Source organism: Moschus berezovskii, chromosome 26 (genome assembly GCF_049115385.1).
Source record: "Moschus berezovskii isolate FMDL1 chromosome 26, NW_MosBer_1.0, whole genome shotgun sequence".
Taxonomy (NCBI): domain Eukaryota; kingdom Metazoa; phylum Chordata; class Mammalia; order Artiodactyla; family Moschidae; genus Moschus; species Moschus berezovskii.
The window spans coordinates 27683419-27755507 of NC_142485.1; the positions used below are offsets into that span (position 1 = coordinate 27683419).

Below are 72089 nucleotides of genomic sequence, written 5' to 3' on the forward strand. Positions count from 1 at the left end.
GTGATGCCATCCAGCCATCTCATTCTCTGTCGTCCCCTTCTCCTCCCGCCCCCAACCTTTCCCAGCATCAGAGTCTTTTCCACTCAGCCATAAAAAGAACACATTTGCATCAGTTCTAATGAGGTAGATGAACCTAGAGCCTATTATACAGAAGTAAGCAAGTCTTAAAGAGTGAAAAAAAATATCATACACACACATATGTATGGAATCTAGAGAGACAGTACTGATGAAATTATTTGCAGGGCAGCAATGGAGACACAGACAGAGACAGACTATGGACATGGGGTTGGGAGAGGAAGCAGAGGGAAGGATGTATGGAAAGAGTAACGTGAAAATTTACATACATGTAAAACAGACAGCCAGTGGGAATTTGCTGAATTTGTATGACTCAGGGAATCATAACTGGTGCTCTCTAACAACCTAGAGTGTGGGGTGGGGACGGAGGTGGGAGGGAGGGGACATATGTGTGCCTATGGCTGATTCAGGCTGATGTTTGGCAGAAACACAATTCTGTAAAGCTCTTATCCTTCAAAAAAAAAAAAAAAAGAGACATTGAGAACAAAAAATGAAAATCATAAACTTGTAAACAAAAATTGTAAAACTGATATAGTAACAGCTTTTTAAAAATTCATTTATTCATATTTTTTCATTTATTTCCTCATTTAATAAAAACCAATGAAATTGTTGAATTAACTAATATTAACAATGACTTTCAGTGTAACATACTCATTTTTCTGTTTTACACAATTCCCTAACTTTTGGGCTTTCCCCAGTGGCTAAGTGGTAACGAATCTACCTGCTGTGAAGGAGCCATATGAGATGCAGGTTTGATCCCTGGGTTGGGAAGATTCCCTGGAGGAGGGCATGGCAACCTGCTCCAGTATTTCTGCCTGGAGAATCCCGTGGACAAAGAAGCTTGGAGGCTACAGTTCATAGGGTCACAAAGAGTCAAACATGACTGACAAAACAGCACGGACTAGCTTTTGCATCATCTTAAATGATACTCTTAGATGTTTTTATCTCATTAAGAATTTCTTCTCAGTATCCTAAATAAAAATGCACACCCCATGAATGGTCTTTTCCTTAGTGTAACTGAGTTCTTGTATGGCAAGAAGGAAAAAAAAGAAACTGGCCCTGGCCATGTTAAACAGGAACAGAATTTGTTGGAAGCTATCTATAACTTCCTGGCTCAAAGTGAAGGCTTAAGAGCCAGATTTGTTTATAAAAGGGATGCGATGCCAAGCCAGTCTTAGGGATCTGAGCTATGCGGACTGAGTGTCTCACCAGACTGCGTGATCTAAAATGAATATTCTCCAACTATTTTCTTTTAATTTTCCTGTCCCTGTGCCATTCTACTCAAGACATAGTGACCTAGAAGATTTCAACCTCATCTTGTAACTAGAGCAGGGAAGAGCAATTGCTTTTCAGCATACCAAGAAGGAACCCAGTGGCTAAAGAGGTCATTCCCCAAGAGGATATTAAGATGCTGGTTATCAAAAGAACCCAGACCAGCCAACCAATTTTCATCACACTCAGTGTCCTGTCCCAGCTGCTCCTCCCCACTCCTCCCTTTCCTCTTGTCTTCGCTTGCCTTCTAACCCTACACACACTCTGTGGAAATTTTATCCCCCACCCATGCCACCAGGGCCTCAGTTATCATCTATTAATACATTCTGAAAATTCTCAAATCTGTATCTTAATCTCAGACCTCTTCCTCAAGCTTCAGATTGTTATTCCCAAGTATCTACTATTAATTTCTTCATTTAAAAAGGGGGCATCTCAAACACCTCACATCCCAAATTAAACTCATTTCTCATTCCACCACTGCACCCTGGAGTATTTCTTGGAATGGCCATGATGACTGCATGAGCAGTGACTATGAGAAAGGATGGAGTCTATTTGAAATGAAACCACTGATACAGATTCTGGAAGGGTTTCAGGCAAAGAAATGCCTGAGGTGAGACTCATGGACGAACAGGAGGTGACAATAGTCAATTCAAAGCAGTGTGTGGGAGGCAAGAGAAGAGGCCTTGGGATAAATAGGGAAGTTTCATTAAAAAAAAAAAGATACCTGAGCAAAATGTCTGATATCATAAAAGAACATGAAGTTCAGAAGGAGTTCAGATGAAGCACAGAAGTTCAGATGAAGTACAGAAGGAGTATGAGCATGTCTGTGGGTGTGAATGTGTATGCGTGAGTGTATCTCCAATAAGGAAGTGAGGTCTACTTCCTAAAGACTAGTGGTGAGACTTCTCTGGTGGTCCAGTGGCTAATACTCCATACTCCCAGTACAGGAGGCTAATGTTCCATCCCTGGTGCAGGAACTAAATCCCACATGACGCACTTAAGAGTTTGCATGTCACAACTAAAGATCCCACATGCTGCAATTAAGACCCAACACAGCCAAATAAATAAATACTAAAATAAAATAAAAGGTTAGGGTTGATCAAGCATAAAGGATATGTGACCTATTTGGGGAGCCATAGGAAAATATTAGGAAAGAAACTCATCTATAAAATGTAATTTTAGAAAACTCTAGAGAATGAATTGGTAAGGTTGGAAGCAAGAAGACCAATCCGAAACTAGTGTAACGTTCCTGTTGAGAAATGAGTGTGCTTAGATAGATGTGGCTATGCAGATAGAAAGGGAGGGAATTATTTAAAAATAAACGTCAGAAACTGAACTTCCTCCACTGGGAAAGAATTGAATACAATGTGAGAGAGAAAGGATTGCTGGCTTTAGAAACTGACTTGTTGTTAATGTCATTTGTTAAAGTTGGAAATAAAAAGGAAAAAGGGGTTTAGAGGGGGCAGTGGGAATGACTAAAATGTATGCTTTGAAACATTTAGTTGGAGGATCCTATAGGGGAAGTGCAGTGGACTGTTAGATGTACATAGGTTTGTTTCTCGAGAAAGAGGGCTGAGTTGGAGCTGATAAATTTAGGAGTCATGAACATGATACCATAGCATTAACAGAGACTTGGAATAGCTTTTAAAGAAAAGGAAGAGTCCTAGAAAGAGCATTGCAAAGGATGGCCTCAGAGAGTGGAAAAAAAGATAGCAAGTGCTGTCCAGAAATTTTTAAAATGTGAACTTTTAAAGTAAAAGCAAAGCTTTTAGGGTTGTACTCAAAACCAAGTATATTTCTGTTCTTGGAGAAAGCAGTTTTAATGGTATGAATGGTGACTGTGTTCACTTTGGAATAGATTAGCACATGAAGGAGATACAAAAAAATCAAGAAAGATAAGTTTTGATTTTGGTTTTCGTTTTTGTTAAAGTTGGAAAAGAAGCACATGTTTAACTGCTGATAAGAAGTAGATTATAAAGGCTGAGAATATAATAGAAAAGGGTAATAGGAGCATGGTTCCTGAGTTACTGGAAGGAGACAGGATACAGAATATAGATTACAAAAACAGAATTAGATAGAAAGTATAGCCTTGTACACTATTTTAGAGGAAAAGCAGAGGATGGACCTGGATACAGACACTTGCACAGTGCTGGTTTTGTGAGTTAGGATATTGTGGGGAACCTTCTCTGTTTTTGCATGATTTGCTAGAGGAAGTGAAATGGGGCAGGGTTTGGGAGTTGGGGTTTGAGGAGAGTGGAAACTGCCTGAAATAACTCATGAATAGAAACTGACAAGAAACAAGCAGAAACTCCTAATTACTGAGGTCAGATACCATGAATTCAGAGTGGCTCAAATTTCTAAAGTTGTGGAATTATTTAAAGTAATTCTGATTTACTTTAAATAAAGTAAATCATCGACTGATTCTCACATTTGAACAGGTGGAAAAGGCAAACATCTAAATGCTGACACACTGGGATTTGGGCATGATGGACTTAGAGATATTTTAAAAAAATCTTCAAAGTGATACATCATGAAGAGGGTTATTTTTAGGATTTCATGGTACAACAATTCTTGATGACAAAGTGCAGTGGGAAGTAATGACTAAAATGAAAGGAAAACCATGGTCACTCATGATACAGAAGTTAAGGGATTTAGAAATTAAGGTAATGAATGTGTCAACCATATGAACCCTGAAGTCATTTTTGGATGATGCTGTAGGATTCAGGAAGGAGAAAACACGATCCTGATTTTTTAATCTCCAGTGAATAATGTAGGGTGACAAGAAGCACCATGATAAGAGCAATGAGATAAGTCAGAGGATGTCTAGCTGGAGGTCATGAGCCTCAAAAAGCATGTTTCATGAAAAGGTATTAGAACAACTATATGCAAGTGGCCATTCTGAGGGTTTTAGTTTGCAGGAGAATGATCGACCTCAATCTAAAGAACTGAAGGCAAAATGCTGTACTTGGTGGAAACCCAAGTTTTAGTTAAAATAAGTAGATTAGAATAATAGTTAAAGAAATATATCAAAGATCTAAGGACCAATGAAGGTCTGGGGTCACAATGACAATTTCTGGACACAGTAGAAAAGCTGTGATAGGGGAGATGAGCAGAGATTATCAGGATAAGAAAACAGAGGAAGACAGAGGACCAGAAGCGCTAACATCTTGAGAAGTTAGTAAGAACAGCAGGGATTTTAGAGATGGTGAGTATATGTAGCCCCAACTTTTCAAACTGACTAAACCTAGAATTTTCCTAATCCTGACTGCAGGGGCTAGGTGGGGGGCAACTCAAATCTGTGATCACATGCTTCTCTACAAAATACATTTCCTCATCTCTTGGCTAGCACACCACTGGAAGGCAAAGCCACGGTTATGAAAACAGAGGTCATCGGCAGAAGCAAGCACAGACCTGGAGACTAAGAGATACGCTAATGAACTGAAATTCAACATTTCAGCCTTTGGGTGAGAGCATCCCCAAGGATGAGGTACGCAGCCAGAAAGTCTCCTTGGCTATGTGGCACTGACCCTCTGAATGCATCCCCAGTCACTACCCAGAGTCTCGGATCGATTCTGAGCCCACTGTGGTCTCAGACTTACAGGCAGAGGAGCAGAGAGATTAAGACGTGGATCTACTGCTGTGCTGGCTTTGGGCACTTATCTTACTTTTCTCACTTTCGATGCTTATCTGTAAAACAGACGTAGCTTCCTACCTGAGTTGTTGTGAGGATTCAACTAAACAGATCTGAAACACCTAGCACAAAGGTGGAATAAAATATGTGTTCAATAAATGGTGGCTTCTATTATTGCTTTTTTTTTTTCCCCCACCAAATTATGTTCTGGCAAGAAGCACACAGAGCTTTTCTGAGACTGTGCTCAGAGGACCTCGCTGAAAGGTGGTGGGGGGAAAAAATAGATCCAATTTTAGAATAGGTGTCTCACTTCCTTCACTGAATTTTCCTGGTACTGAGCCAGTCTTCTCTCCCTGCCTACTTCTGCCTTAAAAAAAAAAAAAAACTGCAATCTGGTAGTATTTTGGACCTTGGCACTGGAAATTCTAATTCTTAATTCCAGGGAGGGACCACACAGTTCTGTATTTTCAATACCTCACGGGAGAATGTGGTGCACAGCCAGGATTTCAGACCACTGTAGACTAGTCTAGAAAGTCATGAGTGTCTTTGTCAGTATAGGCGTTAGGTGAAAATGACATTCAGTATCTCCCAGATTTCACCTCTAAATAAGGGAAAGTTTGGAATAACCTCTGAATCATTTGGCTCAGTTATCAGTCCTTACTTCCAGCTTAATGTCCAGACCAGGACTGGTTTATTCTTTAGTCACAGATCATTTCAGATAAAGAAGGTCTACCCAGACTTCTCCACCCCACCCTCTCCTAAATTACTTCACATTCTTGCCTCAATGTCTCTGCTTCTTCTTTGCCTTTGTTTCAAAATCCAAAGCTAAAAATAAAAGTCTTTATTTCCTTTTTAGTAGATATTACATCTACACACAGTACATAATTCAAAAAATCTGAATTGCATATAGTGGAAAGTTGATTTCCTTTTCTGTTTCCTAGCCACCTACTCCCACAACTTGGAGACAAGCACTGTTAACCATTTCTGGAATATCCTTTGCAAGATAAACATATTTTTACATACACATGGAGTGGATGATACCTCTGTTTTGCCTATTTTTCACATTACAATGGGTACTGGAGAATTTTCTATATCAGTATATACAGTCATCATCCTTTACAAGAGTTGTGTGTTCTCCAGTGTTTGAATAGAACAACGTTTTACTTAGTTTCCTTGTTTAAAAAAAAAACTACCATTTTCAGGCAGTTCTATATATACCATGAAAGAACAATATTCACACATTATGTTTAAAAAGCAAGGCAAGGAGGGGAAATTATGGGACAGCAAGACTAGGAAGAATAGCAGACTGTTTTTTTATGAAATATTTGTGACACAGAAAAGAATATTTGTGACAGATATAGATTACTATATAGACAGATTTTTATGAAACAAAATAGAAAAACACCTCTGATCCCATCACCCAACTTAAGAAATAAAATAGCACCCATAACTTCGAGGCTCCCTGTCTGCTCCTGCCCATTCTATCTCCCAGCCTCTGCTTCTCTTTATCATTCCATTAACATACTTATTGAATTTTATATTATAGAATCATACTGCATATTTTTTGTGACTTGCTTCTTTTATTTATCCTTTTCTAGGATTCAACCTTTCTGACATATGTAGTTTGAATGCATTCATTTTCACCGCAATGTAATGTCCAATTCATGGACACTAGACAATTTCATTAGCCATTTTTCACCAATGAATGTTTGCATTGCTTGCAGGTTTTTGTTTTTACTATTATTAGCTATGCTGCTTATACATGATTCCTCACATAAGGATTCCTTGTATTCCTTGTATGAACGGGCAAACATTTCTCCAGTGCATATGCTAGGATTGAATGTGCTCATATTCAATTTATAAGATAAAACCAACTGCACCAATTTATGCTCTAGTTTCAGTGACCCATTGTCCTACACCTTGTCAAAATTTGCTATTGTCATACTTCAAATATTTATCAATGTATTGAACATACTATGGTACTTCACTGACTATCAATATGAATTAGAGCATCTTTTATATATTAAAATATATAACCAAACATAATATTTTCATATATTTACTGAACATTTCTACTTCTCCCATGAAATACCAGTTTGTATCTTTTGTCCACTTTTCAATTATTTCCTCTACTGTGCATTTTTTTTTCAAATTTTGCCTATTTTGATTGGCTTAATATTTCATTTATTTTGAATAGTACTCAAGTTTTCAATTTCATGTATAATATGACCAAAAAGATCTTCTCCTGGCATGTGGATTGCATTTTTTCCTTTATCTTTCGATGAAAAGAAACTGATAACTTCAATGGAGTCAAATTTATCAAACTTTTCTGCTTTGCATTTTGTACATGTTATTTAAGAAATCTTTTCCTACCTGAAGACTCTAATGAAATTACTCTACATTTTCTTCCAAGTTCCTAAGTTTTCTTTTCACACTTAAATTGTCAGCGCATACTAAGTTCATTCATGCACACAGATAGGTATATAGATAGACGGATAGAGAAAGAGTTGTTTAAGAATAAGACACGTTTTCTCCACTGATGCTCAGCGCCCACCTCATCACTGATCAAATATTCACACCTGCATCATGCTGTTCCTCGACTAGCAAATTTCTGCCGTCTATTGGCCTGTCCTTGTGCCAAGACCAGTATCATATTCTCTGTAGGTTATAATGAATCTTTATATTTAATAAAGCCTATCTTCCCACTTCATTCCACTTGAAGAATTTTCCGTCACTCTTGGCTCTTTGCGCTTCCATGTAAATTTTTAAATTAATTTTTCCCATTTCCTCATAAGTTCTGTTGGATTTTAGTCAGAAATGCGGTCTCTGTGATACTGATTATTTTAATATGTTGAAATTTGCTTTATGGCCAAATATATGTCAATATATATAAATCATCTATGTGCATTTGGGAAAAAAAAGTTAGTATACCTCAATGTTACAGAAGTTGATGCATATCCATCGTATAAATATAGGAGTTTTTTCCTTCAGTTTCTATGCTTTTACTGGCATTTCTTTTCCTGTTTAATCTCTCAATTACTGAGTAAGTTTGCTAAAGCTTCTCACCGTGAAGATGGATTTGTCAATATCTCCTTGTAGTTACATAAATTTTTGTTTTATATATTTTCAAGCTATTCCATCAATTATGTATGCATTTAGAATTATTATATCTTTCTGTTAACTATGAATAACTCTTTTTTTCCCTTCTAATGCTTTTTCCATAAAATACATTTAGTTGCTACTATTATAACTATATCAATTTCTCTTGGTTAGTATTTACATAATATATCTTTTCTGTTTCTTTGTTTTCATCCCTTTTATCCTTAAAGTTGAAGAACGTCTTGCACAGAGCTGGATTTTTCTTATTATCAAGTATGACAACTTGATTCTTTTTTGTAAGAGTTCAATTAATTTATATTAATTATTAGCATTTTTTACTAGTGTATATACAATGATATTTTTATTTTCTATTTGCTTTATCTTTCTATGTCTTTTTTCTCCCTTCTTTTGAAATAACTTAATATTTTCTCATTCTATATTTTCCCCCTCTACTGATTTAGAAGATATGCATTTTATCCTTTTCATGGTCACTACTGAAATGTTTAATATAAAATCTTTATGCCTCACTCCACCTCAGGGCTACTTTGTTGTGCAACTCCACAAGGTTAAGCATAGGAGGAGCCCAGCCCCACACTCTAAAATCTTTAACAATAAAAGAATCTTTAAAAGCTTTAACCCCATCAGCCTCTTCCAGGTTGAAAAAATATTTTTGCCCTATGTTTTAGCTTTCTCTATATTTTCAATCTTACATATTAGATACTTTGATTATTTTTATTCAATCAATGTTTGCTACAATTTATCCACATTTTTTATTTCTTTTACTTTTCCTTCTTTCTTGAATCTCAGACCGTCATTTTAAGATTCTTTTTCCCTTAAGTGCATCCTTTAGGCAATAATTTAGTGAGATCTTTATTTTTTATAATAAGCACTGACTTTTATAGTTGAAAAAAAGTTTCATGCTTGTTCTTGAGAGTTTTATGATATATACAATTTAATATTTATAGTTATATTCCCTAAATACTTTGAAAATATTAATATAATTCTACAGTTGACCAACTACCTCCATCGTCACCATGGAACCTAACTGAGAGTCTAATTGTTCCTTTGTAGGTAATCTGTCTTTTTAACTGGGTTCTTCCATGATTATTACTATTGTCGTTGTTAACTTTTATTTTGTAGAGCTGTTTTAGGTTAATACAAAAATTGAACAGCAAGTACAAAGAATTCCCATATACCCTTCACCATCTCCATTACCAACCAGTTTCCCCTAGTTTTAACATTCAGCACTAATGTGGTATGCGTTTCCCAGGTGGCTCAGTGGGTAAAGAATCCACCTGCCAATGCAGGAGATGTGTGTTCCATCCCTGGGTTGGGAAGATTCCCTGGAGAAGGAAATGTCAACCCATTCCAGTATTCTTGCCTGGGAAATCCCATAGACAGAAAGCTTGGGGGGCTACAATACATGGGGTCACAAAAGAATTGGATATGACTTAACAACTAAACAACAACTAGTGTGGTATGTATGTTACAATCAATGAGCCAGTGTGATGCATTAATATGAACTAAGTACATAGTTTATATTAGGGTGCATTCTTCCTATTGTGTATTGTACAGAGTTTCATAAATGTACGATGACTTGTCTCCAGCGTAACAATATCACACAAAAATCGCTCCACTGCCCTGAACATGCCCTGTGCTCCCTCCCTCCCTTCCTCCTAACCCTTGGTGAACACTGATCTTTTTACTATCGTCACAGTTTTGACTTTTCCAGAATGTCATGTAGTTAGAATCAAACAGTATGTAGTCTTTTCAAATTGGCTTCTTCCACACAAAACTCAGCTTTTAAGGTTCCTCCACGTCTTTCATTGGCTTGACAGCCTGAGGTCTATGGGGCCTCCTTACAAATTCACCAAAGATGCAAGCATACCTCTAAAGTAAGTTTCTTTAATTTTTTTAAAAAAATGTAATTGAAGTATAGTTGATTTACAATGTCATGTTAGTTTCAGGTGTATAGCACAGTGATTCAGTTAAACATATATATATTTTTTGGATTCTTTTCCTTTATAGTTTATTACAAAATATTGAATACAGTTCCCTATGTTATACAGAAGGTCCTTATTGGTTATCTATTTTATATATAGTAGTGTGTGTGAGTTGTGTCCAACTCTTTGTGACTCTTTGGACTGTAGCTCACCAGCTCCTTTGTCCATGGGATTCTCCAAACAAGAATACTGGAGTAGGTCGCCATGCCCTTCTCCAGGAGATCATCCCAACCCAGGAACTGAACCCATGTCTCCTGTGTCTCCTGCATGGCAGGCAGATTCTTTACCCAATGAGCCATCGGAGAAGCCCAGATACAGTAGTAAGCATATGTTAACCCATAAGCCAGACAGAGAAAGACAAATATATGATATCGCTTACATGTGGAATCAAAAAAATTATGCAAATGAACTTATTTGCAAAACAAAAATAGACACACAGACACAGAAAACAAATTTATGGTTGCCAAAAGGGAAAGGTGAGGGAAAGAATAAGTGAGGGGATGGAATTAACATATGCATGCTTCTATTTTCTTGGAGGAAACAGTCTAGTTTCATAGGAGGAAAGACTATTCTCCCTGATGGTAGAACACTGCCCCTGCCCCTTGTGAATCAACTATCAGACACTGTACTAAGGAACATTTAACTCTTTTCTTGGCATGCCTTAACACTACAGTAGCTACTACACTGGCTGCAACAGACTCTCTTAGAAATCCAATAGCACTACTATCTACTTCTGTTAGTTCAATTTAAAAATCTTACCTATTTCCCATCTGTCCCTGTCAGTGGACAAAGGGTTATTTTCCAATACACCTGACCATGTGATAAAATCATATACAATAGAGTCATTCTTATCCTAAAGGAAATCAGTCCTGAAAATTCATTGGAAGGACTGATGCTGAAGCTCCAGTACTTCAGTCACCTGATGCAAAGAGCTGACTCATTGGAAAAGACCCAGATGTTGGGAAAGATTGAAGGCAGGAAGAAAGAGAAGGGAACGACAGAGGATGAGATGGTTGGATGGCATCACCGACTCAAATGGACATGAGTTTGAGTAAACTCCGGGAGTTGGTGATAGACTGGCGTGCTGCAGTCCATGGGGTCGCAAAGAGTAGGACATGACTGAGCAACTGAACTGACTGACAGATTAAAATAAGATTATCTTCAAATGTTGGATTGACCAAAATCTCACTACAATTTTCACCAATCTATGGTATTACCTTAATTCTAATATTGTTTCCATAGCTGTTATTCAAAGCCAGTCACTCTCAAGGCAGTGTTAGTATTATTTGAAAAGCACAAATAAAGATTTCCCAGCTGAAAAATTTCCTTCCCACTAAGCTGCCACTAGGGAAGGAAAGAAATTAACATTTATTGAGTTTCTTCTAAATGTGAAGCACTCTCATAAAAAGTTATCTCATTTAATCCTCACAACACCCTGCAAGATGAGTATCATTATCTAAATTTTGACACTTGGGGACACTAAAAGCTGTCGGTTCCCTCTGCAGGGAAGGGATTCTGCCCTTTGTTATTCCTTCAGGACAGCCCAGCAGTGGACCCAACAGAGGGACTCAACAAAAGGTCAGCTGAATAAATGAAACTTGAAAAGTCTAAAAAGAAAAAGCTGAGGTCAAAAACTTTCTAAGAAGCCAAGGAAAAATTCAAACCCCATTCTGATTCCAAATTCCTAACCTTTATTAAAAGTTGCTCCGTCGTCTCCGACTCTTTGCAACCCCATGGACTGTAGGCTGCCAGGCTCCCCTGTCCATGGAATTCTCCAGGCAATAATACTGGAGTGGGTTGCCATTTCCTTCTCCAGGGGAATCCTCCTGACCCAGGGATCGAACCCGGGTCTCAGTCTTTGGAGGCAGATGTTTTACAGTCTGAGCCACCAGGGAAGCCCTAACCTTTATTAAGAGCCTAAATGAATATGCATCCCTGATAGCCCAGTTGGTAAAGAATCCACCTGCAATGCAGGAGACCCTGGTTCAATTCCTAGGCCGGGAAGATCCACTGGAGAAGGAAAAGGCTACCCATTCCAGTATTCTGGCCCAGAGAATTCCATGGACTGTACAGTCCATGGGGCTGCAAAGAGTCAGACACAACTGCGCGACTTTCACACACCCACACACAAATTAAGACTTCCCTGAAAAAAAAAAAACGACTCCCTGACAGTCCAGTGGTTAAGACTCTGTGCTTCTGTGTGTAGGGGGCATTGGTTCAATCCCAAATAGGGGAACAAAGATCCCATGCATACCACCCAGCAAAAAAGGTGCTACATGAGGTGCTAAGACTGTGCTATTTGAAAAACTTACATCATGGTATAACTCAAACATTGCAAAAAAGTAAAAAAGTATGTGCTCTGCATTTTAATCAGTACCAGGGACACAGTTGGGATACAGTAATATTACTTCCCTTTTCCTATCTGAATAGAGCTACATTAGACCTTTCTGGAGCCAGTTCTCTCTTGGATCATCCAGAACACAGACATCACTGACATCTCACATGTGGGGCTAACATGTCTATGCATTTTCTTGGCTTGAACCTATAGCAGGACTTTCCAAGACTGTATTCTGTTCTTCTAATTGTGTGCCCATCACTATGGTATTATTATGAAAGAAGAACCAGACAAAAAGCAACATTTGGTTTACATTTAGTATGTGGCAGACCTGGACCTAGCTACCCAGCTAAGCGTGAAGGACTTGGAATCCAATCCAGCTCTCCTGGATTTCCATTTCACAATAAGTTAAAAAGTAAAGAAAGGTGAGAGGTAGGGAGTAAAACTGATTAGCATTCCAACAGAAGAGAAACCATATTTCAGAAGAGAAATCCAGAGTCAAGTAGGAAAAGAAATAGAGAAGGAAGAGGAGGAGACAGGGGAGAAGACACTCTTTCCTAACTTTTCACTTACTGACGCCATCACAGAACAAAATTACACGAACCCACTGAGCTTTCCAAATCTGTCCTTCCACTCAGCTTGCACAGTTCTAATATCTTTTCACACACAAGTGTTCCCAGCAACTTTCCCTGTTACTGGTACAAATGGGCTGCTTGGAATTGGCCTTCCAATCATAGAAGGATCTACCCAAACCAGAGTGTGTAAAATAGACCCCAATTCTAATGAGCCCTAAGGAGTTTACTGAGAATCTTTTATGCTTCCAATTTTGCTTGTAAGCACGTCATTTTACTCCCAGAAGAAAGATATTTTGCCAATAGCAACTAGAATATGGCATCAACAGGGTCAGTACAGTGTGTCTGCCTGGAATGAGTCCCCTGGGCCACTGGCTGGGGCTCCACCAGATGGTCTCAAGGCAGCCAGGTGCCCGTCCTGGTCCGGAGAGAGCTCAGCCTCAGCCCCTGGAGCTAAGCTGGCACCCAATGGACAAACGCGACTGCAAGCCTCGCTTTCAGGTAAAAAGTGAAGGTCCTTCCCTCACCTCCTCCTCCACTGCATATACACTTAAGTATTCGTTTTCTGTCTCTGCTGTAATGAATAACCACAAACCCGGTGGTTTAAAATAACACAAGTTTCTCATCTCACAGTTCCGGCAATCAACAGTCTGAAATCCTTTTTTCCTAGATTAAAATCACAGTGTGGGTAAGCCTGCATTCCTTCTGGAAAATCTAGAGGAAAACCTGTTTCTTTGACTTTTCCCACCTTTAGAAGCCACAAACATTCCTTGGCTTGTAGCCCTTTCCTTCATCTTCAAGGCCAAGAGAGTAGCATCATTTCTGCCTTCTGACCTCTGCTTAATCCTGACATCTTGTCCACAATTTCCCTGGCCATCATCTCCAGTTCTTCTCACAGTCTATGACAGGCTTAGTCACTTAGTCATGTCTGACTCTTTGCGACCCCATGAAACCTACCAGGCTCCTCTGTCCATAAGATTCTCCAGGCAAGAATACTGGAGTGGGTTGCCATGCCCTCCTCCAGGGGATCTTCCTGACCCAGGGATCGAACTCAGGTCTTCTGCCTTGCAGACACTTCTTTACTGTCTGAGCCACCAGGGAAGCCCATAGTCTGCGACACACCCCACTAAATGGTTATTTCAGACAGCTGTGGCAGGATATACAAAAGGGAGCGTTCAACCACTGAAGCCCACACCCTCTACACCCCATGCTCTGCTGCAATGAAAGGCCACCTCAATGAGAAACCTGTGCACAAGTAGAGAGGAGCCCCCACTTGCCACAACTAGAGAGAAGCCTGCACAGCAATGAAGACCCAGTACAGCCATAAATCAATCAATCAATAAAACTTTTTAAAAAGGGGGGTGGGGAGGGTTGATCAGTGTGGTTCAAACCACGACAGCCAGGCCGCAGGCTTTCTTCAAGCATGAGTCTGACACCATCCCATGTGCAATCACAAGCTTTTTGGGTGCGCAGTCATCCATCTTAGTGCCTGAAATCCCCCTTACCAGGCATGAGGTGAGGGCAAGTGAGTGCAATCCTTCTCCCACAAAAGGGGGATGATAGTAGTTGGCTCAGTTGTGTTGAACTCTTTGTGACCCTATGGACTGTAACCTGTCAGGCTCCTCTGACCATGGGGCTTCTCCAGGCAAGAATACTGGAGCAGGTTGCCATTCTCTTCTCCAGGGAATCTTCCCAACCCAGGGATTGAACCAGGGTCTTCTGCATTGCAGGTAGATTCTTTACCATCTGGGTCATCAGGGAATACAAGTTACAAGAATAACTTGTATACCTGGGACTTGTGTACTGTCTTTCTCCAAAAAAGCTTGCAATCTCCCAATAAACCTCCAGTTGCATCAGCTTTTAACACTGGCCCACCTAAAGCAAGAGTAAACGAGAAACCTATTTTTTTCCAACTCTTTTGCAAGTTTAACACAAGAAAAAAATGAGGAAATTGTCACATAGATGATCTTGATCCCCAGTGGAAGCCTGAAGGAAAGGAGTTCCATTTTAACATCCTCTCATATACAGTCAGTTCTGCTAGGATGCTACGTATCTGTTCCTAAAAATCACCGCATAAAAAGCACAGGACTTAAGGGTTTATGGACATAATATTTAAAAACTTTTTCAGTGACACATTTTAAAAAGTAGGACTCTAATGAATATAGAAGTGCAGTTTTTCACTTGTTAAATGCATAATGGGCAGCAATAAATATGACACTTTACCTTGAAAAGCCTTATGGTGTGCTTGTGGACACAGACATCAGAAAGACGGCAACTTGTAAGTTACTGTAAAGTGGTGAAAGGAGGGTCACCAGGAGGGAAAGCAAAGGAGGGGACTCAGGTGGAAGGATGGACTCCAAAGGTTAACGGTGTGGCTTGTAACACGTGCAGTGAATGCAGGTAGGTTGCAGAGGTTTGAGAGGTGTGTGTGTGTGTGAATGCAGGTAGCTGACAGGTTTGAGGTGTGTGTGTGTATGTGTGTGTGTGTGTGTGTGAGTGTTTCTGCTCTGTGCGTTCCTTGTGCCTGTGTGTGCGTGCGTTCCCGCTTTGTGCGTTCCTTGTGCGTGTGTGTGCGTGCGTTCCCGCTCTGTGCGTTCCTTGTGCGTGTGTGTGCGTGCGTTCCTGCTCTGTGCGTTCCTTGCTGGCTAGGCTTAGCTGAGTGTAGTTTACTGTGTTTGCCTAGTGTTTCTTGTGGATGAAATCATGCATAAACAAACATGAGATTCCTGTTATGCTCGAATTATTCTCTGATACATCCATTGTGTTGGAACAAATTTGCATTTTCAAAACAAGCATTATAGCAAAACTGAACATATTTGTGTATGAGTGCTCTGATAAGATCCTCCTAAGGGAGATAAGCCAAAGGATAGTAGCTTATCAAACTACTACGCATAAGTTGTTTTCATTTTTCAGGCATCTCTGGTTATTACTGGACAGATGGTGAGAACTGAGAATCATTCCCCTACATTAAAGGTGAAATGGAGAAGAGAGTGGGAAGATGTCTCAGGGGGGTGCAAGAAGAAATGGAAGCAAGGAAGCAGCCTATCACAGTATGAAGTAAACGTCCACTGAATTCCTGGTCCAAAAACTTCTACCTACACACTGTATGTATGATTCTAACCATATGACACTCTGGAGAAAGCAGAACTATGGAGACAGTGGGACGTCCTAAGTAGTCCAGTGGCTAAGATTCTAAGTGCCCAATGCCGGGGGCCTGGCTTCCATCCCTGGTAGGGGAACTAGATCCCATATGCCACAATTAAGACTCAGTGAAGCCAAAGAAAATAAATAAGCAAATAAATAACAATGTAGGCAGTAAAGGGGGGCTTCCCAGGTGGCTCAGCAGGAAAGAACCCACCTGCCAAGCAGGAGACATGGGTTCGATCTCTGGGCTAGGAAGATCCCCTGGAGAAAAGAATGGCTATGCACTTCAGCACTCTTGCCTGGAGAATCCCATGGACAGAGGAGCCTGGTGGGCTACAGTCCATGGGGTTGTCAAGAGTCAGACATTATTTAGCAACTGAACAACGATGACAGTAAGAAGGTCAGTGGTTGCCAGGGTTTAGGTAAGGAGAGATGAATAAGCAGATCTCAGAGAATTTTTAGGGCAGGGAAGCTATTCTGCATGACACCACAACAGTATATACCTGTCATTACACATTTGTCAAAACCCATAGAATGTACAACAGCCAAAGTGAACCCTAACGTCAACTCTGAGCTTTTGGTAACAATAACGTGTCAATGTAGGTCCATCAGTTATAGGAAAGGTACCACTCTGCTGGGGAATCTTGACGGTGGAGGAGGCTGTGCGTGTGAGGGTGTCAGGGGGATATATGGGAAATCTCTATTTTCTGCTTAATTATGCTGCTAACATAATTAAAACAGTTCTAAAGAATAAAGTCCTTTTTTCAAAAAAAAATCCTTCCTTTGAAAAGAACTTAAATGTAGACATTACAAATATATGTGGAGTAGGAGTTCAACCCAGCTACCAGTTGTCAACAGAAAAGCCTTAAGACTTTCTCAAGCAATATTGTTCCTGCCATAGAGCTTTTCCAACACTTGTTTCTCAGTCATAGTACCCTGAAGAGAAGTTGAGAGCATCCAAAGAGGGAATCAGATTCGCATCTCTTACACTGATCAGGCACAAGCCCCTGTTGCATGTAACTTGTAGGTCTGAACCAGTTTATCCTGAGAACAAACAAGAAACACTAGTTTTTGCATCCAATGCAGGCAATCCGGGTTCCATTCCTGGGTTGGGAAGATCCTCTGGAGAAGGGAATGGCAACCCACTCCATTATTATTGCCTGAAGAATTCCACGGACAGAGGTGCCTGGCAGGCTACAGTCCATAGGGCCTCAAAGAGTTGGGCACGACTAACACTTTTCACTTAATGCTGACTGCAGAGAGGCAGGGAAGTGCACTAAGGGATTACAGTGAGCAAGCCCAGAAGAAAGCATGTCCACATGAGGATTTGTTTTGCAAAAAGGAAGGTGAGAAGGAAAATGCAGCGCAGGGCTTAGAAACTAGATGTTACTCATCTAGTTACAACTAATGGGGAGAGATCCTGGGCTTAGACTAGGAGAGTAGGTCCTGGATAAGAGAGAAAGTGGTGTTTTGAGTGCAGAACTCATGCTGCTGTCTCTAGTGCCTTTGTCTCATCATCTTAACAACCACCATGGCAACATATTCTCTTGCTCCTAACTTTTCCCAGAGAGCACAGGGCCTCCCCTCTTCCCAACCCCTCATCCCCTCTTCATCCCTGCCATCACTTCCGACATCCCTAGTTCAGTTCAGTCGCTCAGTCCCACTCTTTGCGACCCCATGGACTGCAGCACACCAGGCTTCCCTGTGCATCACCGACTCCCGGAGCTAACCGGAAGCTGGGTACTGGGTTGAACTCCAACATCCCTAACCTTGCTGCTATTGGACATGGGAGCTATTTTAGCTACTTATTCCTAGACTTCTAAGCCATCCTGTCATTATTTAAGGCATAGTTGTCACAAAAATAGATGCAGAGTTAAGGAATCATAAATTTAAACATACATATATAACTTAGGGGGCATAAACTGGGAGGCTGGAATTGACATATACACACTGCTATATATAAAAGATAATAAGAGCCTACTGTACAGCACAGGGAACTCTATTTGGTGCTCTGTAAATACCAATATCAAGGTTGGTCATAACTTTCCTTCCAAGGAGTAAGCGTCTTTTAATTTCATGGCCCTATCAGCATCTGCAGTAATTTTGGAGCCCCAAAAAATAAAGTCTGACACTGTTTCCACTGTTTTTCCATCTATTTCCCATGAAGTGATGGGACCAGATGCCATGATCTTTGTTTTCTGAACGTTGAGCTTCAAGCCAACTTTTTCACTCTCCTTTTCACTTTCATCAAGAGGCTTTTGAGTTCCTCTTCACTTTCTACCATAAGGGTAGTGTCATCTGCATATCTGAGGTTATCGATATTTCTCCCAGCAATCTTGATTCCAGTTTGTGCTTCTTCCAGCCCAGCGTTCCTCATGATGTACTCTGCATATAAGTTAAATAAGCAAGGTGACAATATACAGCCTTGACGTACTCCTTTTCCTATTTGGAACCAGTCTGTTGTTCCATGTACAGTTCTGACTGTTGCTTCCTGACCTGCATACAGGTTTCTCAAGAGGCAAGGTTGGGGGCGGGAGGAGAAGGGGACGACAGAGAATGAGATGGCTGGATGGCATCACCGACTCTGTGGACATGAGTTTGAGTGAACTCCGGGAGTTGGTGATGGACAGGGAGGCCTGGCGTGCTGTGATTCATGGGGTCGCGGAGAGTCAGACACGACTGAGCGACTGAACTGAACTGAACTACCAATATGGGAATGGAATCTAGAAGAGAGTGGACATATGTATGTGTGGCTGATTCACTTTGCTGGAGAGCAGAAACTAACACAGCATTGTAAATCAACTATACTCCAATAAAAAGTTTCTAAAAAATAAAATAAAAAAACATGAAAAAATACATAAGAATTCATTCACCTTATATCATTATAATTGCTTTATAAATTTTGCTTTTAATTACTTATTCATGCCTAAATTACATGGTTTTAGTGTTAATTCCATAATTCCTTATGCACATTATCAAATTCCAAAGTTAAAACTGCTTTCCTCAGTTTGGTGCAAACTTATTTGGAGGCAAACCTGTCCTGCACTGCCAGGAGAATATTTTTGTTTTTAGCCTTTATTTATCTCACTTAGAATGAGTAACCTTACATTTCACTGCTGCATTAATAATACTCCAGACACCCCCTCCAGATGCTGCCAGGTGTCCCTCTCGTCCCCCTGGGGCACAGAGATATATTATATATAAAGTCTTGAAATTTGGTGTGTCTTGCGGGGGGCACCACTGCCTGCCCCTGGGGTCCTTTTTTATTTTCTGAAAATCACTCTTGGGACTGCCATCCTCGCTGCTGGGGGCATATGCCCCAGCCCCTGCACCACCCCTGCTGCCTGGGCAGGGGGAAGGGGGGGGCACGGTGCCTGTAATTATTAAACATGAATTCAATTAAAAAAAAAATAATACTCCAGTCAACTATTAACTGACTTGCTTAAAAGGTGCTGCCTCAAATCCCACTAGGATGTTACACAACACAGGAGACACATAATTTATTACTTTTCTATAAACCAAAAATCTTGACCTCCAAAACATGTTTATTATAAGCGTAAGGGTGAGAAGGAATTGAAACCCTGCATGACTTTCAAAATTTTCCTGTCATCCAAGAAGCATAATGCTAGGTTTTAGTACAGCTGCTGGAGAAACTGCTGGTTGAGGCCAGGTGTGTTCTTTCTGAGCACTTGGCTACATATAATTCCCAAAACTCTGTGCAGATATGTGTGAGCAGATGACCAGAGGAACCTGAGCTGAAGAGACACGTGATTCTGCTGTTTCATGCGGTTAAGGTCACATCTCCCGCTCTGGACTTCAGCTTTTCCTTTCTACCTTGTTCTGACTAGCCTGAAACTGAGTTGGAAGCCATGTCCCAAGCAGTGCCAGAGACACTGCTAGCCACAAGTGTGCGTGACTCTGTGGAGCAGAGACCACTTAATCAGCAAGTGCTGTTACCTAAAGAAAAAGGAAACTTTCTCCACTTTTTAATCCACAGTATTTTGGGTTTATCTTTGTTACAACACTTAACTGCTACACAACAACCTAAACCCAGGAGGTCACCAATTTGAAATTAGCATGTTGGTTTCACTGTTTCTATTTAAAATGTGTATACAAATATTTGAGTGGGTTTCTTTATTTAAATAAGATGCACTTTCAGCTCACTGGTTTTTTCCCTCTTATTGAATCTTAATTAGCATGCAAAACAATTAGCTGGTCAGCATTGGCCCAAATCGACTGTTTTCCTTCCCTTTGTTTCCAGTCATTTAATAGTAAGTTTCTTAACTACCAACTTTTGTTTGTTTCTCTCAGATAATGTACAGAAGGAGCAGCCCTCAAGACTGTCCCTGTGTAGATTTCAGTAGAAGGAAAAGACAAAAAGATCTTTCTAAAGGGTACTAAGGGGATAAACATATACAAAATATATGCTTAAAAACTCTGGGAATTCTTTTTATTGATTTTCTAATCAGTCTAGCCTTGATCCATTCACTAGCTTTTTATTAATATTCTAAACATGCTAAACAAGACACTGAAATTCTATCCAATCAAACCAGACTGTTAGGAACATACTGATAGACCTCTAGATGAGCCAGTCAGCAAATCCTCAGCTACACTGAGAAAATTACTGGTTATCTGAGGATCCAGAGTACTGATACTTGATTAGAAATATCATTGGTACCCTCTAGCTACTTAACAACCAAAAACAATGAGATAATCAGCAAATCTTCATAGGGAGAAAGCTATTGGTTTATTGGTTGTTTGAGAACCCAGAGTGTTAATATTTGGTTTAAAATACTGGTGGTATCCTGTAGTCACTTAACAACCAAGAACATGGTTTTATTAAATGACATCGTCTGTTTTATGACTACATTTTACTATCATTTTAAGATCTTGAATTTTGTGCCCCCCAAAAGTAAATGTTTTTCCACTAACCTGGTCAACTAAATGCAAAATGAAGAAAGAGAAGAAGGAAACTCAAACATGGGAAGGAAAAAAAAACTGAGTGTAACGTAGCATCTTATTCCTTCCCACCTGTGATTTTTCTCTTAGAAATTCTTTATGAATGAATTTGGTACATTAAAATAGTACAATAGTTCCCAGTACATCAATGACTTTTCTTAATTCAAATACTTTTTCCAACAGACTTTTGATATTCTTCTACACTTCTGATCTGCTGCTTCTTTAAGCTACACTGAGGATTTCTTCCAAAGCTCAATACTTGGTCCTATGTTCTTCTTGATCTCCAGTCTTTACTAGATATAAAGTGATGTTATTTCACACTTCCATTATTTTATATATATGACAATCACTGTAAAAACCCTACATGCAGTCTGAATCTGTCAAAAGAACTGATTTTCTGACTCTAAAAGCCAAGGAAGGGACTTGCCTGGTGATCCAGTGTCCAAGACTCTGCACTTCCAATAGAGGGTGCCAGGGTTCCATCCCTGGTTGGGGAACTAGACTCTACCTGCTGCCAACTAAGAGTTTGAATACCACAACTAAAGATCCTGTACGCCTCAAAAAAGATCAACGATCCCGTGTGCCACAACTAAGTCCCAGCATAGCCTAATTAATTTAAAATAATAAATCAATAAAAGCCAAGGGATTCACTGTTCTTTCCCCATTATGTGCCACAACCTCCCTCAAATGCAAATGTTTTATTAAACAAACTGGATTGTTCAGTTAATTTCTACTGAAGAAAAATAAAGCTCAGTGGTTTAAGAAAACAGGCTCTGAAGTCAGTACCCCTAAGTGGATATTATACACCTGGGCTCTTCCACTTGACAAACTTGTGGCATTGGGCAACTCCTTTAACCTTTTCACAGTAGCATAAGCATTATACACAATTCTTCGCCTACAACAGATGTTTAATAAATGTGAGAAAATATTTTCCATCTGGGATACATTATCCAGCAAAATATAATCTTAGTAGAGAGAAAACACATACACATAGAAAATATTTCAAGTCCCAGGTGTTCTCTCTGCCTCCGTTTCATCAATGCCCTAAAGAAGCTTCAAAGCAATGGCTTTATTACCTAAGCATGAAGGTGTGATAATCAGTCATCAGGGTGGAAAGCTAGGGTACAGTCCTGAGAGGGCCACGCTTCTAGGAAAAGGGAAAGCATCTGAACCCAGACAGCCGAGATACCGTCCTTAAATGGAAGATAAGGGTGGTAAAACTGAGAAGAGGCACATAAAATAAAATGTGATTTCCAGCAGACACAACTGCATCGATAATGAGTCTTCCACAGCATGCCCCTTTTAAAGACTTATTCTTTGCCTCTTCATTAAGGAGCTAGTAAGAAAGAAGATCAAATTATCTGTTCAACTCCTGAAGAGTTCAAAAGAACCCTGCTGTACATTTAGTATGTGAAGGATACATTTTCTTCTCCAACTATGATAATGGTTAAAAATCACAGACTTGGAGCCAGACCACTTGGGTTCAAATTCTATTTCTACTCCTTGCTGGCTCTTTGAACATGGTCAAAGTCAAGCAACCTCTCTGTGCTTCATTTTCCCACCTGGAAACTGGTCATAACAATGGTAACTATATCTCTGGATTGTTGAGAGAATGAGTAAATGTGTTCAAGGACTTAGGATAGTCCCATACAGAGAATAAGTGCTATAAGCATTTGCTTTCATCATTATCACTATTATCATTCTATTTCAACACAATTCTTTTCTTGAAGGAATTGTCCTACTGATGACAGCAGAAACCAATTTAAATACTAGTGATGAGGTCAAAAGCAATTCCCTGCCCACTCCAGTACTCTTGCCTAGAAAATCCCATGGATGGAGAAGCCTGGTAGGCTGCAGTCCGTGGGGTCGCTAAGGGTCGGACACGACTAAGCGATTGCACTTTCACTTTTCACTTTCACACACTGGAGAAGGAAATGGAAACCCACTTCAGTGTTCTTGCCTGGAGAATCCCAGGGAAGGGGGAGCCTGGTGGGCTTCCGTCTACGGGGTCACACAGAGTCCGATACGACTGAAGTGACTTAGCAGCAGCAGCAGCAGCAGCAGCCAGTTGGGATTGTTAATCAGAGGGTGGAGCTTGCTCTTTATCAGCTATACACCTATCAGCTGCACAGACACCTATGTATGATGTTGAGTGCTGAGGGGAGGCCAAACTTGGGCCATAAACAGACATTCATAACCAAACTCCACTGCATCTATCTTCACTCTGAATCAACTTAGGAAGCATGTGCATTTAAGCCACATTAACTGACAGTGTTCACCACCTGAGTCACAGCATTCTTCTCCCTTCTTACATACAGGCAGATAAAACTCTGCAAAGAGTAGCAAGGAAGAGTCCAAGAGTTCACCACTATTCCAACAATGCAAAAGTACAAATATTTCATCAGCTTCAACAAATTTCATTTTTATCATCCTTTCCTTGGTATGCATAATGCCCGTGTTGTTCTACAGGCAAAGGCAAGCCATACCAAAGAAGGTTATCAGGCCTTAAGTAGAACTCGAAATGCCGTTCCTTGTTTGGAGCGTCTTTCCTCTTTGACAGAAAATGAATTTATTTCCTGTGTTTTTAGTTGACGGCGTAACAAGCATACAAAGACCAGGGCTGCTTTCGCCATTACATCCTCAACGCCAAGCACAATATGATGGGTAGATGCTCAACATCTGTTGAATGAGTAAAATTCATATCAGGCAGGCAAAGTCTGAGCTTTTAGGGTCCTCATAGTACCCGGACATACATCAACTACCACGTCATTGGACAGACTTTGGTTTTAGAGCGTATGCCACGTCGTTTACACGAATTACTGGCTAATTCACCGAAACTGAAAAAGTAGATTAATTTCCTGCCAGACGAGGAAACCGGGCCTGAGTTAGAAATGAGGTTTCCCCAGGTGGGACGGGGGAGACAAAGGGCCTCGGGCGGCTGCGACCCCGGAGCCCAGACGGTGCCCCAACCTGCCAGGCACAGGGGGTCCGGCGGGGAGCTCGTCCCGGCTGGTGGGCGCCCGGCCTCCGGGATGGAGACCCGCCCGGGAGGTGGAAGGGCTCAGCGGGAGCGCGGGACCGCAGGCCCGGCCGGCGTCGCGGGCTCCTCGCCGCACCGCCGACCCCATCCGGTGGTTCAGGGCGCTGGAAGTCGTGCCGTCGCGGAGGCCGCTCAGGGGCCTGCGGGAGTCGCAGCCGCGGTTCCGGCGTAGTGAGCGCCCCCGGCCCCGGGGCCCACGCGCCGCGGCTCCGCGGTTCTGGGAGCGCGGCTTCCCGCAGCTCTAAGACCAGGAACTCCGCGCACATGTGGGCACCGCTGAGCGTGTTCAGGTGCGCTCACTGAGCGTCGTGTTGGGCTTCCCTGGTGCCTCAGCTGGTAAAGAATCACCTACAATGCGGGAGGCCTGGGTTCCTTCCCTGAGTCTGGAAGATCCCTTGGAGGAGGGCCTAGCAACCCACTCCAGTATTCTTGCCTGGAGAATCCCAAGGGCCAGAAGAGCCTGGCAGGCTACAGTCCACCGGGTCACAAAGCGTCAGACACGACTGAGGGACTAAGCACAAAACAGCACAGCTGTGAGTTAAAATAACTTGGGGAAGTTGACACAAGACTTTGTGGTGAAGTTAAGAGTTCCAACCAAGGACTATCTGGTTTCAGAGCCCAACTGCTGCTCCCCAATTCCTCCCAGGACAGATTTTTCTGGGGGCATAAATACAGTGCTTCTGGCAAGACCATAGGGCACAGAAAAACATGTTCTTTCACTTGTCTTAAAGCTGTGTGTCTGCCTCTTCAGAAATGCCAGTAAAACATTCTGGACTCCCTGCCGTGCACATTAAATTTTGTAGAGGGATGTTATGGCCTTCAAACACGTGCCCACAGGGTCTGCAGGCAACTTTCCCGCCTGCAGAGAGATTCCCAGGGAATAATTAGAAATGTACCCAAAGGTTTATGAATATGTGCATTCATCATAGTGCCGGTCATAATAGCTACAAATGGAGAACAATCTAAATGTCCCACAGTAGGGAAATAATTAAACAAATTAGGGATATTCAAATGATAAAATACCACTTCCATTAAGAACTATGTTTTCCAAAACAATTACTTTAAATACACGATCCTATATTATTTCTGGATGCTGAAGGACAAAAAAAGAGTCATAAGGAACATTATAAGACTAATTGGGGAATTTTTAAAATATGGACTGTTTATTCCATTCCGTTCCGTTCAGTCGCTCAGTTATGTCCGACTCTTTGCGACCCCATGAATCACAGCACGCCAGGCCTCCCTGTCCATCACCTGCTCCCAGGGTTCACTCAAACTCATGTCCACAGAGTCGGTGATGCCATCCAACCATCTCATTCTCTGTCGTCCCCGTCTCCTCCCGCCCCCAATCACTTCCAGCATCAGAGTCTTTTCCAATGAGTCAACTGGTCGCATGACGTGGCCAAAGTATTGGAGTTTCAGCTTTAGCATCAGTCCTTCCAATGAACACCCAGGACTGATCTCCTTTAGAATGGACTGGTTGGATCTCCTTGCAGTCCAAGGGACACTCAAGAGTCTTCTCCAGCACCACAGTTCAAAAGCATCAATTCTTCGGCGATCAGCTTTCTTCACAGTCCAACTCTCACATCCATACATGACCACGGGAAAAACCATAGCCTTGACTAGACGGACCTTAGTTGGCAAAGTAATGTCTCTGCTTTTTAATATGCTATCTAGATTGGTCATAAATTTCCTTCCAAGGAGTAAACGTCTTTTAATTTCATGGCTGCATTAAATATCATCAAATAATACTTACTGAATGTACATTTTTGTATAAATGAAATTTAACAAATGTACTAATTCTTAGAAGATACATATTTATATATTAAAGGTAAAAAGCTGTATCTTTAAGAAATATCTCATGATGAGAAGGCAGTTTACAATATAATTTAGGGTAATTAATTTTCATTTTGCTTGAAATATATATATATACACATAGAAAAAAAATTAGAAAGACACATACCAAAACTTAGCATTGGTTATCTCTGTGTAGTGAGATTAATCTTTTATTTTTTGTGCATTTGTGCACACTTCTATTTTCCTATTGTGATCCATTATTATTTTGTTCCCTCCTCTCTAAAGTATATGCACAGAGAGAAATCTAAGATGAGGAAAAAGTTGACTGACACATCATTGAGTTAAATTAGTATAGGAGAACCTTGTACTCAAAGTAAGATAAGGTACCAATACACACAAAGAATAATAGATCAAAGTTACATTTATGTTGTAAGGGGAGGGATAATTAAAGTAGGAAATAGATAAAGACCTTACTTGAAGAATGAAGTTTTATTGGAAAATTTCAGGACAAGAGAAATATTATACAATATTTTATTTTTTAGTTACTCTAAGCAAACAAACAAACAAACAAAAAAATGTTTTAAAGGTTATAAAACTTCAGTCCTGAGTGGAAATTTGGGTGATGTCCACCAACCTTAGGACAGACTGTCCCTTCTCCTCCAGCCAGCTGTGGGGATACCTGGTGGCTTACTCGCCAAGTCAAGTCCGACTCTTGTGACCCCATGGACTATAGTCTTCCAGGCTCTCTGTCCATGAGATTTTTCAGGCAAGAGTACTAGAGTGGGATCCCTTCTCCAGGGACTCTTCCCAACCAAGGGATCGAGCCTGGGTCTCCTGCATTGCAAGCAGATTCTTTACTAACTGAGCCACCAGGGAAGCCCCTGTGAGGATGCAGGGAAGGAAATGGCTATGATTGTGGATTCTATCTGGTGATACTCACTGCAAGAGGCTACCAGTGCCTTGCTGTCTCCTGGGGAAATTGTCCTTTCAGGAAAAGGTGGAAGAGAGAGATTCAGGAAGGAGAGAGGAAGTTAATGGATGGATAAAAGACAGCTTGAGTGATGGGAGCAGGTTCTTTGTGGGATTCCCTTTATGTTGAAGGAAATGCCTTTATCACATGTTTTGTCTGAGACAGGGAGACCCAGGTCCTTGAACAGTGCAAGGGGTGCCTTCACCAAGCAAGGAAGCATATCTTTTCATTTTTCACGCTGGCCAGTCTTACTCCCACCCTTCCTACCACATCTGCTTGGCTTGGAATTTATATCTAGAAACCTTGGGTGAAAATTTTCTTGCAACTTTTATATCATTATTTACACAAACCCAGAAGGATAAGAAAAATATAGATTTAATTGCCCCCATCCCTCCCCTGTACACACACACAATCAGTGGCAGTCCCAGTGTAGACAGTGATGCAGCCACTCAGGATAACTTTCTCAGAGGAGAAAAAAAAAAAGGCTGGTTTCCTTGGCCATAGCAACCCCTCTGGGACATAGAGAAAAAATAAATAAAAGGGCCATTGCCAAGATTATACTACAATTTAGTGTAATGTGCACTAAATTAAAATGTATTACTTTTACATTCATTTATCCAAATATTTTAAATTCAATTTTTTGTAATTGAAGATGACATACTCCAAATGTGCTTGGTGTCTGCTGTTTATATTTTGCTTCTTAGCTTTTTGAAAGACTAAATCAAGAAATAGATTTTAATGAACTAAGAAATAGAAAGACTTCCCTCTCAGACCAGTGGTTAAGACTTTGTGCCTCCATAGCAGGAGACACAGGTTCGATCCCTCGTCAGGAAAGTTCCACATGCCTCAAAGTGCAGTCAAAAAAGAGAGAAAGAGAAACATAGCCACGGATTATCTAAAACAGATGTGACTGGTTCACCTTTCCACAGTCCTCTGAGTATACCTGATGTCAGGCTGAAAATGCAAATAGGGAACACAAAGAGCAGAAGAGGACAGTATCTGGGATTCAAAGTCTAGTTCATATCTGCTCCCTGCCTTTGAGGGCACAGGATTAAGACGTATAAGGTTGAATGACCAAAGAGGTCTAGATTAAACAGAAGAGTGAACAGAGACCCCAAAATAAGCCCAGTTACTTACTGACCTCCTTCTATGATTTTCTATGCTGATTTAAGAGGGCCCATTATCAACCTTTCCTCATTTATTCTCTAATTTAGAAGTTAAAATTTGTGAAAAACTTTTTCTTTATAATTTGCAGTCATTCATGGGTTAGATCCATGCGTTTTCTTGTCAAAGACTAAAAATACTGACGCTGACTTATCTGAGTGGGAAGAGAAAGGGGAAGGGGTGCCCTCTGCGATAGGAGCACAGGGCACATTTCCTGGAGTGCATTTCCTTCCTGCAATGGGAGCAAGGAAGGAAAAAAAAAAAACCTGCTGGACAGAGCACTGAGAATGTGAAGCACGAGTGAGACAAGACAAAAGAAACTGCTCAGTCTACACCAGGGCTTCCTACACCAGGGCACCCTGGGGTAAAGAGAAAGCTTGATTTGGTCTTTCAGATATGAAAAACCTTCTGCTTATAGAAAATAGCAAAAGCTCGGAAAATAACCTGATATAAAACTCAAAAGGTAAAGAATCAGCCTGCAATGCAGGAGACTGTGTTCGATCCCTGGGTCAGGAAGATCCGCTGGAGGAGGAAATGGTAACCCATTCCAGTATTCTTGCCTGGGGAATTCCATGGACAGAGGAGGCTGGAGTGCTGCAGTCTGTGGGGTCACAAAGAGCCGGACACGACTGAGCAACTAACACACAAAACTCAAAAAATCCCTCGGCACCCACAGCCTTGATACGTCTATTGACTAAATACTTTGCTCTGTCACCTTTGAATGTATTAACAAACAACAGAAGGCTCCATGATCTTGTGAATATGGTAATGTGAATGGCATGGTGATATTCACACATATCTTTGTAGCATTCTGAACACATAATTCTTCCTGAGGACCGACTCTTCAGGCCCCATAGGATGGGAAGAAAAGCACTTTTTCAGAGGAGTCTGAGTCATGAACAATAAGGAGAACCCATGCCTCCAGCCCCCTGGAGGAGTTAGGTTTGCCTTGGCACACAGAGCTTTCACATAAGACAGACACATGCAAATAGTAGAGCTTTTTAGAGTCAAATAAATAAATACACTTGAAAAAAATGACATAGATTTATAAACCTGGCCTATGACAATGGGATTCAGGTTACTGGGGACTAGTTCTATCTTTACAACTTCAGTGATTGGCACATATAGGGGTCAGTCTAGATAATGAATTTGATTCAAGACACAGGATAAAGTCAGCTTTCTCCTATTGGTGTTAGAAGTTGATTGTCCAATTGGGCTGTTCAGTGGGGGCTCAAGATAATGGAAACTCTTGAGGGTTGTGGGGGAGGGTGCTTTCTTTCAGATCACCTGATGTTAATACTATCAGTGCATTAATCATCCTAATTAATAGTTATCAGTCGGTCTTAGACCTCATTCTCCAAGAAGGCTGACGGCATCTCTGTCAGACATGGTGATTCAGTGAGCAGATGACAAGAGGGCCTGTGTTGGTGCCTTCGTTTGGGAGACAAGGGGAGAAGATGGGCCTGAGAGCCTCTTGGAAAGAGGCTGGAGGGAAGCTGTAGATGAGGGACTCATCTGTCACGTTGTAGAATGCTATATGTCCAGATTCATAGTCTAAGAAAATGCCAACCTTATGCACTGGCTCTCTGACGTGTTGGCCTTTCAAAGGTGATGAGACCCAAAGACTATAGTCATCGCCAATCTTTAAGCCTATAAGTGAGAAGAGGTCCCCAGGAGGCTTGGGGAGATTCCCCTTCCTGCTCACCGAGTCCTTGCAGATGCCCACCTCCCACTCGGTCTTGTTGCCCACTTCCACCTCCCAGTAGTGTCTCCCACAGGTGAAGACCTGAGTGCCCAGCACCGTGGCAGACTGGTCAAATCTTTCAGGGTTGTCAGGCAACTGCTGTCGGATTCCTCCGTGTTTCACACTTTTCAAATCTTCAGACAAGACTAGGTAGGCGTTGGCTGTGGCTGGATCTAGGGTTATATCCGCTGCAAAAGGAGAAAAGAATGAATCCCCATTTGCATTCTAGAAAACTCTCTTACGTATGTGGAATTTAAATTAAGGACTGAGTATCTAGTCCCTTTTTTTTTTTTTTCCGACTGAGCCACTCAGCATTCAGGATCTTATTTCCCCTACCAGGAACAGAACCCATAACCCTTGCGGTAGAAGCATGGAGTCTTCTTAACCACTGGATCACGAGGGAAGCCCCTAGTCCTATTGTTTAAAACTTAATTTAGGTGACTGGGGTGGGGATTTTTGTCCTGATTTGAACAGTGTCTCTGAGACCCTTTTTTTACTATATCACAAAACACAAAGAGTAGATCTCTAAAAGGAAACCAATGAATCATGTGGAGAATGATACTAAATCTCTGATAATGGAGTGGAAGTGGTTCTGTTTAAAAGACACTTGTAGAACTAAGAACTGTTTATCCACACAGGTCATATCTTTTGTCATTTGTATTTGCTTTAGCCAGAGTTGGTTATAGTTCTTGAGTTTGAATGGGAGAAAAAGTTATCGGTTACTGAACTACTTAGGTGCCAGGCATATTTTGTACACTATCTCATTTAATCATGGCAAATATTATTATCTTCTTTCCATTTTTATAAAAGAAGAAAATACTGAGGTTCATAGAGGTTAGGAAACTGGGCCAAGATTACAAAGTTGCTGAGTGTTTGAATAGCAGTTCCTAATCACCATTTTTCATTATCTCAAGCTTAAATGTATTAATAACTTCCTATGAGTTAGGGCTCCCCAGATGGTGCTAGTAGTAAAGAATCTGCCTGCTCATACAGGAGACACAAGAGTCACAGGTTGGATCCCTGGATCTGGAAGATTCCCCTGGAGTACGCAATGGCAACGCACCTCAGTATTCTTGCCTGAGGAATCCCATGGACAGGGGAGCCTGGCAGGCTACAGTCCAAGGGGTCAAAAGAGTCAGACATGACTGAGCACAGGAGTTAGTGCAACTGCCAATGACCGTTTGATGAAACACGTTTTGAACCCCGTGAGAGACCTCCTCTCCCAGCCTCCTGGGAGTAACTTTCATTGATTATCCAGACAAGACTAGGCACCCCCATCATATCATTTTATACTTTTCTTTGTAGATCAAATCCCAATCATCACTATATGTGTGATTAATATCAGTCTCCTCAATCCCACTGTAAGATCTACAAAAGCAAAAGTAAGTGTGTTTCGTTCATCATTGTAAACATGTGCATGCGTGCTGTGTGTGTGTTAAGTCGCATCAGTTGCGTCTGACTCTGTGCAACCCTATGGACCGTAGCCCACCAGGCTCCTCTATCCATGGGATTCTCCAGGCAAGAATACTGGACTGGGTTGCCATGCCCTCCTCCAGGGGATCTTCCTGACCCAGGGATCGAACCCATGCCTCTTATGTCTCTCTTATGCATTGGCAGGTGGGTTCTTTATACCACTTTGCACCACAGAGCTTAATAGCACAGTCCCTACTATAGCACATAGTAGGCACTTCTCAAATATCTGTCAAGTCCAGCATCCATTAGGCCTTTCTCTGAAGGTCAGATTGTCACCAAGATAAAAGGTGAAACCTAATGCTCACCTCTCTAAGCTTTAGCCAGTGTAAATATTTGGAGCATTCTAAAAAGGATAGTTCTTTGAATGTTCCCTCACTGAGATTTAAGAGTTTAGATCAGCTTTTATCCTCACAAGAACAGAGGGAGCAACGCAGAACCCCCGGAGGACGTCTGTGTGTGTGCATGTGCAAGGTGATGGGAAGAACAAAACAGAACCATGCAAACAAAGGAAGGAGCAGGTCTCAGAAACCACAGTCAGATCAAACATCAATCAAGTTCCAGTGCTTCTGTCTGTTCCTGCAGAGACGGTCTGCGCCCACCCTGCACCCACCAACTCTGAAAGCCCCGAGAGGGTCGACCAATCATGCTGACTTACTGCTGAATTTTCTTAGCATCTCCCTCATTCCTGTGATGTGGCACAGAGTCAGTTCCGTGCTGGTGGCCTCCGGACACTGAAGCAAGAGGGGCTCGCTCCTACGGCAGGGCAGAGACGGTCACTTGGTCTCTGCACAGACTGCATGACCTTCTCCAACTTGAGAATCCAGCCCTTTCTGCCCCAACAGCATGGACACTTTCATCCCATCTGAAAATCTATTGCATCAGCACCACCACCCTGTTCCTTACACAACTGAACACAGAAGAAAAACTTACCTTTCCAGTATTCCTCTCACATCCTAAGGGTATAAAAAAAAGAAGGTTAGTTTTTCTGCACTCTGAGCGCTAGCAAAGACAGTCCATTTTGAATACAGTCCTTTGCAGATTTCATAGAGTCCCATTCCCGTGGCTCTAGAATACTTTGAATGGGAGAGAGTGTGGCAGAAAAAAATCTCGAACTTCTTCTAGGATGAGTGCTTGTGAACGTGAGGTGTTTCTCACAATAACTAAACATTTCTTTTTCTCCTATCATCCTTTGTCAACAGAATCTGTGGCTGAGAAAGGAGTCAAACTATTGGCCTTATTATTTAATGATGCCTCCGGGAGGTAGAAATAAGCAAAGGGAAGGAGCTTTGTGAGAGGTGAAACTAAGCCAGTGTGTGGTTAGACTGGGTTACTCTATGTTCTAAGTCTCGCTTCAGTCGTGTCGGACTCTTTGAGACCCTATGGACTGTAGCCCACCAGGCTCCTCTGTCCATGGGATTCTCCAGGCAAGAATATTGGAGTGGGTTGCTGCGCTGTCCTCCTGGAGGATCTTCCTGACCCAGGGATTGAACCCAGGTCTTTTAGGTCTTCTGCACTGGCAGGCAGGTTTTTTACCAGTAGTGCCACCTGGAAAGCCCGGACTGGGTTATTGGGAAGGCAATAAATTAAATAGCAGCATTCTGGGGAGCTAGTCTAGGAAAGAGATTTGAAGCTGGAAACAGGAAACTGGAACACAGCTTACATTTAAGAAGGTCCCAAAGAATGCAATAGCAGCCTAGAGAGGTAGTAGAGGAAAGATGGTAAGGAATGTGGACTCAGGACACAAACAGCTGGGTTCTATCACCTCCTAGCTATTTGACAGGCAAATTACCTGAATCACTGAACAATTGCCACTATTGCCTGGATGAAAGGCGAGTTTGGGGAGAATGGATACATGTATATGGATGGCTGAGTCCCTTTGCCGTCCACTTGAGACTATCATAACGTTGTTAATATAAAATAAAAAGTTAAAAGAAAACAAAATAATTCGCTCTATTAACCCATTTTATCGCTACCAATCACCTATAGTAAATATCATAATAGTATTTAACCTCATTGGGTCTTTTTGAAGATGTAACTTAAAGTGCCCAGTACCCAATGTTCATTAAACATAAAATATTTGGCAAAGCTTAGATTGCAATAAGGCAGGCACACACAAAAATTGGAGTCATCATTTGACTTGTTTGGATGGACATTCCTCATTTTTTTTTCTTTTCCTCTTCAAAATTTTATTTACACTATTCAGAGAACAGTCATTCTTTAAGAAAGTTTTCTTAGGGGGGCCAGAACTTAATTTTTCAAGTAAATAAAGAAGTTTATTCTGTGCAACTTGAAATATGATAGGTGACATAAGGGATTTTTTTTTTCATTAGTTTCTCCAATGTTCTTACCTCGAAAGACTCTATAATCGAGTTCTGACACGTGGACTCTATCTGTTCCATCATTTTGCTCAGGCTTCGCATCTGCTGGGTCAGTCTGATCTCATTGTCCCGCAGTTTCTTCAAGTTCTCTCGTTCCTCCATTTCTAGCAGCTGCAGCTGCAGCTGCTCCTCCTCCTTTAGGAACTGGTGCATTTTTGCATATTCTGACAGGACAACCTGCTTACAGGTCTTTGCCTCTTCCTGCCATCACACCGGCATGCACACACACACACATACACACACACAAACAATGTAATAAAGTTAGTCACAGAATCACTTATGTAGATCTTTAACTCTTGCAAAGTCCTAGAGTTCCACTGTGACAATTCTTGAAACCTGACACATAACACATACATTCTGTTGACTAACTGGGTGGATACTTTGATATTTTCCGAGCTATGTGTTGTAGCTTATAGTAGTAAAAAAAAAAAAATCAAAAATTCTACTCCTAGGAGATTGTCATTCTAGTGGAAGCAACAAAAAATAAACAAGCAAATTATGATAGGTGGTGATGAGTACTATTATTTTTAAAAAGTAAATTTAGCAAAATAAAGTTAGGACAAAAATTAAGGTGGGGGAAGTGTGCATTCATTTATTCAACAAGCATTTAGTCAATGAAAGTAGACAATGGATCACATACTAGGAATAGAAATGAACATCACAGATGCTCCCATGTAAGAAGTCAGAGGTTATTGAGATAATCAAAAACACGCTTTAAAAAAAATCTAATTAGACATCTAGTTCTGCTCTTTGCTGCTGCTGCTGCTGCTGCTGCTGCCAAGTCACTCCAGTCGTGTCTGACTCTGTGTGACCCCACAGACGGAAGCCCACCAGGCTCCCCCATCCCTGGGATTCTCCAGGCAAGAACACTGGAGTGGGTTGCCATTTCTGCAGCTAACCTCGAGCTCTTGTTCAGGTGTACTAATCCACACTGTATTTTGCTTCAATTTTCCTTCCTCTTTGTTTCCTTTTTATCTGCCCTTTTTCCCCTAAATCATTTGATATATTCTTTTTTTTCAATCAATTTCCATTCTATGTGATATAAGTGTAACATATATTTCATAATTATAATCAGAGCAGAAATATAGATAGCCACCATGTGGTATAGGTACACAAAGAAGGGAAAAATAAGCCAGCCAGGGGATGGGAGACTTGAGCTGAGTCTTCAGATGGACAAACAGAGGTAGGCAGCCCAAAGCAAGGATACTCCACGCTGCAGCACTGGAGATGGTAAATTCTGTCATTTTCTTCTGATGCTCCATGAAGCATCCCTCTAGTCCCCCTTGTAGAATCACATACAAAATGGAAAAGTAAAACAGATACTGACCTTACACAATATCACTCTCTCCTTCTCATGGTTTAATATAACTTCTGTTTCCTTTCTCTTTTTACACAAAATGTCTAGTATTTCCTGGAGTTTCTCCTGCAATAGAAACAAACTCTCTGCGGTAAATGAGCAGAGCACTAGGTCATGAAGGGGTCTTGAGGACCACTAACAAGATGAATGAGACTTTATATCAAAAGGGGGGAAAGGATCCATGCCCAGATTTGTGGTCCAGTGCCTGGAGATTAGCACCCATGACTGTCACCCATAGAAAATACTATGGCAGTTGGGGCTTCCCTGGTGGCTCAGACGGTAAAGAATCTGCCTGCAAGGTGGGAGATCCGGGTTTGAGCCCTGGGTCAGGAAGGTCCCCTAGAGAAGGGCATGGCAACCCACTCCGGTATTCTTGCCTGGAGAATTCCATGGACAGAGGAGCCTGGTGGGCAAAGAGTCGGATGTAACTGAGCAACTAACATCACCTTATGAGATAGAATCTGATTTGTGTCCTGAAATTTATATCGAGCCTCCCATCTTACTTTGTGATGCTCCTCAGCCTCACTGGAAAGATTCATTCTGTTTACTCCATGGCCTTGGGTTAAGAAGTTGTGGCCCCCCAGCTCCTCGTTAGACAATATCCTGGAGGCAGCCAGCATCCTCTCATAGCTGCCCTGGTTGCCCTCGCTCTGCAGCACCTGGGATCTGAGCTGCTTGCCGATGCCAGCCAGCCTCCCCAGGCGCTCATTGGGCTGGAAATGCGGGATCTCCAAGGTCCTCCAGCACTCAGGACATGACAAGGGGGTGTTATGTTCCTCCCAGCTTCTCAGGAGACACACCAGACAAAAGCTGTGCCCACACTCGGTGGTCACTGGGCTGGTGAAATAGTCCAAGCAGATGAAACAGGTCAGTTCCTCCCTGAGATTCTCCATCAGATCTGCTGTAGACATTTTCTCAAGGAAAGACATCTAAGCAAGTCTCTATTCTGGGATTTGAAAATGCTCCCCCAGAGTCTATTGTTTCGAGTAACAAGTGGGTCATCATTTGCTATGTTGTTATTACACAAAATTCTTACTCTCCTCTGTGACTGATTTCACCCATTCACACAAAGCCAATTATGACTTAATTTGGAACTCCTGTATGCTGGGTTCATCATCAACCCCAAACTTTTAAGGAATCTCATCATGTAAGCCTCATGCTGGATTCTGAGGATACTTGCTAAGAGTTGTCATTTCAAGAGTTGGTTCAGTTCAGTCGCTCAGTCGTGTCCGACTCTCTGCGACCCCATGAATTACAGCACGCCAGGCCTCCCTGTCCATCACCAACTCCCAGAGTACACTCAAACTCATGTCCACAGAGTTGGTGATGCCATCCAGCCATCTCATTCTCCGTTGTCCCCTTCTCCTCCCGCCCCCAACCTTTCCCAGCATCAGAGTCTTTTCTGTGTATAAATAGTACCGTCAAACCACTGAGACATTGGTTTTAGGCTGGAGGGTTGGGTAATTTGGTATAAACCAGTACAGAGATTTAAATTATAATGATCTCTGATAATATCTGAATTGGAGTCTCATCCAAATCTTTCCACTAATGGAATCTAGTTGAGATACTGAAGGAAGAAAACTATAGTATACATTCCTTCTCTCCTTAGGGCCTTGTCTTTCTTTGACCAAAGCCTACAAGCTTTTTGCTCCTTTATCAGGTACTGTGTCCTTTGATTTAATTTTATTCATTCCCCCAAATGAGACTAATTCCACTGAAGCATTCCCTGACTTTTGATGTACAGTGGATTACTAGACTTATGTATTGCTCTGTGCTACAGACCATGATACTCACCTCTCTGCCACCACAGAAAGCACCGAGAACATCTTTGTTGTTGGAAGTTGCCGCAGGAAAACATGACACTGCAGAGTGGATGGAAAGAAATTGTATTTCAGGATAAACATAATTTTTCCCATTTCTTTTCACCCTTTGAAAAATTTTAAACTAGGCCTTCTTAAACCTCATCCCTTCTTACTGGACAGAAATTAAGTATGTAGATGTTATTTTTATACTGATGAAAAAACTAAATGTTCAGTTTGCAGACTGTGTACAAACCACCTCTGAAATTAGTGCTGAATCCTATACATTGGCTGTCATATGTTCAGGAGTCGGGTCTTGTCATGGCACGTCCTCCACTGCCTGCATGCCAGGAAGTAGAATCTTAAAAGCTCTTCCTCAGAGTCTAACCAGCTCTATATCCCCATCATGTTCATCATACTTTATTTCTATTTTTCTCCTCTCACTCTCCAACTTGGCAACCTTTCATGGTTCTCCGCTACTCATGTTAGCCTAATAATTTCTCAACAAGATGTTGAATGTTTTCTTATCCTGAACTTTTGTCAAAAGACGTTTTCAAGCCTGAAATGATTCTGCCTCCACCTTCCATCCTCCTTGTCAAAACTCATTTTTCTAAAGTCATTAATGTTTTAATCACGTGTCATATGGGAATGACTAGGGTGAGAATTTATGCTAGAAAAAAGAAGCACCAGAGCAAAGAGTTATACCAAATTTTGGGTCATGAAATCTCTACTGTTCAGATTTCTTATAGGCTAGAAATTAGGGGCACAGCTTCAAAATATTGTTAGAAATTAGTCTTGAGTAAGGGACTTGCAAACACACATGAAACAAAAACTACACTGCCATGAATTGCCATCTCTGGAAAAAGGATATATGAGTTACCATGTACAGTCAATGTGTTAATTTCCCACACAAACTCAGGAGTCTTTCACATTGACCAGAATCATTAGAATAAGCCCTTCATCACAGAGCCCGTATTCCAGTTTGGAATGAGGGGACTCTTGTGTTCTGAGTCAACTCACACTGATCTGTTCCATCCCACTTCCCTCTTCCAAATCATATTCATCACTGACTAAAAGAATCTTTTGCTCATAACAAGGACTCAGTTTCTCTGTATATAAGTTTCAGATGAACAGGTAGGGGAACCATATTGTTGTAGAATCACAGTCTTCTGTCTAACTGTAAGCCAAGAGTTCATATAGTCCAACCACCTTCTAAAGATGATGAAGAAACTGAGATTAATAAACTGTGTTAGTTCCCTGAATACTTAGTGTAGGAGTCAAGCCTGGGCTAGGAAGCTGGGTCTCCCTCCTGCCTGTCATTCTCTTCTGTCTACACTATGCTGCATCTTGCTTATTGTCTTCTTTTAAAAAATAATTTCTATCAATTTATTTTGGCCGTGCCTTGTAGCACATAGAATCTTAATTCCCAGACCAGTGATTGAACCCAAGCTACCTGCATTGGAAGTGCTGAGTCTTAACCCCTGGACTGCTAGGGAAGTCCCACTTACTGTCTTGTGAGTGGGTAAAAATTTCCAGCTATGTCAGTGAAATGAGTACGGCTCAAATGGCTTTCAGAAGGAAATTAGCTCTCATTATGGTGTGATCCTGTGACAAGCATCTGCAATCAATGGCTACACACTCACTATTGGGAAAGCAGACTTCTTTACCTTTTCTCTGAACACCTTGATTAGATTTAATTCAAGATGAAGTTTATAGAGTGGGCCAGCCTTCCCAGTACCCATTATCCCAACCCAACCCTCCGGGCCCTATATAGCCAGTCTGGATGTCTGAGATTAACAACTCAAACAGCTTCTTCTCTGGCCTGTCTCCTCCTACAGAGGTAACAAAGAGGTGACTCAAGAGATCCTCAGTCACAACTATCCGACCTGCAGCTAGGGGTGAAACACACAGAAAAGAGGAGCCTCAAAGACACAGTAGGGCTAAGAGTTTCCAGGTGGTCCAATGGTTAGGACTCCATGCTTTCACTGCCAACGTTGAAGATTCAGTCCCTGATCCCAGAAGATCTTGTAAGGCATGTAGAAAAGCCTTTAAAAAAAAAAAATAAGAGTGGTAGGATTTAAATTTCTTGACTGCTTTGGCATTTTTGTAGAAGAAATATTTCTTTCTTGATGGAAAACCAGGGAAAACTTCATTTGACCTGGACCTTTAAACTAATGGCTTAAGCACATTTCAAATAAAGGAATAAGCTACTATTTAGAAGTGAGAAAACTGTGGGGATATTTGAAGAATAAAATACATGATCTGACAGTGGGTCAATGTATTATCATAACAAAAAAAATCTAGATTGTAACATTCTTTTTATCTAAGACCCAGCTTGGTTTGTAAATACTCAACTTTGTTATTCTTTCCAGGTAGCCTGTTGTTTCTACCCACCACACCTGGAGGGCAGATCAGAGGGGAGGGAGCCAGTGCTAAAAATTCACACTCAGGTCAAAGTTGTAAGCCAGCAGCTCCTGCTGAGTTGCCAAGGTCGGTGGCGGAGAGTTGCCTTCCAGAGCTCTGACAATTTATGTGTCTTATGTGAGAGTTTAGGGTGAGGTGTTTTGTTTGTTTTTCTGGAGAATAAACCCTTTATTTGTTCACCCTTTTACGTTAAGAAAAGTCAACTGTTGAAAATGTACTTGTTCCGGGCTTCATGCTGGATGCTTTATGTACTTTATCTTCTAAAGAGATAAAAAGGGAAGCCAAGGAAAAGAAGAAAAACATCTGAGTTAGGAAGCCTGAGCAGGAAACTTTTTTAAAAACCAGTTCGAACAAATAGTGAAAAGTAAGGATAAAAAGACATGGTCTAAATTTAGGATGGACTATTAAGGAAAAGGAGGTAGAGTTTAACGTCTCTCTCCATTTAATTTGTTTTTTCAGTTCCAGTCTTTGTTTTTAAATTATTTTTTAAAATTTGTTTTTCATTGGAGGATAATTGCTTTACAATGATGTGTCTATTTCTGCTGTACAACAACATGAATCAGCGTTAAGTGTACATATATATCCCCTCTCTTTCCCCTTTTCTAATGGGGAGGATGGGATTTGAGATTATTACAGATAAATAATTTTGAGTACCATGCAAACAGGATTTAATATTGGTAAAGGATAATGCTAGATTGAAAAAAAGAATGCAAAGGTAACTAGTTTTTTTTTATTTATTTGTTTTTAATTGAAGGATAATTGCTTTACAATATTGTGTTGGTTTCTGCCAAACAGCAACATGAATCAGCCATAGCTATACATACGTTCGCTCCCTCCTGAACGTCCTTCCATCTCCCTCCCCAAGGTCACTAGTTTTGTGTCTTGCTTTTATCATGTGACACTCTTTAGGAGATGCCTATCACTTACTCCTCCAGGAATTATTAAATATCTTTATGTTCCAGGTGTACTATACCCAGTAAATTAGAAAAACAATTATCTCACATAGACATGTATTTTATAGGTAAGGAAACAGATGCTTTTGTGCGTATATGTTGCTTCCTCATCTTTTTAATGGGAAGGTCTGCTTTTCTCAAGGAATTATTACATTTATTCCTAAGATTCTCACACCAAAAAACAGTTATCTTTAGGGGAAAAAAGCATGAGAGTAGCTAGTATAAAATGAAAACTCTGGCTTTTTGCCAAACACCATTCTCTATCCCTTTTTTTTTTTTTTTTTGGCCACAGGTACAGCTTGTGGGATCATAGTTCCCAAAACAGGGATGAAACTCCACTCCTCCACAATGGGGCTTCCCTGGTGGCTCAGACAGTAAGAATATCTGCCTGTAATGTGGGAGATTTGGGTTTGATTCCTGGGTTGGGAAGATGCCTTGGAGAAGGAAATGGCAACCCACTCCAATATTCTTGCCTAGAGAATTCCATGGACAGAGGAGCCTGGCGGGCTACAGTCCATGGAGTTGCAAAGAGTCGGACACGGATGAAACCGTTTACCTCAGTTTGGGTCTCCAGTTCAGTTCAGTTCAGTCGCTCAGTCATGGCCGACTCTCCGCGACCCCATGAATCACAGCACGCCAGGCCTCCCTGTCCATCACCAAATCCCGGAGTTCACTCAAACTCATGTCCACAGAGTCAGTGATGCCATCCAGCCATCTCACTCTCGGTCGTTCCCTTCTCCTCCCACCCCCAACCTTTCCCAGCATCAGAGTCTTTTCCAGTGAGTCAACTCGTCACATGAGGTGGCCAAAGTATTGCAGCTTCAGCTTTAGCATCAGTCCTTCCAATGAACACCCAGGATTGATCTCCCGTAGAATGGACTGGTTGGATCTCCTGGCAGTACAAGGGACTCTCAAGAGTCTTCAGTTTGGGTCTCAAACCCAGACAAAACCCAGTTTGGGACTTAAACCCACATGGCTGGGACTCGAACCCAGCCAAAACCCACAGTACCTGGTTTCAGTACTCAATGAAGCTTAGGTTCTTGATGTCTCATTGCAGAAAGAATTGCAGAGAGACAAAGTGATAGCTAAGAAGTGGATTTATTCAGATACAGAGAGAAATACATTCCACAGACAGAATGTGGGCCATTGCAGAGGGCAAATGTGAAATTTGGTGTGGTTAGTTTTTATAGGGGGAGGATTACTCCAACTATTTTTGGGGAAGGGGTGGAGATTTCCAGGATTTGGGCCACCACCCACTCCTTGGTCTTTTAACAGTGCCTGGAACTGTCATGGCATCTCTGGGTGTGTCATTTCACTTGTTGATTGAGGATTAAGGTCTAGTCTTGTCTGCCATCTTGGTCCCATTTGATTCTAATCAGTTTATGTTGTGTCCTTGGGCTATGTCATTCTTTCAAAAGTTGTGGTGGTGGTGGTGATTTAGTCGCTAAGTTGTGTCTTGCGACCCCATGAACTGTAGCCCACCAGGCTCCTCTGTCCATAGGATTTCCCTTCCCAGACAAGAATACTGGAGTGGGTTGCCATTTCCTTCTCCAGGGGATCTTCCTGACCCAGGAATCAAACTCAGGTCTCCTGCATTGCAGGCAGATTCTCTACCAACTGAAGCCCTGCCCCTTTCCCTCCTGTTACACAATTGAGCAACTAATACTTCACAGTGGGAACAAGAGTTTTAACCCCGGGACCACCAGGGATTCCTTCTCAACACTTTTATATGTTTACTTAATGCTCCCAGTGGCCCTAGGAGGTAGATATTAGTTCTAGCTCCACTTACAGATGAGAACCTTACTTGTGAACCTTGCCCTAGATACCCAAGGTGGCCTAACTCCAGTTGTTGTTTAGTTGATAAGTTGTGTCTGACTCTTTTGCAACCCCATGGGCTATAGCCGGCCAGGCTTCTCTGTCCATGGGATTTCCCAGGCAAGAATACTGGAGTGGGTTGCCATTTCCTTCTCCAGGTGATCTTCCCCACCCAGGGGTCGAACCCAAGGTGGATTCCTTACCACCAGGGTGTCCTGTTGTCTTTCTCGAGAGTCAATGCTACTACCCACAGAGCTGTACTGCCATTTCCACAGGATTGAATGAGCCATGAACATTAAACTCAAGGAGCTTACAACTGTGACCAAAAGCAGGTTTGTTGGTTGTGCAAAGATCCAATCAAATCAAGCACTGAAGGTCAATGGGGTGTCTCCCCCTCCAACTCTCCAATGGTAATTGGCGCTAGATACTGCCAGGTGGCGCTACTCCCATGTTTATTGTTCGCAGCCACAGAAAGCAAGTGGAATCTCTTGAGAAAAACAAAATGACACTTTTCTTCACCACCCTTGTCCTTTCTTGGATATTGAGGTGCAAATATCTAAGAAAATACCTGTGGGGCTAGGGCATGAATTATAGTTGGGAGAATCCTAGAGTTGGAGGTCTTAGGCATAGCTGGGAATTCATGAATTATAGCAATTCATGACAATAATCAGGTACTGTGTTTAAGTGTGCTTGATGAAAATTGCTGCAAGTATAAGAACTAAGTGCTAAGCACTCTTAAGGAGCTGTTAAAGGGAAGGTTAAAAAACAAACAAACAAAAAAAGACTTTTAGAAATACTTGGGGAAGAGCATCCCCAAAAGATCAAATCTTTCCTGCAAAGCAGCTGGGGACACAAAGCATGGTTCATGGTCACAGGTTAGGTTAGGTCATTGAGGTTTCATAAATGCCATTGCCTGGATGCTCCAAAATGTTTCTTTTTAAATTCTTTCTGTCTCTTATTAGAGACTGACTCGTATACAAATTTTAATTGTATATATTCACCTGGTGAGTAACACACTGCAGCCTATGGATTACCTCCAGAGGTTCTGATTGACTTGGTTTAGTCATAATATTAAAAGATGTTTGCTCCTTGGAAGGAAAGTTGTGACAAACCTAGACAGTGTATTAAAAAACAGAGACATCACTTTACCGACAAAGGTCAGCTCAGTCAATCTATAGTTTTTCCTGCAGTCATGCACGGACGTGAGAGTTGAACCATAAAGAAGGCTGAGCAATGAAGAACAGATGCTTTCCAATTGTGGTGCTGGAGAAGACTCTTGAGAGTCCCTTGGACTGCTAAGAGATCCAACCAGTCAGTCCTAAAGGAAATCAACCCTGATTATTCATTGAAAGGACTGATACTTGAGGCTGAAGCTCCAGTACTTTGGCCACCTGATACAAAGAGCTGACTCATTTGAAAAGACCCTGATGCTGGGAAAGATTGAAGGCAAAAAGAGAAGAGGGTCACAAAGAGTCAGACCTGACTTAGCGACTGAACATCAACAGTGCCCTAACTGGTACAGTACTTCTCAACATCATGTTGAACTTGTTGAAAATATAAATTCTTGAGCACCACTTCAGACTTAATGAATCAAAACTTCTGGGGTGAAGCCTAGCAATCCCTGTTTTAACAAGATCTCCTCTTGACTTGGATGAACTGTAAAGTTTGGAAGCCACAGCTTTAGGCATCACAATTGTTAGAGCTCTCCAGAAGACTCTAATAAACAATGAAACTTGAGAAGCAGGACTTTAGTGAAAAAAAATTACTCCCTAAGACTGGGTTCCACTGCAATGCAGACTGGTTCCTTGGTCATGTTTTCACCCTGCCTTTTACCAAAATCATACGTCTCCCTCCTTGCCTTAGAAATAAGAGTTTCTAGCAGGAATATGAATGGAGAATAACTATCTGCGTGGAACATTATGGGTAGAGGAATTGAAGTCCCACACAACTTAATGGAGTAAGAGTGGCAATTAAAGCCAATATTTTATAATAACTAAAAATGGAGTATAACCTTTAAAAATCATGAATCCTTATATTGTACACGTGTAACATACTGTGGGGCTTCCCTAGTAGCTCAGTTCGTAAAGCATCTGCCTGCAAAGCTGGAGACCTGGATTTGACACCTGGGTCAGAAAGATCCCCTGCAGAAGGAAATGGCAACCTACTCCAGTATTCTTGCCTGGAGAATTCCATGGACAGAGTAGCCTAGTGGGCTACAGTTCACGGGGTCGCAAAGAGTTGGACACAATTGGGCAACTAACTTTCACTTTCACTTCAACTTATATTGTACATCAGTATACTTCAATTTTTAAGCATGAACAAAAGTGGGGACAAAAGACAGAGTTAAGTGAGAAGATAAGAATGTGCTTGTGAGCTGACTTTAAGACAAATCTCTGATCTTGCAAAATACCGGGTTAAAGAGAGAGTTCTTTTTCTTAACCCCTCTCTGCCTTCCTGAAAAGGACACTGGCTGCCTTGGATCTACCAGATCTCCTGGAAGAGGTAACTTGTTCTATCTGCTTACACAATTTGAAGAAACCACTTGCAGTTGAATGTGGACACAAGTCTTGTTGTGACTGCCTCTTATGAAATTAGAAAGGAATCTCTGATTATAGCACCTGCTTTAAGTATAAAGAAATTTGCAAGGTAAGGGACTTCCCTGGAGGTCCAGTGGTTAAGACTCTGCCCTTTCATTGTAGAGACATGAGTTTGATCCCTGGTCAGGGAACTAAGATCCTGTACACTGCATGGCATATTAAATTTTTTTAAATAAAAAATAAAATAAATGTACAAGATAAGTAATCCAAGGTGTAACCCGCAGCTGAGGATATGGCTGAGACAGCAAAATCCTCACAGAATGGATTTAAAGACTAGCATATGTGAGATCTACCAAGAAAAACTGAAGAGATTCTGTGTGAGAGATCAGATGCTCTTTTGTGAGATCTGTTTTATGTCTCAGGAACACAAGCCTCATAGTGCTTACCACTGAGAAGATGAAAGATTTCAAGGTAAAATTGTTTTTCAAAATTGCAAGGATTCATTCTCATCATTGTTTCCTCTTTAAATACCTTGGATTTTCAAAATCATACAGATTGAAATCATTTTGCTATCCGTGACCTGTCAAATATGGAGATTTGGGAGGCCCAAAGACCTCATTTTTGTTTTACAGTAAAACTTGTATTTCAAGCATGCATACTTATTAAAATAAAAATGCAAGTGACAACAGTTGTTATCATTGTGGGGAGGAATGAACAGTGACTAGGTGAGGCTGAGGGTGGCATCTGAAGAGTTGATAATGTTCTATAATAATATTGTTTGGGGGTATGGTCATATGGATATTCATTTTTTGATAGATCACTGAGCTGTACATTTTTATAATTCTTAAGTATATGTATAGCATTTCACAATATTAAAAGTTTTTTAAAGAAATAAAAGACCCCATTTTGCCAAGGAGTAATTAATTTTCACTTTAGAAATCATGCCTGAGTTTGTGCTGTAACTTCTATTATATAGATCTAGCATAGCAACCTCCAAGAAGAGTTAATAGCAAGCTCTCCTTTTCTGAATGAGATATCCAGGAAACCCCAGATTTTCTATATAAGACATTAGAGTCTCACAAGAGAGCCCCTTCCTCAGAAGAGATAACTATTGAGTGAAGGAAGAAAATCATATAAAAACCTATAAGTATGGGTATATGTTGCTGAGAGGGGAGGCAAACGGTTTTCAGTTTTAGGAATAGGAAGCTATAGGGCTGCTAACACAGTCAATAAAGTTCAAAGCCCTACCAGGGTCTCTGAAAAGATCTTAGTCATCATTCTGGCAGATGTATCTGGTCATTATGTCACTCTGTGAAGGGTGAAAACGAACTGCAAAATAATCGCTTGGGAAGGGATTGATTAGAATCAAGGTAAGATGTCAGTTTGCTTGATAAATACCCTGGATACCTACAGCCCCAGCACTCAAACTCAGTGGAAATTTCCAGCAAAATATAAACTCACTTAACTAAGAAGCTAATTATCTCCTAATTGGTTAACCTTTTAACCAATCATAACCACACTCTTAACATTTTGGTATTAAACACTTAAACATTTACTTAGTGTCATTCCTAAGGTTTAGGAGTACATAGTTTATGGTACGGAGAAGGTGATGGCACCCCACTCCAGTACTCTTGCCTGGAAAATCTCATGGACAGAGGAGCCTGGTAGGCTGCAGTCCATGCGGTCGTGAAGAGTCGGACACGACTGAGCGACTTCATTTTCACTCTTCACTTTCATGCATTGGAGAAGAAAATGGCAACCCACTCCAGTGTTCTTGCTTGGAGAATCCCAGGGATGGGGGAGCCTGTGGGCTGCCATCTATGAGGTCAGACAGAGTAGGACATGACTGAAGCGACTTAGCCACATAACTGTAATGTAAAATATACAATTGAGACACTGATTTAAGATTTGTGAATTTAAGCAGAGACCCAAATATATTGGGCTTCCCATTGGGCTTCTAGTGGTAAAGAACCCACCTGCCAAGGCAGGAGACTCAAGAGATGTGGGTTTGATCCTTGGGGCAGGAAGATCCCCTGGAGAAGGGCACAGCAACCCACTCCAGTATTCTTGCCTAGAAAACCTCATGGACAAAAGAGCCCAGTGGGCTACAGTCCATAGAGTTCCAAAAGTCAGACATGACTGAAGCAGCTTCAGTTCAGTTCAGTTCAGTTCAGTTGCTCAGTCGTGTCCGACTCTCTGTGACCCCATGAATCACAGCACGCAAGGCCTCTCTGTCCATCACCAACTCCCAGAGTTCACTCAAACTCATGTCCACAGAGTTGGTGATGCCATCCAGCCATCTAATTCTCTGTCGTCCCCTTCTCCTCCCACCCCCAACCTTTCCCAGCATCAAAGTCTTTTCCAGTGAGTCAACTCGTCACATGAGGTGGCCAAAGTATTGCAGTTTCAGCTTTAGCATCAGTTCTTTCAGTGAACACCCAGGATTGATCTCCCTTAGAATGGACCGGTTGGATCTCCTTGCAGTCCAAGAGACTCTCAAGAGTCTTCTCCAACACCACAGTTCAAAAGCATCAATTCTGCGGTGATCAGCTTTCTTCACAGTCCAACTCTCACATCCATACATGACCACGGGAAAAACCATAGCCTTGACTAGATGGACCTTGGTTGGCAAAGTAATGTCTCTGCTTTTTAATATACTATCAAGTTTGGTCATAACTTTCCTTCCAAGGAATAAGCATCTTTTAATTTCCTGGCTGCAATCAGCATCTGCAGTGATTTTGGAGCCCAAAAAGTCTGACACTGTTTCCACTGTTTTTCCATCTATTTCCCATGAAGTGATGGGACCAGATGCCATGATCTTTGTTTTCTGAATGTTGAGCTTCAAGCCGACCTTTTCACTCTCCTCTTTCACTTTCATCACGAGGCTTTTGAGTTCCTCTTCGGTTTCTGCCATAAGGGTAGTATCATCTGCATATCTGAGGTTATTGATATTTCTCCCAGCAATCTTGATTCCAGCTTGTGCTTCTTCCAGCCCAGCGTTCCTCATGATGTACTCTGCATATAAGTTAAATAAGCAATGTGACAATATACAGCCTTGATGTACTCCTTCTCCTGTTTGGAACCAGTGTGTTGTTCCATGTACAGTTCTGACTGTTGCTTCCTGACCTGCATACAGGTTTCTCAAGAGGCAGGTCAGGTGGTCTGGGATTCCCATCTCTTTCAGAATGTTCCACAGTTTATTGTGATCCACACAGTCAAAGGCTTTGGCATAATCAATGAAGCAGAAATAGATGTTTTTCTGGAACTCTCTTGCTTTCTCCATGATCCAGCGGATGTTGGCAATTTGATCTCTGGTGCCTCTGCCTTTTCTAAAACCTGCTTGAACATTTGGGAGTTCATGGTTCACATATTGCTGAAGCCTGGCTTGGAAAATTTTGAGCATGACTTTACTAGCGTGTGAGATGAGTGCAATTGTGCGGTAGTTTGAGCATTCTTTGGCATTCCCTTTCTTTGGGATTAGAATAAAGACTGACCTTTTCCAGTCCTGTGGCCACTGCTGAGTTATCCAAATTTGCTGGCATATTGCGTGCAACACTTTCACAGCATCATCTTTAAAGATTTGAAATAGCTCAACTGGAATTCCATCACCTCCACTAGCTTTGGTCTGGTGCTGTAAAGAGCCATATTGCATAGGAACCTGGAATGTTCAGTCCATGAATCAAGGCAAATTGGAAGTGATCAAACAGGAGATGGCAAGAGTGAACATAGACATTCTAGGAATCGGTGAATTAAAATGGACTGGAATGGGTGAATTTAACTCAGATGACCATTATATCTACTACTGTGGGCAGGAATCCCTTAGAAGAAATGGAGTAGCCATCATGGTCAACAAAAGAGTCCGAAATGCAGTACTTGGATGCAATCTTAAAAATGACAGAATGATTTCTGTTCGTTTCCAAGGCAAACCATTCAATATTACAGTAATCCAGGCCTATGCCCCAACCAGTAATGCTGAAGAAGCCGAAGTTGAATGGTTCTATGAAGACCTACAAGACCTTTTAGAACTAACACCCAAAAAGATGTCCTTTTCATTATAGGGGACTGGAATGCAAAAGTAGGAAGCAACTTGGCAGGCACCAAATATATACAACACACTGTAACATATAAAACCTCCAGGTTTACTGTATGGATTTATGTATACATACAGGTTTACAGATGTGAGAGTTGGACTAGAAAGAAAACTGAGTGGTGAGTTGATTCTTTTGAACTGAGGTGTTGGAGAAGACTCTTGAGAGTCCCTTGGACTGCAAGGAGATCCAACCAGTCAATCCTAAAGGAAATCAGTCTTGAATATTCATTGGAAGGACTGATGCTGAAGCTGAAGCTCTAATATTTTGGCCACCTGATGTGAAGAACTGGCTCATTAGAAAAGACCCTGATGCTAGGAAAGGTTGAAGGCAGGAGGAAAACGGGACGACAGAGGATGAGATGGTTGGCTGGCATCACTGACTTAATGGACATGAGTTTGAACAAGCTCTGGGAGTTGGGGATGGACAGGGAAACCTAGTGTGGTGTAGTCCATGGGGTCGCAAAGAGTTGGGCACGATTGAGTGACTAAACTGAACCCAGGTTTACTATTTTTATAAGCCTAATTTATCCCAAGAATTCAATGCTTAGGGGAGATTTTTATTTCTTAAAAAGTAATTTTATTTATTTATTTATTTTTGGCTGTGCTGGGTCTTTTTCGCTGCACAGGCTTTTCTCTAGCTGTGGTGAGTGGGGGCTACCCTCTAATTGCAGTGCAAGGGCTTCTCACTGTGGTGAGTTCTGTAATCGCTGAGCATGGCTTCTAGGTCACGTGGGTTTCAGTAGCTGTGGCAAACTCGTTCAGTAGTTGTGCCTCCTGGGCTCCAGAGCACTGGCTCAGTAGCTGTGGCACATGGGCTCAGTTGTTCTGCAGCATGTGGGATCCTCCTGGACCAGGGGTCGAACCAGAGTGTCCTGCATTGGCAGGTGGATTCTTTACCACTGGGCCTCTTAGGAAGGTGGTCAGGGGGACGATGGGTGGGGGCCAGGGCAGTGGATTTTTAAGTGAAATGATTGAAATACTTAAAGATATTGACTATACTATCGGGGGCTTATGAAAGTACTTTGTGATAAATTTTAATTTAAATTTGAGATATTTTCTTTTATAAGTTGGCAAAAATGTTTAGTTACTAGAAGTAAGGAAGAGTTGTAAAGCTTGGTTGTGATTCAAATCCAATATCTGTAATTTTCTGTGCTGAGTGCTCTGGGTCACTTACTCAACCTCAAAATCATTAGCTTTATCAACCATAAAATGTATTGATAAAATGTTTCTCACAGGGGAAATGGTAGTGGTGGTGGTTTAGTCTCTAAGCTGTGTTTGACTCTTCGTGATCCCAGGCTCCTCTATCCATGTGATTTCTCAGGCAAGAATACTGGAGTGGACTGCCATTCCCTTCTGCAGGGGAATCTTCCTGACCCAGGGATCGAACCAGATCGCCTACACTCCAAGCTGATTCTTTACTGATCAGCTTTATCAGCCATAAAACATATTGATAAAGTGTTTCTCACAGAATCGTGGGAAATACATAGATATAAAAAGAGCTTAACATATTGAGTTGCATAGCACTTACTAGAATTATCTTAGTTAAAACGTATGGTCTTCCAGAATAATTTACTATTTACTTAGAGTCTAGACTTCCCTGGTGGCTCGGATGGTAAAGCATCTGCCTAAAATGCAGGAGACCCAGGTTCAATCCCTAGGTCGGGAAGATCCCCTGGAGAATGAAATGGCAACCCACTCCAGTACTCTTGCCTTGAAAATCCAATGGACGGGGGAGCCTGGTAGCCTACAGTCCACGGGGTCGCAAAGAGTTGGACACGACTGAGCGACTTCACTTTCTTTCTTAGAGTCTAAGATAGACCTTATATGCCTCCAAGACATGAGAATTTTGCTTGATGTTTTAACTTTTAATTCAAAGTTTATGTTTTCCTGTCTCAGAATGAAATCATATAAATTATAAAAGTTCAGGACAATAAGAATAAATGATCAAATAATTGATAAGATCATCACATAATTTGGCTGCATCAAATGTTGAAAGAAAAATGAGGACTGAGTAGAAAAAGGAAAGAGATGGAGGCTGAGGAGGGAGGGATACACAGAAAAGAATGCGATTGATTTGAAGGAGAAGAGGGTTTGGGTGGGGAGTGTCATTTGAGATAAAGAGAAAGGATGTATACTTAAGATTCCATAGGGTGGAACTAGGTTTTGGAAGATCAGATAGCAAGCAGAAGAATTTTTTCATTGTCCTGTCAGGTAATTTTAAAACCACTACCAAAAAAATAAACAGGCACTGATGTTTGATCAGCAGCACACTGATTGAAGAAAAATGTTTAAGTTAAATTTAAAAAACACAAACTTTCCAGAGACAGAATTATAAAACTTGGGGAGTTGTGCAGATTTTCCTGCCACTGAGGTCATGATAAGTCATTTCAGTCTGTCTGGCTCTTTGAGAGCTTGGCAGGCTACTAGTCCATGGGTCGCAGAGTCTGACAAGATTGAGCAGCTTAGCATGCTTGAACAGACACACAGACTGTAGACCGCCAGGCTCCTCTGTCCAGGGTTATTCTCCAAGCAAGAATACTCTAGTGGGTTGCCATTTCCTTCTCCAGGGGATCTTCCCAACCTAGGGATTGAACCGGAGTCTCTTATGCTTCCTGCATTGGCAGGCGGGTTCTAACTCCATCTGGGAAGCCCTCCAGTGAGGTCAACTATGAGCTATCTGAGATTACCCCTGACCTCCCATTCCAGAGCACATTCCTTAGTCAGGCAGCCGTTTCTCTCTTTTCTACCTACAGATAAAGCAATGATCACTTCTTTCAGCAAACAATGAACGGGCATTGTTCTCTAATAATACTATTCAATGGTTTAAGATAAAATAGGATGGCTAAGGAAAGAACCAAATGAGAGTCTCAGGTAATGCTTGTAGAAGAATTTCTTCCTGTGAAATTGTTACTATATACATGATGTTCATGAAGAACAAAAATAAACCACCAGCAAAAACATTTATGTAGTGCCTACCAGATAGTAGCCCCTTAATTAGGCCTTGGTGGTGGTGTAGTCGCTAAGTCGTGTCTGACTCTTGCGACCCCATGGACTATAGCCCTCCAGGCTCCTCTGTCCATGGGATTCTCTAGGCAAGAATACTGGAGTGGGTTGCCATTTCCTTCTCCAGTGGATCTTCCCAACCCACGGAGTGAACCCTGGTCTCCTGCATCGCAGGCAGATTCTTTACCAGCTGAGCCCCAAGGGAAGACCTTGGAGGTATAGCGAGGAATAAAATATTCACTCAGCCACAGAGACTGAAATACCTGAAGAAGGTCCAAGACTACTGGGCATTTTCTAGGAGCTCATTAAAATGCAAATTAGGGCTCCACCTCAGATCTACCCCAAGAAGACTGTAGGGTGGGGCCCAGAAATCTGTTTGAATGAGCTGAGATGATTCTAGTGTTCACTGAAGTTTGCTAACCACTGGCCTAGATTTATTTTATGGGTAGGACGTGAAATGTGACCAGTTTCCTGCCTGATGATGAGAGGGAGGGACTGAGGGAGTAGCTGAATAGATCAACGCTCCTAGGTTTCCATTTTTCTTGCTCTTTCCCCAAAAGGAAATACTCAGGATTACAAAGAAAGGGAAGCTTTTCTCTAAAGAAAATCATGTGTGTGCTGTCGCTCAGTCATGTCGGACTCTCTGCGACCCCTACTGTAGCCCGCCAGGCTCCTCTGTCCATGGGATTCTCCAGGCAAGAATACTGGAGTGGCTTGCCATTCCCTTCTCCAGGGCATTTTCCCAACCCAGGGACCAAACTGAGGCTTCCCACATTGCAGACGGATTCTTCACCCTCTGAGTCACCAGGGAAGCTTCCTTAATCATGGTTTTCTTTAAATACCTAAGCTTGATTTTAGTATTTAGGGAAGCTTTAAAAACATATATACAATGCAATGGTACAAAAGGGTAAGTGAAAAAGCCAGGGCAAAAAATAAATACAATTAGAAAAAACAAGAATAGGTATGGATTTGGTGCATAGGTAACGTACTCATGATCTCCTACTTTGTTTTCACTTGGCTCCTGTAAAAATGTTTCATCTCTATTCTCTGTCCGTCACTGATTTCTTTTTGTGCTGGTTTGATTTAAAATATTTACTCATTGTTAGGTAAAATAGATACAGAGAAAGTGATTATAAATGGTGGGAAGGTATTTCAAGTTGGGTAGTTAGAGAAAGGACTCTCAGAGGAAGTAATATTTGAGCTGAGAATTGTAGGGAGGAAAGAGGGCTGAAAGAAAAAGCGAACATGTTAGTTTATCAGTGACCCCAAGGACTGTAGCCCGACACTTTGTGACTGCCAATGACTATAACCCACCAGTCTTCTCTATCCATCGGATTCTCTGGGCAGGAGGCCAGATCATCTAGAACTGTGTTAGCCTTTGGATTTTATCCCAAGTGCCATGGGAAGTTATTAGAAATGATTAGAGGGAATTCCCTCCAGTGGTAGGACCCTAAGATTTCACTGCTGAGGATGCCAGGTCAGTCCCTGGTTGGGGAATTACAATCCTGCAAGCCACACAGCCAAATTAAAAAACAAAAAAAACAGAAACTTGATTAAGGTTTTAATATAGTATTCTGGTTGTTGAATTCACAGACTTAGAGAACAAACTTATGGTTGCCAGGGTGGAAGGATCAGGTGAGGGATAGTTAGGGAGTTTGGGACGGACATGTCTACGTTGATATATTTAAAATGGATAACCCACAAAGGCTTACTGTATAGCATGTGGAACTCTGCTCATTGTTATCTGGCAACCTGGATGGGAGTCTGGGGGAGAATGGATACGTGTATATGTGTGGCTTAGTCCCTTGCTCTCCACCTGAAACTTCACAACATTGTTAATCAGCTATATTTCAATATAAAATAAAAAGTTGTTGTTGTTTTTTTTAAAAAAAGCCCTTATCCCCAAAAAGATAGTGTTCTGGCTGTTGTGCTGAGGATTTGGAGACAGTAGTGATGCAGGATTGAGTGTGAACTAATAGAGGTGAGGAACTGATGGTGGCTTACGTGGTGCTTCCAAATGAAATTTTAAAGTGAATTTGGCATCTGACTCAAGAATACTGGAATGGGTTGCCATTTCCTCCTCCAGGGGATCTTCCTGACCAGGGGATCAAACAGGCATCTGTGCATTTGTTGGCAAATTCTTTATCATCTGAGCCACCAGGGAGTTGGGGGAAGGGAAGGCATTATTGATTAAACTCCAAAAGTGTTACAGATATGTTAATGTGGGGTGCTTATTAGACATTGAATTGCAGATGAGTTGGGAGTGCCGGGTCTAGGTAGATGATTAAATAAACGTTTGGAAGTAAATGTGGATTACCGAGGGAGGTAATAGAACTAGAAGGGAAGGGACCAACACTGACCCTTGAAGCCAGTGAAAATTTAGAGGTTCAAGAGGATTCAAAGCCAAAAAAAAAAAAAAAAAGAATGCTGAGAAACAGGCACATTAAGTAGAAGGGATGTCATTTACAGGATCCTGATTGCAAAGAGAAGAAACTGTTCCTGGCCAACTATGTTGACTGCTGAGAGCTCAAGATAAAGCCAGGAGTGACCACTGACTTTCTAAACACCTTCATTTTTGTAATGGATCAGTGTTGTGTTTTGGTTTTTCAGTCTAGGATATGTTCAGGGAGGAAAGACTACAAGGATTTGCCTACAAGGAGCCAAAGCTACAAGGATTTGAAAGGACACAGGAAAAAATAACTGGAATACATTCAAATCCAGATGATAAGTAGAGGGTAAATATTTGCAATTTGTATAGTAAGGAGATGGTCTATTCAATGTATATCTTAAAATTAAGAAAAAAAGAGCAAAAATCTGTCAGGTAAAAAACAGTCGAAAGGCTTAAACATGGTTCACAGAAATGTTAAAAATAAACATAGCATTTTTATGAAGAACGTTTTCTAAACAGTTCCTCAAGACAAGTGGCATGGTTTTAAAAATTTGCATATCTCTTTAATTTTTGATTTATATCTGTTCTAGCATTCTATTACCCTTTCATAATCTTGTAACATCACGTATTGAGCTTTTAGAAACTAACTTGTTGTTCAGTCACTCAGTCATGTCCAACTCTTTGTGACCCCATTGACTGCACCACACCAGGTTTCCCTGTCCTTCACCATCTCTGGGAGCTTGCTCAAACTCCTGTCTATTGAGTCGGTGATGCCATTCAGCCATCTCATTCTCTGCCGCCCCCTTCTCCTCCTGCCCTCAATCTTTCCCAGCATCAGGGTCTTTTCCAATGAGTCAGCTCTTCGCATCAGGTGGCCAAAGTATTGGAGTTTCAGCTTCAACATCAGTTCTCCCAATGAACACTTAGGACTGATCTCCTTTAGGATGGACTGGTTGGATCTCCTTGCAGTCCAAGGGACTCTCAAGTGTTTTCTCCAACATCACAGTTCAAAAGCATCAGTTCTTCAGCACTCAACCATCTTTATACTCAACTCTCACATCCATACATGACTGCTGGAAAAACCATTGCTTTGACTATATAGACCTTTGTCGGCAAAGTATTGTCTGGTTTTTAATATACTGTCTAGGTTTGTCATAGCTTTTCTTCCAAGGAACAAGCATCTTTTAATTGGTTCACTGAATTAGCAGGTTTTCCAAATGTTGACACATTTCATTTTACAATAGCAACCAATAGTCATAGTCTAACTGAACTGAACTGAAAGTTGTTAATATCCCTACTAATTTCATCAGAAAAGACCAAGTATCGGGCAGCTGTCAATCTTAGAATAGTAGATACAAGGTTTCTGAAACTCTCATTTTTGCTTAAAAGCTCAGATTTTATCATTGGGAACTAAATACACTTAGTTTCCTTGAGATGACAGTGTTTGAGAAAATGTCTTTCCAAATCACTACATGCGAATGACCACAGTCTAGCTTACCTGTTCTTTCTACTAAAAATGACCTATGAAAAAATAGCACTAGTATGGATTGCAACTCAATCAGAAAAAAATGCATTTTTGTGAGACAACCATTGTTTTTCCATATGCAACATAAATGTTTTACACGTTTCTATTTTGAACTGTGGTGTTGGAGAAGACTCTTGAGAGTCCCTTGTACTGCAAGGAGATCCAACCAGTCCGTTCTAAAGGACACCATTCCTGGGTGTTCATTGGAAGGACTGATGCTAAAGCTGAAACTGCAATACTTTGGCCATGTCATGAGACGAGTTGACTCACTGGAAAAGATTCTGATGCTGGGAAAGGTTGGGGGCGGGAGGAGAATGGGACGACAGAGAATGAGATGGCTGGATGAGTTTGAGTGAACTCCGGGAGTTGGTGATGGACAGGGAGGCCTGGCGTGCTGTGATTCATGGGGTCGCGGAGAGTCGGACATGACTGAGCGACTGAACTGAACTGATCCTGTCACCTGGTATGCTAAATCCTATACTTTTTAAAAATTTTTCTTAGCAGTATGGCTCAGCATGTGAGATCATAGATCCCTGACTAGGGATAGAACTTGTGTTCCCAAAATGAATTTGAAGTGCAGAGTTTTAACCACAGGATTGCCAAGGAAGTCCCTAAATTCTGTCCTCAATGGTTGAGATTTAATATTTTACCACAGCATCAAGAAATATGAATGTTTTTAAGTAAAACAGGTTTGTTTTTTTTTTTTAAACTGGGAGTCTGCAAATAGGTAGAGATTTTAAAAATACAATAAATGCCTGTGGTCCTGTTTGGTGCTACTTCCTTGATGGTAGGACACAAGCAGTGTTATCTACTATCAGTGCAAATGTCAACACAGTGAAAAGGCAAGTCAAGTCTGCTGCTTTAGCATGTACCCTAGCAAAATAACAATGTCTTCATATATTGAATATATAAGAATAACAGCTTCAGAATTTTTATTGTTTCACATATTTTAAAAATTAAAAAAGAGTGAAAGGCCTAGATGATGTCATGGTCCGTGTATGGGCTGGAAAAGAATTTCCAGACATCAGGCAGATGAGAAGAGAATTAAGTTTATTAGAGAGAGAGAGACAGAATAGTGTTAGAACAGTGGGTTGGTTCAAGGGAGAGCTGAACACTTTGGCAGACTTGCAGCCAATAGTCATAGCCTAAAGACAGAAAATTCCTACTGGAATGGTGTCATTAGGTGTCAGGAAACTGGCCAGTTTAGATCTGGAGGCTCATGGCAACAGTTGCTATGGGGCTTGGTCAGTTCCAGAGATTTTTATCCTGTGATCTTGGCACAGGGCTTCACACCTGTGACCTTGGTATAGGGCTCCACAGTAGATGGTCAAGTTTGGGTGGAATTGTAAGCACAAGAGGCAAAAGGAAGCTAATGAATCCAGAAATGGAAGTTTTGGAGTTCTGCTTTTTTTCAAGTTGATTCTTTGCAAGAGATGTTTAAAAAAGCTGGCTAATGAGACAGAATGGGCAAATGTGAATTAGAGAATTTTGAGAAATTAATATCTGCTCTTACAGTGTCATCGACAATGGTTACAGATGGAGTTAGACAAGGAAACTAAGGCGATTCCTCATTGGGAAAGATTTCCAAATTCAGTAGGTAATACATTTTAAGAATATAATTAAAATATATCTAGTGAAAAGGTAGAATTGTTGCTCAGACGTTATCAGAATTGTCTGGAAATGGGGATGCACGGGTTATAGATCACTTGTTCTGTTTTCTTAAAATATATTTTTATATATGCACATACGTGCATATGTAAATATGTATTACCTACATGTATTTATGCACACACTTTGTTGTTTAGTAGCTCAGTCCTCTACCTCTGCCAAATTCCTCTGTCCAGGGACTTTCCTGGACAAGAATACTGGAGCTGATTGCCATTTCCTTCTCCAGGGGGGGTCTTCTTCACCTAGGGATGGGACCTGTGTATCCTGCATTGCAGGGGGATTGTTTACCACTGAGCCACCCAGGAAGCCCATATATGTACATTTGTGCTGTGCTAAGCCGCTGGGAGGGATTGGGGGCAGGAGAGGGGGACGACAGAGAATGAGATGGCTGGATCGCCTCACCGACTAGATGGGGGTGAGTTTGAGTGAACTCCGGGAATTGGTGATGGACAGGGAGGCGTGCTGTGTGATTCATGGGGTCGCAGAGTCAGACACGACTGAGCTACTGAACTGAACTGAACTGAAAGCCGCTTCAGTCCTGTCTGACTCTGCGACCCCATGGACTGTAGCCCGCCAGGCTGCTCTGTCCACGGGATTCTCCAGGCAAGAATAACTGGAGTGGGTCGCCATGCCCTTCTCCGGGGAATCTTCCTGACCCAGGGATGTAACCGATGTCTCTTACATCTCCTGCATCGGCACGCAGGTTCTTTACCACTAGCGCCTCGGCCAGATCCCATATGTACATATAAATACGTGCAGTTTCCCTTCAGTATTTTTGAAAAGATTTACTTGGGGGTTTGTGGCTTCCCTCATGCCTGCAATGCGGGCGACCCGGGTTCGATCCCTAGGTTGGGAAGATCCCCTGGTGAAGGAAATGACAACCTCCTCCAGTATTGTTGTTTGGAGAATCCCATGGACAGAGGAGCCTGGTAGGTTATAGTCCATGGGGTCGCAAAGAGTCAGACAGGACAGAGCGACTTAACTTTCTTTTCTTACCAAACATCCTTCAACGGCCAAGTCTCTGGTGAGACACGCCTTAGCCTTCAGGCACAAAAATGGCGCCTCAGGCGCATGCGCACTCGTGGGGCCCCGAGCGCCTCTCAGGCATGCGCACCGCGAAGCCAGACCCGAAAGGGAGCAGCGCCTTGGAACGCAGCGACAGGCCGCTTCCCCTCCGTCTGGTTTGAGGAGCCGCTCAGAGAGGTCCTCACTTCCTGGATCTCTGCAGGCAGCTGGGTGAGTGAGGGATTCCTTCGGCTTGCGACCGGAGTGCCTGAGGCTCGGCTCTGTTTGCTCTTAGTTCCAGAAATTCCTTTCCTGCTCTTTGCCACAGTGTGCTTTCCTTTGAGCGCGACCTTTCTTCTTCTTTTTCAATGACTCACTGGGAAGCACTTTGCTATTTTGTCACTTGTTAATTATTTTCAATCACTTGAAGTTCTCGGAGAACTCGACCACGGGTGTAATTCAAAGTGTCTCCTTTCCTCAGGCTCGTGGCTGCAGAAGGTGTGCTGGGTCCGAAGAGTCCAGGACCCTTGACTGCGGAGGACGGAGGCTGAGCACTGCGTCTGCCCTAGAACCCCGCTCTCCCTTCCCGTCTGGCGTGCGGGGAGGTGCATTCCGCCTTAGAAACTGCCTGATCATCTCCACCTAGGGCCACCTGCCGGGATGTCCAAAAGGCCCCGCTCCCAGTTAGAGCAAGACACCCCAGGAGCTGTCCGCTGTGAGACACGCCCGCAGCCGCCACAGCTGTTCCGCAGTGGTGACCGAATGGAGGTTTGTGGCCACAGCCTCCAGTCCCAGGAGCATGGGAGTCCCTTGGTGGTGAATGAAGTGCCAGAGGCGGCCGAGAATTACAGGGTAAGCTTCGTACAGATCTCAGACCCCCCTGCCATTCTGGCTGCCTCCTCTTTTCATTTATTACCTTATTTGTTTGGGGAACAGGTATTTCTGATCCTTCAAGGCCATTCCCTTAGTTAATGTTGATCAGCGCAATACTAGATAAGTACCATATGTAGACCTTCCATGTGTAGTCAGGGCTATTGGCTTTTCAGTTGTCTAAGGTTAGGAATCTAGCTATTGTAAAGCAATTACTGTGATATATTTCTCTGCAGAAGCTATTCCAGGAGATGTTGGACACATTGAAGGAGAAACTTCAAGCAGCTAAAATCATATTGGGTGATGAACAAGAAAGAATGGTGATGATGCAGGTCAGTGCTTATCTTGATTCTCGAGTGGAAATCACGTATAATGTTGGCTAGCAAATAACATAAACAGCATCATAAGACCAATGGCACAGCAGGAAAAGCTACTTATAATCCATAGGTAGGAGAAGTATTAATTTCTTCATGTATAAATAGCTCTTAAAAGTCAATAAGCAGGGGACTTCCCTGGAGCTCCAGTGGTTAAGATTGGATGCAGTTCCACTTCAAGGGACATGGGTTCAATTCCTGTTCAGGGAACTAAGATACTGTAACAAAAACAAAACGTCAGTAGCAGAAGACTAGAAAGTCATAGAGAAATGATCAAAGGCATGAGAGCTCACAGAAAAGCAAATGCAGATAATCTTTTGAGTAGACTGAATTGGTTCATAAGCTCATGTTAAGATAAATACAAATTAAATTAAATTTGTTAGGGAGATGGCATTTTTATACCTTATTTATAAATATAAAAAAGACTGACAGTGCAGTTAACAGTGCCATAGGAGATTGAGCAACTTTTGTACTTTGGATGTAAATCCTGAAGCCGTTTAAAGGTCAATGTAAGAATATCTATTTGGAGCGTGTCAGTTAGGAGTTTGGGATTGACATGCATTGCAGGAGGATTGCAGGCTGATTCTTTACTGCTGAGCCACCCAGGAAGCCCTAACATATTCACAGTACTATATATAAAATAGAAAATTAGCAAGGATCTACACTAAAGCACAGGGAGCTATAGTCAATATCTTGTAAAAGTCTATTAAGGGAACAGAAAGTAAAAGTGAAAGCCGCTCAGTCGTGTCTGACTCTTTTCGACCCCATGGACTATACAGTCCGTGGAATTCTCCAGGCCAGAATACTGGAGTGGGTAGCCTATCCCTTCTCCAGAAGCTGAAAAATAACGTATAGACTGTAAGAGGGTGAGATCACAGGGAGGGAGTACCTGAAGGGGACTGTTTGCAATAATTAGGGACAAATGATGGTGAACTGTGGTGGGAGGGGTAGTAGAAGTGGTGAGAATAGTCGGGTTCTTGATAAATCTTGACGCCGTAGTGTCATAAGGTTAAATATGGTCATTTTGTTGTTTTTTTGGCTGCACCATGCTGCATGTGTAATCTTAGTTCCCTGACCAGGGATCAAACCTGTGCCCCTTCAGTGGAAATGCAGAGTCCTAACCACTGGACCTCCAGGGAAGTCCCTAAATATGGTTGTTAAGCGAACTACTCCCAATATATGTCTCTAGTTCAGGTTTGCCAAGTAGTAGGCTTTCATGTCCAACTTCCTGCCTAGTATCTCTCCTTGGATGGCTAACTTATCAAAATTGACATATCCTAAACTGAGTTGCCGATACACTCCCCGTGTCTAGAATCTGTCCCATCCATAGTTTCCATTTTATGTTTTGGCAACTCTGTTCTTTATCTAAAAACCTTGGGGTCACCAGTTGATTCCTGTTTTCCTCTCATCCGCTATCCAAAGCATCAGCAAAAGCCGTTGGTCCTACCTTCCAGTTTTCCTGATCTCCAGCTTTTTGGTCCTGAAGTTGTGTAGATTCCTGTTTTCTGTCGATGAACATGTTTCTATCTGCATTTCGTGTTCCAAAATTGTGTTGATATCTTGGCTGATGTTGACCCTGAAATTCCCTTTGTCCTTTGTATCTATGCCTATTATTTCCTCCCCAGTACTTTATATTTCCTTGGATTTATATTAGAATTGTAGATGGAAAGGGACCATGAATAATTGTCCGTAGTATTTAACCTGAAATCTGTCATTTCTGTGTCTATGATGAAGAAAGAGGAGCAGAATTTTAAAGAAATGATTGAGTCTGAATATAGAATAAGGATCCGGTTGATGACTAAAGAAAATGAGATGAACTTGCGAAGCCTGCAAGGCAGATTCAACCTGAATTTGAGACAAGCCAGTCAGAACCAACTGATGGAGTTTGCCACGAACCTAAAGGAGAAGTTCCAGGAAACGCTACAGGTGAGATATGCAACGTGGCATCCTTAGAATATTTGGGAAATGAAAGAAAGAAGAGCTAAAATAGCACAATCACTGACAACTATGCTTTTCTTAAAATAATGTGTGTATATATATAGTCACCCCACAGTTCTATTCCTGAAAATTTGTTTTGCAGATACATTTGCATGCAAATAAAAAGACACATTCATAAGAGATGTTGTAAAATGATGTCAGTATAGAGCCATGGCTTAGAGATAGTCTTTGAAGACGAACTGATGTGATTCCTAACTGGGTTCTATAATTTAGTAGTCTAGTTGGCCACTTTCGCTGGTGGCTCATGGTAAAGAATTCGCCTTCAATGCAGGAGACACAGGTTCGGTCCCTAGTCTGGGAAGATCCCCTGGAGGAGGAAATGGCAGTGTGCTTCAGTATTCCTACCTGGGAAATCCCACAGACAGAGGAGTCTGGTGGGCTGCAATCCATGGGGTCACAAAACGTTGGACATAAATGAGGGACTGAATGATAGTAGGTGGCCTTAGATATCCTGCTTAAGCTCTGACTTAGTTTCCTTAGAGGTAAAAGGATAATGGCCCTGAGTTCATAATATTGTGTGATAATCTATATGAAGCTCTTTAAACAGTGTTTGTACATGTGTAGATTATTGTGTAATATAAATGTAAGTTTCAGTTCAGTTCAGTTGCTCAGTTGTGTCCGACTCTTTGCGACCCCATGAATCACAGCACGCCAGGCCTCCCTGTCCATCACCAACTCCCAGAGTTCACTCAGACTAACGTCCGTCGAGTCAGTGATGCCATCCAACCATCTCATTCTCTGTCATCCCCTTCTTCTCCTGCCCCCAATCCCTCCCAGCATCAAGGTGTTGTTATTACTTTAACATTTGTTGATAGCAGGAGAGTGGATTCGACCTGTTTCCATCAATATTGGATTCATGAAATGCATTGTATAGGACATACAATGGAATGCTCTTTAGCCTTTAGAAAAGATAGCATGGCTCTATATGTACGGATAAGGAATATTCTCCAAGAACATATTATCTATTAAGAAACAAAGCAAGTTGTCAGATCAGCAGTGGAATATGATATCACTTGTGTTAAGAAAAAAATAGCATGAACATTCTCATACGTGCCTAGATGGAGCATCTTTGCAAGGGTAGGAAGGAACCTGGTGTCAGTGGTTTGATTATGTTTTTTATTATTGGTTGAATTTAATTTTTAATTAAATTATAGTAAGTTTTAATGAAGGAAATAAGAAACTTCCTGAACAAAACTGAACAGCCAAAAAAAAAAAAGTGACCTGCTTTAGGTCCAGGTTGTGAACTGATTAAGTAGATAGGAGGATACTGTCCACATCTACATAGATATAGTATATCAGAGAATCAAGGGTCTGTTGAGGTGTCTTGCTTGACACAGAGGAATATCCTGGCCTTACCCAGTTATGTCTGTTTGTGGGTTGGCAGGCAATAGAGTGGGTTTTTAAAGAGATGGTTGAATTAGCGAGTAAGAGAAACTGCCAGTTGTTGAATAGTAATAAAGAGACGTTTTGCAGAGACTGAACTTTCTGGGGAGAGAGAACATGAAAAAACTGAAGGAGAGTGAAGTCAGGCTTTCTGAACAGATCTGCAGCCTCCAGCAGATCACCGTGGAGCTTGAGAAGAAGTGTAGGCAGCCCGCCTCAGTGTTGCTCCAGGTAAGAGTCTGGAAATAACCTTCACTATGGTATTTGAGAAATGAGACGTGGATAGTACTCATTAGGAGTCAGTGCTAGAACACAGTACCTAGTGATCTTCAGGCGTACTTGAAGACTGTCAAAAGCATTGTGACTCATCCTAAAATCATAATATATACAGAGCTGCTTCACTGATCAATAGTTAAGTTTGAATTGACATGCCCTTTACTAGGGTAAGTGGACTTCCCCAATGACTCAGTGGTAAAGAATCTGCCTGCAGTGCAGATTCCAGCCCTGGGTTGGGAAGATCCCCTGGAGGAAGAAATGGCAACCCTCTGCAGTATTCTTGCTTGGGAAATCCCATAGACAGGGGAGCCTAGCAAGTACACTCCTAGGGTCACAAAGAGTTGGTCATGACTCAGTGCGCGTGCGCGCGCGCACACACACACACACACACACACACAGGGAGTAAGAATGCAGAGTCCAGGGCTTTCTGACTCATCACAAATACACACGCAGAGTCCAGTGAGTGCCATGGCATTCCCAGTATTGTATATTTTAAATTTTGTCCAGGAGCATGCCTTGGGACTTCCCTGGTGGTTCAGATGGTAAAGAATCCACCTACAGTGCAGGAGATCTGGGTTCAATCCCTGGGTTGGGAAGATCCCCTGGAGGAGGGCATGGCGTCCCACTGTAGTATTCTTGCCTGGAGAATCCCATGGACAGAGGAGCCTGGTGGACTACATTCTATGGGGTTGCAAAGAGTCGGACACGACTGAGCAACTAAGCACAGCACAACATGGTTACCATTTTCAATAAGTACCTTTTTATAATTTAAAGACTATCTAGATACACCTGGACATAAACAGGTTCTGTCTTAGAGCCAAGCTTCACTTCAGATAGGACAGGTGTGACCCAGTTACGTACAGTTCCTGACCTGGTTCTAGCCACTGTCCCCAGCGTAGCAGGGTAAGTTCCTGCCACCCCCAGTATAGAAATCAGGTAGATGGGCAGAATTTGAATGAGGAGCATCCTCTATGTGATAGAGAGGATTATTTCCCTTGGGAATATAACAGTGATTGCAAGCATTTTTCTGACTTCCTGTTCAGTGTTGAAATTTGATATCTGAGAATTAGCACCATGAGGCTGAAGAAATTACTTGGAAATCGAGTTTTGTTATTATGAAAGAAAATATTTTCATTAGCACAAGTCACAAACGGCTTGGCTCAAATACCCTCTAGTAATTTTTTTCCTCTTTTTTCATCCTATAGAATGCAAAATATGCTTTGGAAAGGTAAGTTGATCATTTTGGAAACATTTGGGTCAGATTCACAGTCTGATATGTGAGCACACAAGGGTGGAGATGTTGGCATGTGGGTAGCAAGGCCATGCACTGAGATCCATCTACTGGATGGAGGAGCCTGGGGTCTGCATGGATAACTGAGATTATCATTTCTTTAACAGGAGTGAGTCACTGCTATATCAGTTTCTACAGCCTGCCCAAATCACAGACCTGAGTTTGTGCCAAATAACAGGAATGAGCAAAATGCTTAAAGTGCTACAAAGTAAGTTGACACATGTCCATGATCACAGGACACTTTATATTTGTATAAATTCCAGATAGTTGAAGGATTTAAAGAGAGTCTATATTTGCAGATATTTCTCCCATGGCTTGTATTTCTATTTACCTAGTAGTATCTTTTGAAGAGCAAAAGTTTTAGATTTTGAAGTTCAGTTTATCATATTCTTTCCTATGGTTTGTGCTTTTTGTGGCCTAAGAAATTTACCCCAACAAAGATTTCCTTCTAGAAGTTTTACAGTTTTAGTTTTTGCTCTTAGGTCTATTATTCTTTTAAAATTAATATTTATATACTATTCAAGATATGGTATAACTTTTCTCCTTTTTTGTATATATGTGTATGTAGTGTTCTAACATCATTTGTTGAAAATCACTTGAAAGTGAACAGACCTGTTTCGAGTCTAATAGGTTCATTGATCGATATTTATTCTTTTGGTAATATCATATTGGCTTGATTGATTATTCTATAGAAAGTCTTAAAATTGGGCACTTAGAGTTCTCCAGATTTTTTCTTTAAAAATAATTTTGGCCACTCTAGATCTTTCTCCACATAAATTTTAAAATGAACTTTTGACTTCTACAAAAAGCCTGCTGGGGTTTTGGTTGGTGTTACATTGAGTCTGTAGAACAATTTGGGGATAAGGTGATCTATCTCCATTTATTTAGGTCATCTTTGCTTTCTCTCAACAGTGTTCTGTAGTTTTCAGCTAACATTGTACATGTTTAATTAGACAGACACCTAAGTGTTTTTTAGTTCTAATAGTGAACTTAAATATAAGTTTATTTCTTCCTTTCTAGTCTGTAAGCCTTTTCTGTATTTTTCTTACCAATTGCACTTACTAGGACCTTCAGTGTAATGGGGAATAGGAGTGGTGAGAATCTTTTTCTTGATCTTAGGGAGAAAGCATTGTCTTTGACCTTTAATGTTAGCTGTAGGTTTTCCACAATTGCCTTTTATCATGTTGAGGAAGTTCCCCATCTATTGCTGATTCAGTAAAATTTCGTGTCATGAACAGATGTTGAACTTAAGAGATGTTTTTGTCTGTTGTCTACCAAAATATCCATTTTTTCTTCATTAATGTGAATTATGTTTGCTTCAAATGTTGAGCCAACTTTGCATTCACAGGATAAACTCTTGGTAATAATGTTTTATCCATTTTATATATTGCCAAAGTGTATGTACTAATGTTTTTAAAATAATTTTTGCATTTATGTTAATGCATATTTTCTGTAGCTTTCTTTCCTTGTAATCATCCATTGGCATTTTAATACATTTTATTTTTAGATAATCTTATTTAGTTCTTTGTCAAACCAACTTAGTCTTGCTTTTTTTTAGTTTCCTGTATTCTATAGGGGTAGAAGTTTTTCTTTTTTCTTTAAACATAGAAGGAAAATTTGTTGTAGAGTTTATGCCTGGCAATTCCAGTATGTAAAGTTCTTCAGATTTTTTTTCTGCTAGTCTCACTTTGAGTGTGTGGTTAATGATTGTTTTTCAATAGTGAGCTTTCCTTTTTTTCCTTAGATATTATTTTTAGAAGTTCTTTTTGGATAGGAATAAAAGGTGTACATTGTTCCAGAGACAATTTGAATTTATTTCTTCCAGTCTTCTGAAAATCCTAGGATCTTGGGACAAGCTGAAATTTAAAATTCAAGGCTGTGGTTTTTAAGACCACTTTAATACTGATATGAATTAGGTCCAGAGATTCATCTTCACTTGCCCATGAAAGTTTCTAGTGGATTAGATGCTAGCGAAAGAAATCAGTGACTGCTGCAGGTTTATGGCTTGATCAACTATAAAGCGATGTGTTCCACTAAAAAGTAGAAACTGGGAAGGGATAGGTCTGGAGTTCCATTTTGGATGGAGAATGTTTGAAATTCCCATGTTTTGTCCAACTGGTATCTGTCATCTTTTTAAAGGAGTAAGTCGTGAACATATCAGTTCAGTTTAGTCACTCAGTCATATCTGACTCTTGGTGACCCTACGAACTGCGGCATGCCAGGCCTCCCTGTCCATCACCAACTCCCAGAGCTTGCTCAAACTCATGTCCATCGAGTCACTGATGCCATCCAACCATCTCATGAACATATAGAAGATATTTAAAACTGAGGCTAAATGAAGTCACTTAGGGTAAAAGAATATACAGGGAGTAAAAAGGAAGATCCAGGGCCTTTCTCTGAGAAGTCACAATATTTAGAGGCTGAACAGAAAGAGATGAGAATGACCGGTTAGAGATATGAATTCACATACCACTTTCATTCAAGTCTGAGAAATCACAGTGAGCCTTCTTGACCTCAGCTTGATTTTTCTGAAGGATTCTCACAGGTTTTTTGGAGAAGGAAGCGGCAACCCACTCCAGTATTCTTGCCTGGAGAATCCCATGGACGGAGGAGCTTGGTGGGCTACAGTCCACAGGGTCGCAAAGAGTTGGACACGACTGAGTGACTTCACTCACTTTAATATATTCACTTTTGATTTACTCAATATTCGGGGCCTGCAGGAAGCAGTTCCCAGATGTCTCTGCTGTACCCTGGTGATATTTAAGATAAGGAGGGAAGTTCAGTCACAGGCCAGAGTCCTGAATCAACTGCTCTGTAGGAGACTCCAGTGCCCCCATTGGTTCCAGGCTTACAGAAGATCTTTAGGGAGTTCAGAGTTGGGTCTCAGGTGATACTGGGCTACGACTGCGTGTCAGGTCATTCTTACGGCCTGGCAGAATTCCTCTCTGGTTTGAGAGGTGCTTCTCAACTCTCCGTAGTCCATTCGTCATTGTTTTGTTCCTCCTCAGATTGATTGCATCTCCTTCCATTATCTTACTGACTTTGTTTCTCTGTAATGTCCATGTGTTTAAATTATTTATTTATGTATTTACTTTTGACCATGCTGGCTCTTTGTTGCTGCACACCGGCTTTCCCTAGTTGTGGGAAATGGACTTCTCATTGTAGTGGCATCTCTTGTGGCGGGACCCCGGCTGTAGGCACATGGGTTTCAGTAGTTGCAACACACACGGGGTCAGTAGTTATGGCTCACAGGCTTAGTTACTCTGCAGCATGGGGAATCTTCCCGGACCAGGGATCGCACCCATGTCTCCTGCTTTGGCAGGAGGATTCCGAATCACTGGAGCACCGGAGAAGTCCCTCCATTACTTAAAACAGAGCTCAGAGGTCCCTTCATCTGGACTCTCCTAGATTGCCTCTCCAATATTTCTGGCTGAGACTGGTGCCATCTCATTAGGAAGCCCCTGCTGTTAGAAGTCATCAGTCACTGGCATTGACCAACCCCTCAGGTAACTAAGTTTCTTTCTCCCTGCAGGACCTATAACTTTGGACCCTAGAACAGCTCATCCCTATCTGGTCTTGTCCGAGGATCTAAGAAGTCTGAGACTTAGGAACGTGCAGCGGGGTGTACCCGGTCACCCTGAGAGGTTTGACTTCAGCGCCACCGTGCTGGGTGCGCAGAGCTTCACCTCAGGGCAGCATTACTGGGAGGTGGACGTGGGCAAGGCGGCGCAGTGGCAGCTGGGCGTGCACAGGAGCTCCGCTGTCAGAAACAGCTCCGGAAATAAGGTCTTACTCACAGGATCTCTCATGGGAACCGATCACACCTTCTGGGCTTTTCCACCTTTCAGAAGGGTCTCCTTGAGAGAGCAGGTGCACAGAGTTGGAGTTTTCCTGGACTATGAGTATGAGCAGATATCGTTCTATGATGCCGCAAAGAGCTCCCTCATCTATAACTTCTCTTATCTTGCCTTCCAGGGAGCTCTCAGGCCTATATTTTCTCTCAGTATCTCCAGTGGAGGCGTGAATTCAGACTCTCTGAGTATCTGCCTCCCTTACGTTTCTCCTTGTAATGATACTGTTAGCCCTCAGCCCTCTTCGGTGTGACCTAATAACCACGAGAGCCCAGAATGTTACAAGCATGACTTTGTATAAATAATTTTACAAAGTAAGCCAGTAGAAGATTTTTAGCACTTGAGTTGGAGCCCAGTTAAACACCCCAGAGCTTTTGCATTCATGCAGCCCATAGCCTCGCATAGAGTTGGACACGAGTAAAGCAGTTTAGCATGAGGGCACAGCACGGCTTTTAACACCCTTTTCATGGAAGTGGTTGAATTTAAGCTGAATCATGAATGATAATAACTAAAAGACCCCGCGCTAATTAGAACAGCAAGTGCCTATGCAGCATAAGATTGGGAAATTAGAGAAGAAAATAGTCTGGGATCCTTAAGACTGGGTTAAGGACTCGAGATTTCTGAAAACAGAATTGGGTATAATCAAGACTTTAGATTTGAGAATGTCATCAAAGTGACATGTGGAATGGAGACATCCTATTCCTGATGTTGTCAAGAGTTATATCATCGTTCCATATGGAGGACAACTTAATTTCCCCGGATACTTTTTCTGGGTGGGGAGGTTGCAGAAAATGTGAGTATTTCCAAGTTGTTTCAAGTATTCTGTTTCTTTCTTATAAGAAAATTAAATTCCTTAAAAAGAAATTAGACAGTTTGCTGCTTTGTAATGGTGTCTTATGTTTGCCTTCGTCGTTCTCTATTTGATCACCCACTGGAAATTTTTTTCTACAGCCTTGCTTGGGGGTTCGTACAATGCTAAGAAGACAATGAAATATTTATTAGAGGGACTTTTAGTGAAAGGTTTATCATGCTGGATCTCCATGTTTTTAACAGCCTGTAAGTGTGTCTTAATCCTTTTTATTCAAATGTAGAAACTGAGGCTCAAAGGTGATCTTGGCTGAAGTGTTGCTCTGCAAAACAGCTATACTTGATATAATAAGGGCAAATCCTGGAACATCACTGCACCAGTTACAGCTTCTTATATACGAACAGTAGTTGCAATTTTTAAAAATTCTGTTTAGTTTTTTATTTTTAGATTTTGGCTATGCTGGGTCTTTGTTGTTGAGTACAGGCTTTCTCTAGTTGCAGCAAGTGGAGGCTATAGTAGTTGCAGCGAGTGGGGGCTAGTCTTTATTGTAGTTGCAGCCAGTAGGGGCTACTCTCTAGTTTGCTCAGGCTTCTCATTGCGTTGGCTTCTCTTGTTTCAGAGTGTGGGTTCTAGAGTGTGGACTCAGTAGTGGTGTGGTGCACAGGCTTAGTTGCCCCTTGGCATGTGGAATCTTCCTGGACCAAGGCTTGAACCCACATCCCCTGCATTGGTTGGTTGGTTGGTGGATTCTTAACCACTGGACCATCAGGGAAGTCTTTTTTTTAATGTTTTGGCCGCGTTGCTGTGTGTGAAACTTCCCTTGCCAGGGATCGAACCCATGTCCCCTGCATTGGCTGGTGGATTCTTAACTACTGGACCATCAGGGAAGTCTTTTTTTTTTTAATGTTTTGGCCACATTGCAGTGTGTGAAACTTCCCTCGCCAAGGACCGAACCCATGTCCCTTGCTGCAGTGGAAGCACAGAGTCTTAACCACTGAACCCACCAGGGAAGTCTGCAACTTTATATTTATTTGGACAGTTCTTTGATTGCCTTTCCATGAGATTTAAGTACCATGCCTATTTCTGTTCATTCTTTTGTGTTAAACAGTCCTTAGACCATGAATTCTCAAATATGTATTGTAAGTGAGGAAGAAAGCATTAAGTAGTGTTGTATATTATGGCGCTGGGTGAGTGATGCTTAGAAGTTAAAAGTCCTGGAAGAGAGCTTTACTCGTGTCAGAACCAAAAGGTCAATAAACAGATTCAGGCGAACTGATGGTTGAGTTTGTTACAGCAGCCGCAGTGAAGTACCGCAGACTGAGCGGCTTACACCTCAAAAGTGCCTTTACTCATAGTTCTGAAGGCTAGAACTGAAGGTGTTGACAGGTTCAGTTCCTTCTGAAGACGGTCGCTTGCCTCTCTCCTGGCTTCTCGTGGTTTGCTGGAAATCTTTGTTCCCTTACAGGTGTATCACTCCTCTTTCTGCCTCTGTCTTCACTTGATGTTCTCCCTGTGTCTGGTCTTTGGCCTTTAAAAAAAATAAATAAGGGCATTAGTCACATTGGATTAGGGGCTCACCCTACTGGATGGGCTCATTTTAATAGTGACCCTGTTTCCAAACAAGGTACAGAGAGTTAGGAATTTGTTCTTGGGTGGGGGGAGGGATGGTATAGCAGTTGAAGCTTATGTGTGTGCTAAGTCACTCCAGTTGTGTCCAGCTCTGTGTGACCCTATGGACTTCAGGTTGCCAAGCTCCTCTGTCCAAACAAGAATACTGGAGTGGGTTGCCATGCCCTCTTCCAGGGGATCTTTCTGACCCTCATCTCTTAATGTCTACCTGCATTGGCAGGTGGGTTCTTTACCACTAGCGCCACCTGGGAAGCCCGTGGTGGGGGATGACAATTCAACCCACAGCATAAGGGTTAATGCAAAAATAGTTTTTCATGTACAACAGCGAGTTTGTAAATTCTTTGTATCCTATAAGCACCCGAGGTGTTTTTTTTAATCCCAGTATTCATTACCTCTTACCTCCCCCGACTACACATACATTAATTACATCAAGATTAGGGACTTCCCTGGCAGTCCCTGGTGGCTCAGACAATAAATAATCCACCTGCACTGCAGGAGACCTGGGTTCTATCCCTGGGTCAGGAAGATCCCCTGGAGAAGGGAATGGCAACCCACTCCAGTATTCTTGCCTGGAGAATCCCATGGACAGATGAGCCTAGCAGGCTATAGTCCGTGGGACTGTGAAAGAGTTTGACATGATTGAGTGACTAATATTTTTTCTGGTAGTCCAGTGGTTAAGACTTGGCCTTCTAATGCGGGAATGCAGGGGGTGCAAGTTCAACCCCTGGTCAGGGAGCTAAGATCACACATCCCTTGTGGCCAAAAAACCAAAACAAAACAAAACAAAAAAAAGATCTCTGGAATCGGAATCTAGGCATCACTTTTCCAAAGCTCTGGGTGATTTGCAATGTGCAGTCAAGATTAAGAACTAAGTTTAGTAAAAGCAAACAGAACAGCTGATTTGGTCAGTGACTACACCGCCTTTTGTGTGGCTTGTAATTTTAATCCGTCAGAGGTCCCGGATGTGTGGTGCTAGTGCTGGGGGTGCAGGCTGTTAGGTCAGAGATCAAGGTGAGCCTGGATCCCTTCCTTAGTAACCAGCATGTGTAGTTCACATGACTGGGACTACGAGTCAGCCTGATCTCTTAGGAAGATTGTTGACTGGCTCACGGGTAATTGGAAGGCACTGCAAGAAACTATGTCTTGAATAACTGGGCTCAGTAAGACCTAGGAACTCTCAGGCCATTGGAAGAAGCTTCCACTGGTTTAGAATAGGGGTCCCCAGTCCCCAGAATCAGGCAGGACAGCAGGAGGTGAGCGGCAAGGGAGGGATATATGCATAACTATTATCTGAATATATATATATGTGTGTCTATATTATAAAGAGAATGAGGGAGACCAAGGTTTCCCACTGATTCTGCATTATGATGAATTGTATAATTATTTTG

General features: G+C 41.7%; 2 protein-coding genes across 2 annotated transcripts; one reads left to right on the forward strand and one right to left on the reverse strand.

Moving 5' to 3' along the window:
* Positions 1-29442: 29442 nt before the first annotated feature.
* On the reverse strand, positions 29443-35942 carry TRIML1 (tripartite motif family like 1). Its single transcript, XM_055416262.2, has 6 exons — positions 35517-35942; positions 34984-35079; positions 33627-33857; positions 32209-32231; positions 31934-32031; positions 29443-29993 (listed from the first exon to the last, which is right to left on the reverse strand). Exons 1-6 carry the CDS (start codon positions 35940-35942, stop codon positions 29443-29445), a joined length of 1425 nt encoding a protein of 474 aa, XP_055272237.2.
* A 22939-nt stretch (positions 35943-58881) lies between these two features.
* TRIML2 (tripartite motif family like 2) lies at positions 58882-68517 on the forward strand. Its single transcript, XM_055416287.2, has 7 exons — positions 58882-59073; positions 59328-59423; positions 61200-61391; positions 62937-63077; positions 64328-64350; positions 64521-64621; positions 67946-68517. Exons 1-7 carry the CDS (start codon positions 58882-58884, stop codon positions 68515-68517), a joined length of 1317 nt encoding a protein of 438 aa, XP_055272262.2.
* The last annotated feature ends 3572 nt before the right edge of the window (positions 68518-72089 follow it).

Bases quoted from the DNA above. Each gene is read 5' to 3' on its own strand.
- TRIML2 (XM_055416287.2), top strand. From the start codon at position 58,882: ATGTCCAAAAGGCCCCGCTCCCAGTTAGAGCAAGACACCCCAGGAGCT. The intron at 59,074-59,327 runs GTAAGCTTCGTA...ATTTCTCTGCAG, and splicing joins AGGCGGCCGAGAATTACAGG to AAGCTATTCCAGGAGATGTT. The intron at 63,078-64,327 runs GTAAGAGTCTGG...TTCATCCTATAG, and splicing joins CCGCCTCAGTGTTGCTCCAG to AATGCAAAATATGCTTTGGA.
- TRIML1 (XM_055416262.2), bottom strand. From the start codon at position 35,942: ATGTCTTTCCTTGAGAAAATGTCTACAGCAGATCTGATGGAGAATCTC. The intron at 32,032-32,208 runs GTAAGTTTTTCT...GCCCTGCCGTAG, and splicing joins GTGAGAGGAATACTGGAAAG to GAGCGAGCCCCTCTTGCTTC. The intron at 29,994-31,933 runs GTAAGTCAGCAT...CTCCTTTTGCAG, and splicing joins GATGCTAAGAAAATTCAGCA to CGGATATAACCCTAGATCCA.